The sequence below is a fragment of the Cnephaeus nilssonii genome (genome assembly GCF_951640355.1).
Source record: "Cnephaeus nilssonii genome assembly, chromosome: 4".
NCBI lineage: Eukaryota > Metazoa > Chordata > Mammalia > Chiroptera > Vespertilionidae > Cnephaeus > Cnephaeus nilssonii.
In genome coordinates, this window is record NC_137075.1 from 8,464,166 (window position 1) to 8,536,254 (window position 72,089).

A 72,089-nucleotide genomic window follows, 5' to 3' on the forward strand; every position below is an offset into this window, starting at 1 on the left:
GGCATGGAGGGTGAGTTCGGAGAGCTGTGCCCTAAGGCTCAGGTCATATGGACCTTGTCAATTACAGTAAGGAGTTTAGATTTTTTAAAGTTTGAATGAGAAGCTTTTGATTAGTGGTGTGTGTGTGTGTGTGTGTGTGCGTGCGCGCGCGTTTATTTAACACTAGTAGCCCATTTGCAGGAAGAATCCTGCAAGCGGCCGCTGGGGCCGCGTGTGCTGCCGCTGCCGCCGCCATTGCGGCCGCCACGCCTGCACCCCTGCGCTGCTGCCGCCCGCCCCGCCCCGCCCCGCCCCGTCCCGCCTGGGCTTTCCCTGTGGCAGCCACCTTGCTTTCCGCTTTTCCTCCCTCTTCCTTCTAAGTTGTCTTCAGTCTTCACTCCTCCCTCCCTCAGCATATGCAAATTAACCGCCATCTTTGTTGGGTAATTTGCATACTCACCCTGATTGGCTTGTGGGCGTGGCTTGGTCATAGCAAAGGTGCAGTCAATTTGCATATTACTATTTTATTAGTTAGGCTTCTAATCTGTCAAAGAAGAATCAAAGCTTGCATAATTTTTAAATAGAGGCTAAGCTTTAAGATAAAGGAATGACACTCGTCAATATAATTATAGACCCAAAAGATGATCCCTAGATAGGCCATCTTCTGACTTTCCCCTGAATCATGAGACACTGAAACAGGGGAAAGGCCTTCTCCCCATTCCAGACGAGAGTTTCTTTCTGTGAGGACAGCTCACTGCGGGAACTCTGGCTCTACTGCCTCCTGTCCTGGCTAGGTGGAGAGTCTGGGATGCTCAAAAGTGGCAGCATTAAAGGGCCCTAAACATGCAGTATTTATCATCTGCTCTGTGCCAGGTGATGCTCACTGCCAGAAATATAACAGTGAAACAGGCGTGGTCCCTCCCTTAAGGAATGCACAGTCTGATGAGGGTGCAAACAGTCCCCATGCAGTGTGAACCAGAGCCGTAATAGTCACAGTGCATACTTAGGAAGCATAAAGAAAGGGAGAAAGGGCACCTAACCCGAAGGGAGGTGTCACTTTTCCTATTTAGAAATGTCTTCAGAACAAAGGGACATAATCTAATCTACTTTACAGATGGTCTCAGCAGAGTGGGCTTTGACATAGGATGACAGATCCTTAGGCAATGGAGACCAGTTATCCCGGGATGTACTCTGGTGTCTTTTGCTGCCTTTGTTTTGGAAACAAGTAAAAGATTTGTCAATCTTTTGAACTTCTAGGTTTAATCTAAGCATGATTCTCTTTTGTTAGGCAAATGATTATACTGCTCTATAACCATTTGCAGGTAGAATGGTAAAAAAGGTAACCTATTCCCCTATTATCATGTAAATCCTATTTTTGAATATTTCAGTGTCAATATATCTGTTTGCATTGTTTCTTTTCTATCAGGTCTGTATGTCTCCATCAATAGATTTTATTACTATATTTTTTAAACCTTTAGCTTGGTAAATCTGAAGTTTGCAGATAGCTGCATCTGGAGATTCTAATATGTGTATGTGTTGATGGAAGGAGAGAAGGGAGAATCCTAGGCAGCAGCTTACGCTGCTGACAGGGCAGCCCCAACAGCAGGGCAGATGGAAGAAACTAAGGCAGCAACACATGTGCCCAGAGATGGGTTGGTTTGTGTTTGAAATTGTTCCATTATGAGTTGAGAGATGGCCCAGCCAAGGAAGATTGGGTGATGAAGAGTGAATAACTGGTGTTCTCAACAGAAATAATTCCTGGAAGTGGGGGCAGATGAATAATTAGGTAGAGAAATAGATGACTAAGCATGTATTTCCCATAATAGATAGGCTGCCCTATGCCTTTATAAATGTCTGATGAGCTGGTGTACTTGTTTCAGTTTATGAGAGAGTAAGCTCAGGTAGAAAGAAGATAAAGACCAAGAGCTGGCTTCAAAATTAAAAGGTGTGGACTTTTAAAGTGAATTTTTTTTTCTCTGCAGAGATGCAGAGCCCAGATCTGGTGGCAAGAACTTTGGGCAGCTTTTGTAAAACAAGGCATTTTGCTGGTTTGGAAACTGGTGGGCACCTGCACTGGCTCTAGGAAGACAGACACGTCCATCAGTGTTGTTCAGAGGAAAGGCACAGATAAAGTGTTGGTCTCTGGGACTCTGTTCCAAGATAGGTGATGTAACATGAAAATTTATTAGAAGTCCATGCAATTTTTGAGGTTATTATATCAGCCATACAGCCTAGGTTAACTTATAATGATAAGTGACCCCTAAATCTCAGTAGTTATAATACCAAGATGTATTTTCTGTCCATGCGCATGACTGTTTTCTTTTCTGCTGCGTTGTCCTGTTTCTAGGACCCAGTTTGAGAGAACAACCATCAGCTAAAAAATTGCTGGTCAATGAGGCTGAGGGAAGAAAGAGATAATGGCAAGGTGCACACTGGCTCTCCAAGCTTCCCTCCTGTTTCCCTTACCTGCCAGAGCAAACCACACGTCCACACCTGACTAGGATGGCAAGAAATTGCAATCCCACTATGTGCTTAGAAGAAAATCCAGAAAGGCATGCTAGATAGCAGTAATGATTTTCATAGCTATAAATAATGCATATAGTGAACTATGGACAGACCACAGAGGTTATGGCAAATATCGTTTCTTGTGAATGAGTATGTTTTGTGTGCATGTGTGTGCATGCCAAAGTGAAGAGCTAAGGCTGACTACAGACAACTTTAAAGAAAGTTAAAAACACTATACCCTCTCCACTCCAGTACCCAGTAAACTTCTGTGCTTCCAGGTGCTTAACTACACTAGAACTGTTCAATTTATGTCTAAGAACTCCTGCAGGGCTGAAAACAAGTTGGTGCAGCTTCTGGATATGACCGAAGAGCTTTTCTGAGCCAGAGAGAAGACTGGAAATGAACTCTCTTATTCAGGAGTCGGGAAGGCAGCTATCCACTCACGACACCAACAGGAAGCATGGTGGCTTGGAGAGAAATGGAAAGGCTATTCCAGCAGGGAAGCAATTCTCATCCTTTAGGTGTCTAATCTTGTGTAATGATTTGATACGACACAGAAGGAATTAGGGGAAATGACATATTTTCTGTTTTCTTTACCCAGAGGGTACTCCTTAAAAAGAGAGTGATTATTTTTGATACAACTTCTAAGATCTAACCTTTTTTTTTTTTGCATGACTATTGTTTATTGAGATTGCAAACTGTTCTTGAACAGCTGCTTCGCACTCAGCTAGGAAGAAATTGACAGTTTGCACATCCTCTCTGAGCTTCACATTAATTAAAGCTTCATCCTTTTGTTATTCACATGGGTTTTTTGGATAATGCTATTTACAAATAAGGCTAAATCCAAATGCCACACTTGCACGTGAATGTCCAGATCCAGGCCCATTCTTCATTGCTGTGTGCAGTGAAAGAGGGAGCCGGTAGGCAGACATGGTGAGCTCAGGTTCCTATAAATAACTGTAAGAGCTACATAAACTTCTTTCCCCTTGCTAAATGAAGTTTCTGGAAGCCAAATATCTGAGCCGTTTTAACTATAAATTTGCCTGTGCTCATAGCCATTTCTTCACATTTAAGCTTTCACTCCCAGAATGTCAACATAAGCAGCTTATCTTGGGTAAAATCTGAGATTCATTACTTGGTGTATGAAAAGGTGGAAAAACAAAGAAACAACACTAAAAAAAAAAAAAAGTAAACATTAGGCTGATAGAATCTTTTAAATCTGTTAATGTTATTATGCTCAAAGAGCAAAGCTTCATTATTGTTTTTCATTTTACCCACACAATTCCTTTGTTTAAAATGGAATAGATTTGTGACATCTACTTATATCAAATTTTAATGATTGTTCCTTAAACATGTTTAAATGAGATTAATGTCAATTTCAAATATAAATGACTAAACCCAATATGATTCCCTCACTAATTAGAAAAGAGTTTCAGATTTTCTGGCTATAATCTAAGTTGTTCAGACTGATGAAACATTCAGACAATTTTATGTGTTTATTATTCACAAATTCGTTGAAAATTTGTAATTTTTTCTTGGTAACCTGACTTGAGGTACTAGGTAAAAGGATCTGCTGTATCTGGGTCTCCCTGAAGTTTTCAATTCTCAGACTCGTCCACATGAGCCTCCAAGCAACATAATTCAAGTTCCTTATAGCTCAGGCTTTCCTCCCTGCCACTGGCTTCCAGGGAGGCTGTCACTTGTGGTAGCTACTCCAGTACACTGTCCTGTGACCTCCCTTCTCTGGTGGATCTCAGGACAATTGTCGATTTTACAGTTTTTTACTTGTTGTGATACCATTGTAATTAGCTAATTATTAATAATAGGAAATGAGCAAAGGGAAGGCCAGACATTATAGGCATTTTCCCTGCAAAACATTGGGAGTAGGGGACTGGACAAAGGGAAGATAGACTCATGCCCAGTAAGTTGGGATGACAAGGGAACAGAGGTCATTGGCCAGAATGGGTGTGGCCACTGCAAACAGGCAGACATTTGGGATACTTAATTCCCTGAACAAAGAAGTTCGCTCTGGGATGCATGTGACTGTGGCTCTTTTGCTCCTGCTTCCCTGTATTCCCCCACACACAATTGACTAATGGACTGTAACTAGCCTGCTAATGAACTGGACCCAGCTCCAACATGGAAAGGAAACTATGGACATGGCTTTGCTTCTATCTCTACTGAAACCCCAGCTACCCTTCTTCTATACTGGACTAAGGGACATGGGACTCTGGAAACTCAGGGATGTAATTCCATGAAAATAAAACTTTCTGCCATACCTCACCCTCCTGTGGGAGCCTCTGGAAATGCTTATTCCAGCAGCACCACAAGAGCCCCACTTCTACAAGCAATGGGGGCACATTTTTCTCTGATAACAGTTCTTAGAATGAAGTAATGCCATCCAAGCTTTACATGCTGGACTTGAAACTGGAAGTTTGTCTGAAAATTTGAAATCTCCCATATGTGGTGCCTGTCCTGCATGGTGAACCCATGTAAAAACCCAGATCTAGAAATGATCAGAGCTCTATTTGGCTTTTCACCATCATATCCCTAGTACTTACTGTCAGGAGCAAAACCGTTATTCAGCAAACATTTGTTGACTGACTAGCTGGCAAGTCTGAAAGGCTTTCTAACAGCCAGCAGGAGTTCTGAAGGTTCTTGAGCAGACCAGCAGAGCAGATGACTTAAGGCAAACCATCCAGCAATGCTAGGATGGGGAAGAAACAGAAAATGAAAAAAAAAAAAAAAAAAAAAAAGAGCATCAGACAGGATGAAAAAAAAAAAAGAAAAATAAAGAATAGAATGGACAGAATCTAAGATCATGGAACACAGACAAGCCCATCTCTATTGCCTCAGGTGGGTTTAGGGGTCACACTGTCAGGCATCACCTATTCAGCCTAACCTTGGACCAGAGACCAGGCCCCAAAAACTCTAAATCCCGGACTGACATATCAGCATCCTCCATATACCCTTTTCCATTCTCATCATTGACTTGCATCACTAAGATAGATTTTGACATCAGCATTGCTAACAGTGTGGTTGTGGCATTCATCAGCTAAATGGGGTCACTTTTGAGAGTGTAAAGGATGTTCTTAATAATTACTATGGAACATTAGGACAACTAGGATTTTCCAGGAATATTGAGAGGTAGGATTACCCTAGTATTAGCCCATTCTGCTTGCAGGTAATTTCCTGCTTTTGGCTTGAAATATAGGTATTACAAATAGAGTTAATAAATCAGAAAATTTGGATGGCTAAATTTTTAAGTTTTTACTTCTATTATTTGAGAACTTGTATAGATAGATCGTATCTTTTTTAAACACCCAAGAGTTTGAAACACTCTCCCTCTTAGTCCTCTCTCCCTGTTTCTCACACTTTGTACTACTTATATGTACACCTATCGTTCCTCCCTAAGAGATATTATATTGTTTGAGGGCAAAAACCATGTTTCTTTAAAAATATGTATATCTTAACTCTATTAGAAGTACTAATGAAAATGTGAGTTTGATAAACATAAAAAGCAAAAAGCCAAATCTAAGGGAATAATGATTTGGGAATAAGAAATCTTATCTATATTTACTTTAAGGGGAGAAAAGGCATTTTGAAATGCTTTCGTTTCTGATGAAACTTTGAAAGCCAATTTTTGTTAAATGAGTTTACGTCTAAATTTTAGTTCTGTTGATAGTTAACTCAAGGGTCTTTTACCTAGGTTTAAAGTTGCTGACAATATCCTGCCATCTATCTAAGAGAAGAACTCCCTACTGAAATCAATGGGGATTTCTATGTAAAAATCAATGGCAGGATATGGACTGTAAGAAAAGTGGTCACTCTAGGCTTTCGGCTGAGAGGCCACTGTAAATGTAACTTCCGGGTAACCCTTGAGACTATGTTCAAAAACAACAATGACAAAAATTGCTATTCTTTATAAGGGGAGAAAATGATAGGAAGGAAATGATTCATGTTTGTACAAGATAATCTACATGTTCCCACAGTTTAGCAAAAGCCTTGCTTTGTCTGTTTAAGATTCTAAAAGAAAAATCAATGGAAAAAGACAAATGCTTTTAAAAAAATCTATATTTCCTGATTGGAAAATAAGTGCATATTACCATACATTGTAACACAGATCAGCTCATTTGAGTGAAATCAACTGCTCCCTCCTCATTCAAACAGTAGCCCTGGCTCACATTTACACTCTGTTAGCAAAGGCAAAATTGTCACATCAAGGCTGAGAAGAGAGAGGAATACAAACTGTGAGGAGGCTCACTGTCAATGTTAAAGACCTTGGATTTTCCAGGCAATAAAAATATCTGAAAAGTTGTCCAGCCAGTGTGGCTCAAGGATATTTCTCTATCCCTCTCCCTTCCGCTCTAAAAATCAATAAAAACATATTAAAATATCTGAAAATTAATTCTAAAATAATTTTAGAAAAAAAATATGGACCATATAGAATAAAATATTGCAAACTTTCCTTTTCTGCTTGGTTATTTTGTTAAAAATGCCTCCCTAAATGCATATCGAATATCTCTTGCACAAACTGAGTATAATATTAATACCTGTCCACAATTAGACATTTAGCTTCACTAACAGAGGATTCACCATACACCCTCTTAGAGTACCTTTGTAGATCAGAAAGATCTGAGGGTGATTGGGCCATAGTCACATGGTCTTCTGTTACTCTCAGAGGTAGACAGTCAGCATATAAACTATATGGCCAAACCTGCATATGCTGGGAAGAACAGGTCCTGATAGTACCAGGCTTGAAGAGACTTTGGGCCCAGCCAGTGTGGCTCAGTGGTTGAACATCAATCTATGAACTAGGAGATCACAGTTCAATTCCTGGTCAGAACATATGCCTGGGTTGTGGGCTCAATCCCCAGTGAGGGGCATGCAGGTGGCAACCAATCAGTGATTCTTTCTCATCATTGATGTTTCTATCTGTCTCTCCCTCTGCCGTCCTCTTTGAAATAAAAAATAATATATATTAAAACAAAAAACAAAAAACAGAGACTTTGGGAGTTTGAGCCTCTGTCATCATACACTTGGGTTCAATTGTTCAGGCCAGACAGGTATTCTGAACATTTCTGAACATTTATTATGAACAATGGTCTTAATTCTCTTTTCAAATATCTATACTAATAAAAGCCTAAAACAGTGATGGTGAACCTATGACACGCATGTCAGCACTGACACGCATAGCCATTTCTGATGACACGCGGCTGCTGAGGCGGCCGCATGCCGAGGATGAAACATTTGCTGCTCCTGAGGATGAAACATTTGCGAAATAATGTTTTTTCCTCAAAGTGACACACTACCCGAGTTATGCTCAGTTTTTTGGCGAAGTTTGACACACCAAGCTCAAAAGGTTGCCCATCACTGGCCTAAAAGTAGGTGGTCCTTGCGTGTGATGTCATCACAAGATGTCCACCACAAGATGGCCGCCACAATATGGCTGCACACAGGCCGGCAGGGGAGGGCAGTTGTGGGTGATAGGGCTGGCAGGGGAGGGCAGCTGGGGGCGATCGGGCCGGCAGGGGAGCAGTTAGGCGTCAATCAGGCCAGCAGGGAAGCAGTTAGGGGGCAATCTGGCTGGCAGGCAGAAGCAGTTAGGGGCAATCAGGCAGGCAAGTGAGTGGTTAGGAGCCAGCGGTCCTGGATTGTGAGAGAGATGTCCGACTGCTGGTGTAGGCCCGATCCCTGGCCTAAACTGGCAGTTGGACATCCCCCGAGGGGTCCCAGATTGGAGAGGATGCAGGCTGGGCTGAGGGACAACCCCCCCATGCACAAATTTTGTGCACCGGGCCTCTAGTAATTTAAAATATATAATTACTAGAGGCCCGGTGCATGAAATTTGTGCACTTGGAGGGGAGGTCCCTCAGCCCAGACTGCACCCTCTTGCAGTCCGGGAGCCCTCAGGGGATGTCTGACTGATGGCTTAGGCCCGCTCCCCATAGGGAGTGATGTTGCAGAGGTGGGAGAGACTCCCACCATTGCTGCTGCACTAGCCAGCTATGAGCCTGGCTTCTGGTTGAGCAGCGCTTCCCCTGTGGGAACACACTGACCACCAGGGCACAGCTCCTGCATTGAGCATCTGTCCCCTAGTGGTCAGTGCATGTCATAGTGACCGGTTGTTCTGCTGTTTGGTCGATTTGCATATTAGCCTTTTATTATATAGGATAATGTCTTAGTATGGGCAAGGCCTCTAATTCAATTTTTTTTAGGTAGTTAAAGGGAGGGGCAGAATTTTCACTTGAGCCTGAAGCTAAAGTTGCCCTTAGGTCAAAAATCTGCATACCACTGAAATACATCTTGGTGAGGCTCATTCTGAACTCCCACACTGTTCTATTATGTGCATAAGTATTTGGAACCATCTTATCTCTTTAGTGAAAGGAACCTTTTGTTATGTTACAATGACTAACTCTAGCTCAGAAGTTGTGTTTTGGCTTCAAGCCTGTATCCAGTATTCATGCAGCAACTTCAGCTCTTCTGTTCAATATTTACCTGGCATATCTTTTCTTTTTCTTTTCTCTAAATCTTTCTAGATTTTTATGTATTTGGATAGGAATAGCCCATGGACACAGACAATAATCTTTTGAAGGCCTGGAAGGGGTGGGTGCAGGGTGGAGAAGATCAATAGGGGAAAAAAAAAAAAAACTAAAACAAAGGGACATCTGTGATACTTTCAACAATAAAGATACATTTAAAATAAAGGAAAATATCTTAGTTGAAAGGAGTTTTATGTGAAATAATATAAGTAATTGTTCTACACTGTACTTTATATTCTCAACTCCTCTGAAAAAGAGATATTAATTGACCCTATGTGCACTTAATATTAATTGACCCTATGTTCACTGACTGCAGGACTGACTTCTGCCACACCGACCCAGCACTGACTGCCACAGGGGCTGTGATCAGACCCTGCTTTTCTCTCCCGGCCTCTGTCCTGGCCTGATGGCAGCCCCCTCAGCAGTCAGTGTTGAATTAAACAGCAGGCCCATTAGGTTTTTTGTTTTTGTTTTTGTTTTATTCACAAGACAAATAATCTACATTATAAAAGGCCAGGGGCTGTCATGACCTAAATGACCAGATGGATGACTGGTCACCAGGAAGTGCATGGAGCACCTCTTGGTCTCTCCCCCACCACCCACAAGCTTCTATCACAGCAAGACTGGCAGCCAGTGGGTGGGTGGGGCGAGGCAGGCCTGGTGAGGTTGTTAGCCTCTGGCCTGGAATCGGGCCAGAGGCCTAACGACCTCACCACTACCTTGGCGGCTGTGGATCAGGCCTGGAAAGAGGCCCGGAAAGAGAGGTAGGGCCTGATCCGCAGCCGCCACAGCTGCTGGTGAGGCCTGGAGAGAGAGATAGAGGTGGGGCCTGATCAGCAGCTTCCATGGCTGCTGGGGAGGCCCAGAGAGAGAGAGAGGCAAGGCCTGATCTGCAGATCAGGCCTGGAGATAGGCCCAGAGATGCTGACTGGCATAGAAACTGACCAATCAGAACCAAATCTGGGTGAACTGCGAAGGTAGAACATAAGGTGAGGTTCTGAGGGGCTGAGGAGGGGTTTTAAAGGCAACAGCTGTTTGGTGTAAGGTGTAAAAAAGCAGTTCAATTTTTTTAATGACCAGTTTGGCAGTATAGTGCATATGGCTGGCTATCAGTCCAGATATAGGGATTATGTATTTTTGTCTGCCAAGAGCATCGCCTCCTGCTGAAAAAGGCTTCCCCCCACTTAAGCAATCATATCCTATATAATCTATCTATACTACTAAAAGGGTAATATGCTAATTAGGCCAGGTCAACGGGCCATCTTCTGGATGTCCAACTTCCTTCCGGACAAAGCCATGGTGCTGGGGGCTGAGGCACAGGCAGTTAGGGTGATCAGGCTGGCAGGGGAGGACTGTTGGGGGTGACCACGCCAGCAGGGAAGGGCAGTTGTGGGTGACCAGGCTGGCAGGGGTGCAGTTAGGGGTGATCAGGCAGGCAGGCAGAGAGGTTAGGGGCAATCAGGCAGGCAGGCAGGTGAGTGGTTAGGAGCCAGCAGTACCAGATTGTGAGAGGAATGTCCGACTGCCGGTTTAGGCCCAATCCCTCAGCAGTCAGACATCCCCCAAGGGGCTCTGATTGGAGAGGGTGCAGGCTGGGCTGAGGGACACCCCTCTCCCTGGCCCATGCATGAATTTTGTGCACCGGGCCTCTAGTGAAAATAATAAAATCTGACAATTAGCTTTACTCCATTATATATGCTTGGTCTCAAGGATAAGAAGATGTATGAAGAAATAAGTAAGAATTAAATATTAGATAAGAATGTTAAGACAGGGTGGGAGGGTGTGAAGAATATGAGCAAGGTCTTTGGGGCCAAGCAGATACAATCCTGGCTCTCCCTCCTAAGGTCTGAGCTCTCCACACTAGCTTTCTTCCACTAAAGCAAGCACATTCACCTAATGCCTTCCTCACAGGTTTGTGGTGAAGACCAAAAGAGGTAATCTGTGCTTGGTGTGAGGTGAGAAGTGTTCAATAAAGGCAGCTATGGATACATAAGACTGGATACAGTTGTGTGCAGTACACACTACAAGGAATGCTTATATACATTAGCCTGAGAAAACACATTTTTTTGTAAAGTGCTCCTTAGACTACAAACTGGAATTTAATGCTTATATAATTTGTAGATTAACCCACCACCTTATTTTAAATTTGGTATCCTATCTAATAAAAGAGTGATATGCAAATTAACCACAACTCCACTACACCCACAAGCCACGCCCATCAGCCAATCAGGAGCAAGTATGCAAATTAACCCAACCAAGATGGCTGTAGCAACGGAGCAAGCAGGAGGCTTGGGTTTCCCTGGCAATGGAGGAAGCCAAGCTTTCCGCACACCCTGGTGAGCCCAGGCCTCCACTCCAGGCTACAAAGTTTCAATTATAGAAGATAAATAAATCCCAGATATCAGGGCCTCCACTTGGGTCGCTGGGGGGCGTGGCCAGCCTGCAAACCACCACAGGCCCCTCACCCAGGCCACCCCACACCCCAAGGGAACCACACCACCCTGATCCGGGACACCCTTCAGGGAAAACTGTCTGGCCCCCACACGTGCACCAGGCCTTTATCCTATCTAATAAAAGAATAATATGCAAATTGACCATCATTCCAACACACAAGATGGCTGCCCCCATGTGGACACAAGATGGCCGCCACAAATGGCCAGCAGGGGAGGGCAGTTAGGGATGACCAGGCCTGCAGGGGAGAGCAGTTAGGAGCAAACAGGCTGGCAGGGGAGCAGTTAGGCATCAATCAGGCTGGCAGGGAGTGGTTAGGGGGTGATCAGGCTGGCAGAAAGAAGCGGTTAGGAGCAATCAGGAAGGCAGGCAGGCAAGCAGTTGGGAGCCAGCAGTCCTGGATTGTGAGAGGGTGCATGCTGGACAGTCAGACATCCCTCGAGGGGTCCCAGATTGGAGAGGGTGCAAGCTGTGCTGAGGAACACCCCCCCATGCAAGAATTTTGTGCACCGGGCCTCTAGTTACAATATAATGATCTTAAGTGGCCAGCCCAAATTAGAGGCAGGCCTTTATTTAGGGCCATTATATATTATGTATTTAGAGCACCTGGCACATAGTAGCATAGGAGATAGTAGCTGCTGCTATTGTGGTGGCTACTTATTATTTGGCGATTTTCTTTTATGGCTGTATTACATAAATGACGTGCAAAAAAAATGAAACTTTGGTCCTGGTGTGGCATAAAATGTGGTTTGTTTTGTTTTCTCACTTAAAGACCAACTGAATTTTTGTTCTGGTCAAAATTGACCAGAGTGGTGTGGTAATAACCTCAATTTTAGGAAGCTTGCTTTTGAAATTGTATTGGTGTTAAACATGTAGGATAATGCAAATGGGTTCACAGATTAATTGTATTATAATAAAGAGTGTTCTCATCTGATTAAAATATTTTCATGCATAAACTTTAAGATGCAATTGTGGATTCTATTTTATGCCTAATATATTGTTTATTATTTTAGTTTACTGCTTAAATTAATAGTGTTATATTTACATAAGCTTAAAACTCCTCCTCTTCAGACACTGTTTTTATACGGCGTGTGCTAGAATTTTTTAGAGCAAATTATAACCTAAGGCTATCTTTAAAATGTCATCTTGAACCCTGTGGGGAAGTAGGTGAGGAATACATAAATAAATAAACAGATGCTGTCAAACATCCAAATAAAATATTCAACTTAAAGATGAGTATTTTATCTATATGATGCCAAAATACCCAGGTTTTTGGCTGTCTTTTAATATGAGTGGGAGTTACTAGTAAGAGTGTTTTAAAGTGTGTTCATAAATGTAAATGCTGATTGTTTATTTTTTGGCTAAAGCTGGTTATTTGTGAATGGATAAAAGGTTTGTTGAAAAATATTTATTTCAGAAATAAAAAGCTTTAATTTGTGACATGTGAAATATGTTGTAAGTTGAGGGTATTGGCTGAAAGGGATAGAATTTTTGATTAGCTTCCAAATAGAGATAGAGCAGTGGTTGGCAAACTGCGGCTCGCGAGCTGCGGTTTGCCGCTCTGTTGACTAATGAGTTCGCCGACCACTGGGATAGGGGCTTAATCACAAGGAACAACAACAGCCTGTAATTATTGGAATCGAGAGTCTAGGTCAGTGGTCGGCAAACTCATTAGTCAACAGAGCGGCAAACCGCGGCTCGCGAGCCGCATGTGGCTCGCGAGCTGCAGTTTGCTGACCACTGAGATAGAGTGATGTGTCTTGACTTGCTTGGAAGGCATTGCCTGCCCTATACAATACAATTGTGCTTCAAACAATTAGTTTGAAGACTGAGTATAGCTTTTCCCTCACAAACTCAGATCACAACATATTGCCTAAATTGAATTCCTAAAACACTTGTGGCTATATCAGAGTTCATTAAATAATTTGCATAGCCCAACCAGCTGCTTCATCTGCCCCCGAGTGCTAATACAGTGTCAAATAGCAGGCAGCTTGTGGGTAGTGAGGGGCCCTGACCCTGTCCTGTTCTGAGGGGCCCAGGAACAGATGTGTGTCTTGGTTTCCTGGAAACTGATCACAATTTTCCTCAATTCTGTGACAATAATTTGTAGATAATTCTCCTGCCTTTTAGATTGAATTAAAATGATAACCCTGATTCTCTTTATCTCTGTAATAAGATACTGTGAATGCAACATGCAGTAAAGAAGGTTGGACTAGTTCCAGAGCTACTGACTGGTGTTTCCCTTAGTGAAATGATACAATTAAAATAATTATTATTTTGCATTATAATGAAAATTGGCTATTTAAAAGAAAGCTGGACTACTTTTTTCAACTCTGAGTTTGCAAAGGGTTAGTACAGAAAATGTAAAGACACGGTTGCTGATAGTCTTAGATTTACCAGGCATATGTAGAGCAAGTAACAAAATTGATCACAAGACTTTAATTAATAAGAAAAATATGAAGAATTAATGTTATGCTTTGAAATGACATGATTATGATCAGTTGGAAGAGTCAAGCCAACTCCACTAGATATGCTAAAATTATTTTACAAAAATGATTTAAAAAATCTTCCAAGTATTTTAAATGGTGCAAGTTTTATTAACTTCATTCCCAGATATAATAAAGACAATACAAACAGTGTTAAGAGCAGTTATGTGGCAGGAAATGATATAATACAGATAAGGAAAATGAAATTATGGTCTTGTAAGATTCAATCTCAGGTTCCTTAGAGAATCGGCGCTAGGACTGGCTATGAGGCCTCAGGAAGGATGAAATTGCTCTTGAGGGGCTGTACTGCATGGAAACCAAAATGACACCAGGCTTTGGTAATTCAGTTATAGGGAAGGCTGAGGATGATGACTTTGTTTCCAGTAGAGCACAAAAGAGTTCTGGTTGGTGTCTTAATTGCTATTTTAAAATAATTAAGAGAACTAAAAAAAAAAAATTCAAACAGCTTCCTTCATATTTGTTCAAAAAGCAAAGTCAAATGTAAGAATTTGGCAGTTGACACAAAAGATGCATTGTTTGGGAAACATTGGAATATAGGCTATTAGAGGCTGAAATAATACCAAGGAGGCTCCAAAAGATAAAGGAAAAGCATGAGAAATCAATAGGCAGCAATGAGCAGAGACCAATAGTGCCAAGGTGTGCTGGACACAATGATTCTTTTCTCCTCACAGGACATTTGAGATTCTAATGAGAACAACTCCATCCTGCTCACACTATAGCCCAGTCAGGAATGTGACTTTCAGCAAGAATGGACAATGACAGCAAGTTTTCTACAAATAAGTCTAATGGGCAGTCAATTAGACTCTTGCTAAATTCCCAAGATCCACAGTAAGGTCTGCTTCTGAACAGGAAAGCTCAAGCCTCCTATGCATGCAATGTTCCCTTTAATGTCCCCCTCTTCCCTCCTGCCCCAATTTCCCAACTATTTTAGTAGATTAAAAGAAGAAAAGCAAGTCTTATTGGTCAGTGTGGCTCATGTCTCCCCAATTAAAGACATCTGGATTTATTGGGTTTAGATTGAATTTGACTCAATTGTTTAAATGCCAATCAGACACATTGCCACTGTGTCCCTGGAAACACGGACTCTCCTAAACTGACTCTACCCTCTGCCTATGAATAAAGAGGGCTTGGGGAGGGCGGGTAGGAGAGCCCATCTACTCCTAGAGCTCCTGCCATGTATTTGCTTCTGTGGCACGGATCATTATAGAGGCAAGAAGCTTATAACATTGCAACATTAGCACTGCTTTCCTTTTCCAGGAGTCTCTTGTCAGCCAAATGAATGGATTGTTCATTACAAGAATTTACCAACAAGATCCATTACTTCTTCGATGGAAACAGTTTGTGCCCTAAAATTGCCCTTAGTCCTAAAACCCTCCCCTTACTCTTGTCACAAACTCTGGACTGTCTTATTACAATTCTTAATTCTAATCAAGGTTCTGATTTGAAAAACCCACCTATGAACCAGCCTTCAAATTTTCCATAAGATCCAGTCTTGCCCTTTTTCTCCAAGAGCCTATCAGAGCTCTCTGGAGGCCATGTTCTCCCTCCCCACAGAAAGCAATAAGTTCAGCTTTGTCTCATCAAGAAGTCGTGTTGGTGACCAGGGATATACCCACAAATAAATGACAGTAAGTGTTGGAGCTGGAATTCAACCAACTTCCTCTGACTTTAATGCCTATTCTTACCTTAACAGCTACATATAGTGCTTCTTCTGAGTGGTGCTGGGATTGGGACTTCTAGGAGAGCTTTGAACAAAAACAAAGCTTTGAGAACAAAAAGCAAGCACAAAACCTCTAGAGTCAAAGCAGCACCTGAAAGTTATTCCACCCAGGCAATTTTCTGTTGCATTAGATACAAGTCTGTGTGATTATGTAACAGAAAAATGACTCTGCAAAATAACTGTAATTGTCTCATCTGACAAGGAAATTACATGAAAAAAAATAGTGAATTCCTTTTAAATGAATACCTTGAAAAGTAATAGAAGGAAGAAGTAGATACATATAGGTCCCACTTTTATTTTTTGCTCACAAATATGCTTTCTCAATAATGTTTTACCAGCTCTTCACTTTAAAATACATTGCTGTTCTTTTTGTTTGTATTCTTTTTTTCTGTCTTGTACAATGACAAAGTAAATTAGGTTGAGTATCAGAATATGCATTATACTATTCACCTCAGTGTAGCTGTAGTTATGTTTGTACGAAATTTATATTGTAATCCCAAGTTTCACTACATTGAAACTTTCCAAAACGTTATCCTTTGGGGATAAGAGTTTCCTTGCTTCTTTTTCCATATATATATATATATATATATATATATATATATATATATATATATTGGAACATAAGAAAAAGATTGTCTGCAGCTGCTTCTGAGTTATTGGTAAATTAAATCAAAGAGGCTATTTCCAGTGTAGAATACTTTATAGTCTCTGCAAAAGTCAACAAAAGTCATCCCAAAAGAAAACCTATAGCACTTAAAATTATGTAAAAGAGGTGGAGGACAAAATGGTGGTTGAATAGACGGACGTCTCCCGAGCCTTGTCTCGGAGCAGATAGAATGAGCAGCTGAAACGAATAACACCCACCCCGAATTGGCGAAGGAGACTCAGCTGGTGAGACAATTTGCAGTAGGGAAGGGCAGAGGACCCCTGGAGAAAGGTAAAATCAAGGATCTGGGCTGGAGAGAACTGCCAGACCTCTGAGCCCAGAGGGTCAGAGGGTAAACTGCATGGCACCGAACCGTGTCCCTTGGGACAGGCACAGCGTCTGACTGTGGAAAGGAGGTCCGCAGGGCTGCTGGTGGCAGGGGATTCCAGATCTGGGTCCACAGTCACGAAAGGCTGAACCCAGAGAGGGCAGCCTGGGGGGCTGACCAGAACGCACAGTGCCGGCAAGAGAGGGGCTTGCAGAGGCGCAGTCTTTCCCCTCTCTGTGGCCTTTGCTTTTCTTCACTGAACCTAGTTCACAGGACCTTTCGGATACGGACACTCACCCGTGGCTGAGGTGCAGGAGAAGGTGTGGACTTGTGGAGTCTGAACAGAGGCTGGGGAGAGGAGAGGGTCCAGGAGAAGTGGCAGCGAGTCTGGCGCTGAGTCATGCCTGATGCCCGGAACCTAGGCAGCAATTTTGTCCTGAAGAGATAGCCCCTCCCTTTAGACTCCAGGCAACCAATACAGCCACAGCCAGAATACACCCTGAATGGTACAAAGGATTAAAAAAAAATCTGAATAGTCCCTGAGAGTCCACAAGGACTAGCCTAAAGTGAGGCCTTCAGTCAAAGCAACAGGAACCTGAAAAACAGTACAGCACAGAAGACTGGGATCTTAAGTCAGCCAAAGGAATGGCACTTCACTTTTTCATTTTTATTTTATTTTATCATTATTTTGTTATCTCTTTTTTCTTTATTTTCCTTTTTTCATTTGTTTCTTTATTTTCTATTTTTTTTTTGCATTATTTTTCCATCATTCTAATTTACTTTATTTTATTTTTTATACTATTTTTTAAATCAATTTTTTGTAAATTTATTATTATTATTATTTCTTTCTCGTTCTCTTCATATTCACTCATCCCCTTTCTACTTCCTCTATACTGAACTGAGGTCCTCCCCATATTCATCCAATTATTAACCTTATTTTCTCTATATAATATTCTGCCCCCACCCTCTTGACTGGGTATTTGGTGTTTGTTTCGGTCTACCTGTTTTGGTTTACCTGTTTGTTCTCTGGTGTTTTCTCCCTATATATATTTTTTTTATTTTTCCTTTTTCTTACTTTGTCTTCTTTTACTTATATCTCATACCATTTTTTCTCACTTCAATATCATTTATGCTCTTTTATCTCTCCCCTAATTATCTTTTCTCTGGTGGTCATTTATATTAGGGGTATCGGTGTTGTGAATACATTTGTGTTTTGTTCCCTTTGTGTCGTGTCTTGTCGAGGTGAATTTTATCCTGTCCAGCCAATGTTCTAGAGAGTGAGCCACATAACCAGACACCCAGAGAGGAAACTCCATCCATGAACAGATAAATAATACCCCAGACCAAACTATAGAGACAGGAAGAAGGCGGCAGTGAGGGAGAGAGCATGAGTGAGTGAGGGAGCAAAGGAGGAGTATGTGGTTGTGTGGTGTGTGTGTGTGTGTGTGTGTGTGTGTGTGTGTGTGTGTGTGTGTGTGTGTGAGGTACAGTTAGATACTGCAGGATATTTGGGGGCAGGCTAACCGGGCTTGCCTAACTAGGCAGCCTCTGCTACCATTGCAAACAGTACCAGGAGGCTGGCTCTTCCTCATAGGCCTCGCCTTTTTGAAGGGGAGAGCTGCTATGACTGGGAACCCAGCCTCAGAGCAATATAAGCCAGTCAGAGAAAGATAAATATCACATGATCTCACTCCTTTATGGAATATAATGAACAACATAAACTGATGAACCTAAACAGATCCAGAGACAGAGAAGCATCGATCAGACTGTCAAACCTCAGAGGGAAGGTAGGGGAGGGTGGTGGTAAGGGGGAGAGATCAACCAAAGGACTTGTATGCATGCATATAAGCCTAAGCAATGGACACAGACAACAGGGGGCTGAGGGCATGAGTGGGGAGTGGGGAGACAATGGAGGGATAAGGACACATATGTAATACCTTAATCAATAAAGGAAAAAAATACATAAAAAATAAAGTAAAAATAATAATAAAACATTAAAAAAAGAATTATGTAAAAGGCAAATTTATTACTATTTCTGTTTTCTAGGTAAAAAAACACACAAAATAACAATACCTCATTAAGATAATAAAAACAAATGATTAATTCAGTAAATTCAAACACTCAACCACTGCAAAAAGGCAACATGCTTCTTCATGTATTGACAAATATTAACTAAGCACCTACTTTGTGCCAGTTGCTATTAGGCCTTACATTTATTTTCTCTATTGTCTTCATGGACTAGATACTGTTTTGCAGATGAAAATACTGAAGCAGAAGTGACAAATTAGAAAAACTTCTAGATAAAATTATCATTTTTAGTAAATTAATCTAAACTAATTAATTTTATTCATTCAATGAAGATTTATTAAGCACCTAATATGAGCCATTGGGACTACAAAGGTGAGAAAGGAAAACATGGTTCCAGCCCTAACAGGCCTTAGAAGCATTTCAACTGTTGGGTCTATGTATTTATACATTGCAAATGTGTATTGCATCTAATTCTATGTTGGTTCTATGAAGATACAATCTTATCTGGGCAGGTGAGGGAACAGGAAACCTTACATGATATAGTAAAAGAACAATTAATATTGTGAAAAGAATGGTAATGATAATCAGCACAGCAATTCAGATTCCAGATATGTTGAAATAGCAGCATTCGAAAGACATGAATTGCAGTAAGGCTGTAGCTGACCTAGAAAGCACGACATTAATTTTAGAGCTGGATGCAATTGTAAAGGTGGATAATTTAGTTTTATTTTTAAAGTCTACTTCTAGATGACCATATATGCCCCTTTAGATGTCCTACATGATGGGGTTGGAGTGTGGACAGAAAATAAAGGGACAAAATGCAAGAAGGCTTTGTTCTCTATTCAATAAGAACAATTCTATTGTCTGTTTTATGTATTAATTTCTAATATTATTGGAAGAAAGGAGTCTACTACAAAACACACTATTTCAAAATTATTATCTGTTTTAAATGCCTCCTATGAAATGCTTATATCTTTATTATTATTTCCTTTTGAGTTAAATACAAAAAAGGAATAATTAGATTAGTGAATGGTCAAGACAAGAATTTCAGATGTGATTATAATTAATGCAAATTGTCATCCTACAGATCTTACTCCAGAATTAATTTCAATATTAAAGAAGCCAAGAGGGTCATAGAGTTCAAGAGCCATGGGTTTATGCACTTCATTCACAAGGAATTTCAAATTACAGATGGGACTATAAGATAAAACTTTATTTAGGGAAGACCTTGGAAGAAGAAACTCCTCATACCAAGGAGGGCATCCCACACTTGCAAATCACTGGACCCAAGATAATTATCTGTCTTGTTCAAAAGCACTAAAAAAACAAGCCCGTTCACCTTTCTTCCTTTTCCAGAGAAAATCATTCACCATGTGAGCCAAAGACATTCTGGATCAGAAACTCCTGTGGTTTGATAACATATTTCATAAAACTATGTTATCAAACCCATGTATAAACTATCCAGGACCAAGGGGCAATTTATCAAGATTAGGAAAGTTCAATGCATACCTATCAACAATTGAATCTAAAAATTAAAATAAATGAAACAAACAGGAATCTAATGAACAAAATAAACTGATGAATAAAATAGAACCAGAGGCATGGAAACATGAATCTCAGAGGGAAGGGGGAAGGAGTAGGGGGGAGAGATTAACCAAAGATCTTATATGCATGTATGCATTACCTATGGACACAGACAATAGGGTGGTGAAGGCCTAGGGTGGGGCAGGAATAGGGGGATTGGGGAGAATATAAGGAGAAAACGGGGGATATCTGTAATAATCCTATATAATAAAAGCGTAATATGCAAATAAATCCAACAGTGGAAGACTGGTGCCTATGACGCGCACTGACCACCAGGGGCAGCACCGCTCAGTCAGAAGCCAGGCTCACGGCTGGCGAGCCCAGAGGTGGTGGCAGGAGCCTCTGCTGCAGGTGGGCGGTAAGGAGTGAGGGGTCCTGGACTGCAAGAGGGATGTCCGCCTACCAGCTTAAGCCCAATCCCTGGGGAGAACGGGCCCAAGCTGTCAGGCAGACATCCCCTGAGGGGTCCCAGGGTGAAGAACCCTTCCCCCCCGACCCCAGTGCACGAATCTCATGCACCGGGCCTCTAGTAGCAACAATAAAGATTAAAAAAGTTCTTTAATCGTCTAAGCCCAGATGTTTAGAAGAAACCACACTCTTTAGAGACACCGGCCCTTCCTTCAAGAGGGAGCATACTACTTCCTACAGCACTCTGCAGCTTTGTAAATGACCACTAACCCTTTCTCAACATACACAATATCTAAAACCACATCTGTGCCTATGACTAGTGGGTACCATCATTCTGTTTATGGGTAATGTGCTCTCTATGCCAGCTCTGGACCATCCAAAATCGTTAGAAATACAGGATAAGAACCCTGAAGGGAAAAACCAGATATTCATCACTATCTGTGTCCTTGGTGCCGAGTAGTTCAAAGAAAACAAATATTAATTGAATAAATTAATTAATGTGCAGGAGTATTACAGATCCAGGAAGTGCTATATAGAAGATGAAGGTTGTAGTGGGACAGAGAGACAGAATATACAATCAAGAGAACTACAGCTCATACGATGCACTAAACACAAGGACCTGGAAAATGAGACAAAGCTCATCTCCCATGGGTAGTCTCTCATATACCATACTGTGCAGGCAAAAGCTGTAAATGACTTCCTTGGTCTTAGTCCATGTATTAACAAATTGATCCCATATATGGAATAAACCCCCTGTTTGGGCCACTTGAGAAACATAAACTTCTATCTGAATCTAGTGGTAATTTATAAAGTTGTTTTTATCCAAAGATAACATCTAGGTTCCATATGGCTTAATAGACTATACTTAGATTTGGTAAAGCAATATGAAACAGGCTGAACAACACTTATAAAAATTTGGATTAGGGTCAGTCCTATGAATAGGCTGTCATTTATGTAATGGGATTAGAGGTGTAAAGAGGATCCCTTATAAGAACATATCTCCCCCAACCTCTATTATGTATTCTGAGTGGTCATTACTAATCAGCAAGGTGAAGTGGAATTAGCAGTGGATTCGACATCAAACCCACCTCATTTGAATCCCATATTTTCCACTTATGAGCTGTATGACCTTGGACATATTCCTTACCTGTCTAAACCTTAATTTGGAACATTTGAGAATAATTCCTATTTAGTAGGGTTATTATGAAGTTTAAGCAAGAGCGTTTGAGAAGGCCTTGGCCCACATTGTTATTGTTATTATTAATTAATTATCTTGAGATGTGATGACAATTTGGACCACAAAAACCACTATTAAAGGGTTTGAGAGAGGTCAGTACTTGACCCCCAGTTAGCACCTTAGCCAGGGTTAGTCATTAATAACCAAGAAGAGGATGCATCATTGAACAGAGAGTGGGGACTGGGAGCCAAAAAAGGCTTTATTGTTTGCTAACTATGTATCTCCCTGCCATTTTCTTACGCTCTGCAGGAGCCAGTCTTTTCTCCAGGCAAATTTGCTTTCTTCCAGATAGCAAGGAATTGCACAGGTCCTGTGAGAAGCTGTGACTCTCAAGCTGCCCTTCCTTCTGTTTGGTGTGCTCCTATGAAAATGTATTTGGGCACTAGGTTACTGCACGTCCCCTAGACTGCAGTTCTGGGTCATGAGGATCCTTTAAATGGGAGTCGACCCTCTACCCCAGACTCCCACTTTAATTTCAGTATTTATAAAGCCTAATTCTTATCAATCTCATAATTTTTCTAGGGGAATTAGAGTACACAAGATTGCTTAAACTCTTTGTTAATAAAATAGAATAAATTTAAAGAAAGTTGTCATATGTTTCTATTGTACTACTTGCAGGAATAAACTGTTTTGCTCTTTATTTTCTAACTAGAGGCCTGGTGCACAGAATTCGTGCATGGGAGGGGGGTGCCCTAAACCCAGTCTACACCCTCTCCAATCCAGGATCCCTCTCGCAATCTGGGACCACTGGCTCCTAACCACTCACCTGCCTGCCTGCCTGATCACCCCTAACCACCTCTGCCTGCCTGCCTCATCTCCCCTAACCACCTCTTCCTCAGCCCCGCCACCATGGCTTTGTCTAATTAGCATATAAACCTTTTATTAGTATAGATGAGATATGAACTGTTTAAACCACCTCAGGAGTTCTGCGAGCTCTTTAAGACTGTAAATATGTTCTGAGAGCACATTTTTTCAATAACATCACTCTGTAGAAATCACAGCTGATAGGATTCATGAAAATGTTGGTGAGAATGCTTCCATAGTTTCATGTGATGTAGATGCCAACTCAGGAAACTTCTAATAATTCAAAACAGAATAAAGTCAAGGCCACAAAACAGTGATTTTTACTTACATGTTCTATGTCAGAAAAAAATTCTGTAATAAAATTAAATACCAATTTTCTTAAATGGACTCTGTTCAAAATTTTTTATTCTATTTTGAAAAAAATGTTTGAACTACGGTCTCGTCATTATATTTAAGAAGGTAAAATTTTATCATCTAGTGTCTTAAGAGAAATCATAGCCACATCTTATACAAAAATAATGTAAAATAAGGTAATTTTAAAGTGAAAATGTTTTGAATAGCTATTAGAAAATGAGATTTGAGGAACTGTCTAAATAATATCCCAGATAAGTCATATCTTTCCTGAAGTTTTGAATTTATAAAAATAAATGACATATACAAATTTTTCTAGGAATAATATACAAAATATAGGTAGCCTACCCTTTAATTGAACTTTGGAAATGTTGTAAATGAAAATTATTTTAATACTAGAGGCCTGGTACACAAAATTCATGCACAGGTAGGGTTCCTAGCCCTGGACGGCAGTCAGGGCTGATCTGAGGGGCGACCAGTGGGGTGATCGGGGGGCCTCCTCTGGCACCCGCCTTGGCTGACCTGGGGCCTGTGGGCTGGGGGCAGCTCCTGCATTGAGCATCTGCCCCCTTGTGGTCAGTGAGTGTCATAGCAACTGGTCGTTTCTCTGGTTGTTCTGCCATTTGGTCGATTTGCATATTAGGCTTTTATTATATAGGAAGGCAAATCTCTAGAAAATTTTCAGTTGCTGGTTTGCCTTTGCATTTGTGCTTTTATTGTGCACTATGCACCATGTGAGAATATGACTAAATTTATGAATATCTTCATTTTAATGGTTTTTATCTGTTTATATTTTTGCCTGATAATTTCTTTACTAAAAATGATTGTGATTGAGAGGAAGTAAAAAGACCACATGGTTTTCCAAATTCTGTTTCATTATTGTACTAGTGGCCCGGTGCATGGATTTGTGCACATTGAAAGGAAATTAATTAGGAGAAGAACTCGTGTGGTAATTATGTTACTGCAAAAAATTATATGTCAAAATAGTATATATAATATAGTATTATAAAATTAGAATACAAGCTATTTTAATATGTATTGCATATGTGCAAGTCAACATTTATTTTTAAATTGCCAGTGAGCATCATATGTACTGGCTGGTTGGTTGGACAGTCAGATGGACAGATGGCCGGTCAGTTAGCCTTATATATATATATATAGATTGTATAAATATTTATTATTTTATTAAAGGCATTATAAAATTAATGTTTCATTTTATTGTATAGTTTGTGACATTTGTTTGATTTCAGATATGATCTTTTCCACAGAGCTTTTCTTTGAGCAGGTGTTCTTTTAAGTGGGCTTCATTGTTTTTGTTACTTTTCCATAAAATTAAACTGCTAAAGCAATAGACTCTAAAAATGTTTGACCTTAACAATCTAACTATTTTGATTATACCATTTAATTAGGTCTAAATGCAGTTAACTCACATTTAACCAAAGCAAATCTTTCAAAGACAAACATAAACCCAAACACCAAAAGTCCCCTTGCCAATTGCTACTGGAAATTAAACTCCCCACAAAGCACAGATCAAATGTATACATGTGAATAAAAAACCCCACTTCCCATTATAAGGTGTGGGGGTACTATTTCTTTTAACAGTAATGCCCAACCATCGTCACCTTCCCTCAGAAGTTTACTGTTTTCTTAAATTTATTTTAAAAGGGCTTTTAATAAAAGGATTTTTTGTTTTGGTCTTTGAGTCAAAATTCATATAGTCTGACTATAGTGTATCTTGAACCATGTCACAAAGATGTCTGTGATGTCACAACATACATGGTCAAATAAAAAGTTCAGAATGTTTGATTAATCCTTTTGGATTTTCATAATCCATTTTCTCTACTGCAACGTGTTCCCAGAGTCTGCAAATCCTTTGACTAACCCATTCATGAGATTTGCCTGTAAATATGAAACTTTGGTCTCAGTGTGGTCTGATTATTCTGGAAGGTAATTTATTATTTGCCTCTGGACCTGAAAAATTAACTTGTTTTTTTCCAGTGGGTCACCTGTAATTCCTATTCTAAAGCTAGATGTCCCCTTGTAGTTTGCTTGGTTTGAGAAGCAAGCCGACTTAAGAGTTGAACTCTGTCTCAAACTGGTAGGAAAAAGAGAGGGTCTACCTCAGTACCACTGTCACATTAGAAAAATTCTCCTGATTTTCTACCAGGAACTGGAAGCAGAAGCAGGCAGCTGCTAGTCATTTGGAGCCTGGTGCCAGGCCCTGCAAGGCTGCTCTGAAGGAGCACTCTGCAACTGGCATTTTAGAACCAAGCCCCTTATAAATCACAATGTCACAAAAGTTGCAGAAATGAGTACATATCACATGTGCTGAGAAAGAAATCACAGGCACACAATTTATATGCGTTCAGTCTAGGAATTTGTAGTTCATGTGAAGAAAAGAATATACAAAGAGCTATTGTTAGCTATTAGGAAGGAAGTTTCAGGAATATCTAGGCTATTGCTGCTTATTTTGATTCCCATTGTTTTCAGGCAGGTGTTTGGCCCCTTTTTGCCAGGCAGCCTGGTATTTTTGTCTTTTATTTATTTATTGGGAAACACATTTTAACATCTGCAAGTCATTTGTAACCAAGAGATCAGCATCAGGTTTTCATGTATCTTCTGCCATTCTTTAACTCATGACAAGTACATTGATTTACCATGACAAACTTCCAAGTTTCTCCCTTTGGCAGTGACTTACAAGTTCTACTAACAAAATGCAATCTTGCTGCTCTCAGCTTTAGGAGGAGAAAAAAGTTCTTTTCCATTTTCTTGTCCCCAATAATACTATTAAATTTAGAACCCAAAGAATTATTTAATAGGACTAGACACTACTGATTTGCCTCATTAGAGAAATAAGTTTTTAATGGTCTTCAGTGTAAGGCTTATTGTATTTTCACTACTCTGTAAAAAAAAAAACAAACCATAAAATTTGTGTTTTTTAAAAAAATCTAATAACTTATAAAATTTTTCTGCGGTATGTGTCTAATAACATTTGTGGTTTGGGACTAAGAACATAGTCATCTATTGCATTACAATATTTTGGTCAATAATGGACCGCGTATGTGACAGTGGTCTCATCCTAATATATAAAAAGCCAGGGGCCGTCACAACTGAAACAACTGGACTGATGACCAAAGAGCAGGCTGCATCATGGGGCGACCAGGCCGGCAGGGGGGGCAGTTAGGGGTGGTGGTGGGGCAGTTGGGGGTGACCAGGCCAGCATGCAGGGCAGTGAGGGGCAATCAGGCCAGTGGGAGACAGTTAGGGGCAACCAGGCTGGCAGAGGGGGGCAGTTGGGCGCAACCAGGCTGGCAGGGGGGCAGCAAGTGGCAACCAGGATGGTGGGGGGGGGCAGTTAAGGGAAACCAGGCTGGCGGGGGGGCAGTTAGGGGTGATCAGGCTGGCAGGCAGAAGCAGTTAGGGGTGATAAGGCTGGCAGGCAGGTGAGCAGTTAGGAACCAGTGATCCCAGATTGTAAGAGGGATGTCTGACTGCTGGTTTAGGCCCATCCCTGGGATTGGGCCTGAACCAGCAGTCGGACATCCCCTGAGGGGTGCTGGATTGAAGAGGGTGCTGGCTGGACTGAGGGGACCCCCCCCCATGCACGAATTTTGTGCACCAGGCCTCTAGTAAGGTTATAATAAGCTGAAAAATCCCTATTGCCTTTTGACATGGTAACCTTGCTAATGTATTAGCACAATGCTTTACTTCCATGTTTGTGGTGATGTTGGTATAAGCAGACTTATTACACTGCCAGTCATATAAAACGACAGCACATACAATTATTGACAGCAGGCTATACCATCCAGGTTTGTGTAACTACACTCTATAATGTTTGCACAATGACAAATTGCCTAGCGACACATTTCTCAGAGCACATCCTTGTCATTAAGTGGCACATGACTATAAATTAATGAAGTCAGGTAAAATGAGATGCCTCTTTCAAGCCAGCCCATTGGGAGGAGCAAATATGGACATCAAAGCTCTCACTGTGCAGTAGGAAAATTTTCTGTTCTCATCACCCTTCACACAACCTGTATGCAAATATGTCATGGCTTTCAATGTAGTTACAGAGTTAATGGTCATGGCACATGAGAAAAAAGGAGTGAAAGTAACTATCAGCCCTAACTGATTTGGCTCAGTGGATAGAGTGTTGGCCTGTGGACTGAAGGGTCCCAGTTTCGATTCCAGTCAAGGGCATGTACCTTGGTTGTGGGCACATTCTGAATAGGGGGTGTGCAGGAGGCAGCCGATCGATGTTTCTCTCTCATCGATATTTCTAACTCTCTATCCCCCTCCTTTCTTCTCTATAAAAAAATCAATAAAATATATTTAAAAAAAAGAAAATAACTATCAGAGGAGGGCAACTGATATCTAAGTAACAAGAGCTAAAGCAAAGCACAAAGGTCAAGGAAAGAAATGTGAGGCTGGTGGGGGAGTAGATGGAGAAGGCTCAAATATGAGAGGATGAAGTATTTACAGATATGCCTTTTTATACAGGTCTTGAAAAGGTGAAGCATTTAAGAGTGAGTAAGACAAAAAAGGGGATAAAGAGAACACTTAAGACATGAAAGATGGTAAAAATAAATCAATGGCAAATGTCTAGAATGATGAAAAAAACTCATCAAAATATTAGTGTGAGCAGGGAGGGGACCTGATGCTGGGGTGGGATGGCAAGGCATCCAAACTGAGACATGGGAACCATGTACTTACAGGCCAGAAGCAGCAGGAAGCTGACGGTCTACATGGGTTTCATTTGGCTGAAGATGTAAGTCTAGAAGCACAAGTTCTTGGTTACGTCAATTTACATATGTAAGTAACACCCCTGGTATACCCTGAGACTTTATTTATTTTTATTTTTTGAGAGGAATACCTAGCATTTCTTTTTTTTTTACATTTTAATTTCTTTATTGATTAAGGTATTACATATTTGTCCTCATCCCCCTATTACCTTCCCAACCCCCCCCCCCCCACACACACACACACACTCATGCCCTCACCCACCCATTGTCTGTGTCCACTGGTTAGGCTTATATGCATGCATACATGTCCTTTGGCTGATCTCTCCCTCTTACCCCCACCCTCCCTTCCCTTCCCTCTGAGGTTTGACATTCTGATCGATGCTTCCTTGTCTCTGGATCTGTTTTTGTTAATCAATTTATGTTGTTCATTATTTCCCATAGATGAGTGAGATCATGTGATATTTATCTTTCTCTGACTGACTTATTTCACTTAGCATAATGCTCTCCAGTTCCATCCATGTTGTTACAAATGGTAGGAATTCCTTCTTTTTTACCGCAGCATAGTATTCCATTGTGTAGATGTACAACAGTTTTTTAATCCACTCATCTGCTGATGGGCACTTAGGCTGTTTCCAAATCTTAGCCATGGTGAATTGTGCCACTATGAACATAGGGGTGCATATATCCTTTCTGATTGGTGTTACTAGTTTCTTAGGATATATTCCTAGAAGTGTGATCACTGGGTCAAATGGGAGTTCCATTTTTAGTTTTTTGAGGAAACTCCATACTGTTCTCCACAGTGGCTGCACCAGTCTGCATTCCCACCAGCAGTGCATGAGGGTTCCTTTTTCTCTACATCCTCGCCAACACTTGTCGTTTATTGATTTGTTGATGATAGCCATTCTGATAGGTGTGAGATGGTACCGCATTGTTGTTTTGATTTGCATCTCTTGGATGATTAGTGACTTTGAGCATGTTTTCATATGTTTCTTGGCCTTCCTTCTCTCTTCTTTCGAAAAGTTTCTATTTATGTCCTTTGCCCATTTTTTGATTGGGTTGTTTATCTTCCTTTTGTTAAGTTGTATGAGTTCCCTGTAAACATTGGAGATTAAACCCTTATTGGTGATAACATTGGCAAATATGTTCTCCCATGTAGTGGGCTTTCTTGTTGTTTTATTGATGGTTTCTTTTGCTGTGCAAAAGCTTTTTATTTTGATGTAGTCCCGTTTGTTTATTTTCTCTTTATTTTCCATTGCCCTAGGGGCAGTATCAGTGAAGAAGTTCCTTCGGCATATGTCTGAGATTTTGCTGCCTGTGGATTCCTCTAGTATTTTTATGGTTTCCCATCTTATGTTTAAGTCCTTTATCCATTTTGAGTTTATTTTTGTGTATGGTGTAAGTTGGTGGTCTAGTTTTTAAATTTTTGTTTAATGATTTATTTTATTACTTGCAGGCCTCTAAACTGAATTAGTGTGTACAACTTCATCTCCCTTTTCAATTTGGCTTCAGATAAAGAAAGGGAATTGTGAGGAAAGTTAAAAGGGGGTTCTAAGCCAGTTAAGAGTTCAGATAATGAATATCCTTTAAAGTCTCCCATGAAACAGAACATATTTAGGCCTACAAGTAGCCAGCTTAATCTCTTGAGTGTTTGACCGTGCTGCAACTGAATTTGCCATGCATTGAAAGAGTGTGATCATCACCTCACTTTTCCTGGTCATCTTTCCCCCCCCCCTTTAAATATATTTTTATCGATTTCAGAGAGGAAGGGAGAGGGAGAGAGATAGAAACATCAATGATGAGAGAGAATCATTGATCGGCTGCCTCCTGCACACTCCCTATTGGGGATCGAGCCTGCAACCCAGGCATGTGACCTTGACTGGAATCAAACCTGGGACCCTTCAATCTGCAGGAAGACGCTCTATCCACTGAGCAAAACCCACTAGGGCTCCTGGTCAACTTAACTACAAATAAACACAGAGGTCTTTCTTGGGTGCTTATAACTATAATATTTCCAAATGCTCTAAACTAAACTGGAATTTTGTAAACGTTTTTAATGGGAAATTGTCATTTTTAATTACTCAAAGCATATGATGACAACATGCATAATAACGTGCATGTAAAATCCCTAATCCATGAGTTAAATTACTAAAACCTTATTTCTCTCTTTCTCTTTATCTAGATCAGTGTCTATCTATAATAATAAAAGCATAATATGCAAATAGACCGAACTACCAAACAGCTATCTGGAGAACCTTCTGAATGACCTTTTGGACGACCATACTATGACACACACTGGCGCCAGGCCAGTCAAGACGGGTGCGATGCGATTGGTCAGGGGTTGGAGGTCCTGCCATTGCCCTGTGATAGCAACAAAGAGGGGGGCCCAGGCCACCCTCTGCCTGGAGATCGATTGCAGAGCCCCAGCTGAGTGGGCAGTGATCAATCGTGGAGTCCTGGCCAAGTGGGCAGGGCCTCCCTATGCACAACAATCAATCACGGAGCCCCACAATCTATCGCCCCTCAGAGGGAGGCTCATGCCACCAGCCAGCAACACTGTGGGCGGGGCTGGTGGCGGCGGTGGGGGAACAGCACTACACAGATGGCAAGCTGCCGGCAGCACGGGGAAGGAAAGCCCCAATAGGCCCTGATTACCGGCCAGGCCTAGGGACCCTACCTGAGGGGTCCCAGATTGTGAGAGGGATCAGGCCATGCTGAGGGACACCCCTTCACCCCCAACCCTGTGCAGATTGATGTGCATTGGGCCTCTAGTCTACCTATATAATTAAACCAAACTGCTTTTTGCCCCAGTCAATTGGACCAGACCAATAATGTTATATAGAATTCTGGCCAAAAAATAGTCTGTCACAGCATTGTTGTTAATAATGCCAAATGTTCTTGCCCAAGGGAGGGGATAATACTTCCCAGACATAAATCTTTCTACAGTACTAGAGGCCCGTTGCACGAAATTTGTGCACGGAGAGGGGGGGTGTCCCTCAGCCCAGCCTGTACCCTCTCCAATCTGGGACATCCCGCTCACAATCCAGGACTGCTGGCTCCCAACTGCTTGCCTGCCTGCCTTCCTGATTGCCCCTAACCACTTCTGCCTGCCAGCCTGATCACTCCCTAACCACTCCGCTGCCAGCCTGATTGATGTCTAACTGCTCCCCTGCCAGCCTGTTTGCCCCCAACTTCCCTCCTCTGCCGGCCTGGTCACCCCTAACTGCCCTCCCCTGCAGGGTTGATCGCCTCCAACTTCCCTCCCTTGCAGGCCTGGGTCCCTCTCAACGGCCCTCCCTTGCAGGCCTGGTGCCTCCCAACTGCCCTCCCCTGCTGGCCATCTTGTGGTGGCCATCTTGTGTCCACATGGGGGCAGGATCTTTGACCACATGGGGGCATCCATATTGTGTGTTGGAGTGATGGTCAATCTGCATATTACTCTTTTATTAGATAGGATAGGGGCCTGGTGCAGGGGTGGGGGCCAGCTGGTTTGCCCTGAAGGGTGTCTCGGATCAGGATGGGGGTTCCCTTGGGGCATAGGGCGGCCTGAGCAAGGGGCCTGTGGTGGTTTGCAGGCCAGCCACACCCCCTGGCGACCCAAGAGGAGGCCCTGGTATCTGGAATTTATTTTCCTTCTACAATTGAAACTTTGTAGCCTGGAGCGGAGCCAAGCCTCCTGCTTGCTCCGTGGCTGGCAGCCATTTTTGTTGGGGTTAATTCACCTTCTATAATTGAAACTTTGTAGCCTTAAGTGGAGGCCTGGGCCTGGCCAGGGTATGCTGAAAGCTTTGCTTTCTCCATTGCTGGGGGCAACCCTGGCCTGCTCTCTCCAGCTCCGTGGCTGCCGCCATTTCTGTTAAGATTTGTTTACCTTCTATAATTGAAACTTTGTAGCTTTAGTGGAGGCTTAGGCCTAGCAAGCGCAGGCAGAAAGCTTGGCTTCCTCCATTGACTGGGAAACCTTGCTCTCTGTGGCTGTAGCCATCTTGGTTGGGTTTATTTGCATACTCGCTCTGATTGGCTGGTGGGCGTGACTGGTGGGTGTGGCTTAGGCGTAGCAAAGGTGCAGTCAATTTGCATATTACCTTTTTATTAGGTAGGATAATGAAGCTGAAATTGTTCCTTTTGTGTCATGGTAGTACCAAAGCAAGAAGACATCTGATTTCATCCATCTTGACAGAATAAAGGTGTTACTTCTACTTTTTAAAATATTTTTGAAGTACCAATCTATTTCAGCTTGTCAGAGCTATCTCAATGGTTAGGGAAAATCATATAAAAGTGACATGATTCCTGGTGGTCACACCTACTGTTGAAAAATATATGTACCTTCCAGCTTTTAGAACAGGATGCACAAGAGCTCTTTTGGTATGTCACAAATATTTTGCTGTTCTGTAGTTTTTAAAAGAGATGAAGGGTGAGGATTAGAATAGATATGTAAACTATACTCGTAAATTACAGAAATCCACTTGGAGTATCCTATCTAAACTTGATATAATAAATACAATGTTTTTGTATAGATCAGGTTTTTATAACATTAAAGCTTATACATTAAGAGTCATTCTGGTCATCTCTGACTTTTCAGTTTATGTCCAGGTTCTCTGTTTTGGTATAGAGAAAGACAGCAGATGGTGCTCACTTATAGGGTGTGAAAATTTCACACCAAACCAGTCAATAATCACCTTGTGTCTATTCCATCAAAAAGTCATTAACCAAATTTCATTCTTTTTTAAAAAATATATTTTTATGTATTTCAGAGAGTAAGGGAGAGAGAGAAAGAGAGATAGAATCATAAATGATGAGAGGAAATCATAGATTGGCTGTCTCCTGTAGACCCCCTACTGGGGATCAAGCCTACAACCTGGGCATGTGCCCTTGACGAGAATCAAACCCGGGACCTTTTAGTCCGCAGGCCGACGCTCTATCCACTGAGCCAAACTGGCTAAGGCGCAAATTTCATTCTTACCTGAGCCAGGATATGCTTATGATTCCACCCAAACTGAAACCTGGTTTGTGCTGCCCAGGCTCATCAGAGGTAAAAGCTAAATTCCAATTCCTGCCCACTGGTTGTTGACTGAATAATTAAGCATGCATTTATCCTAGTTAAGACAATGGGGGACAGAAAACAAAAAAGAGCATAGAAGGAAAAATAGAAGAGGAAATAATGATGAAATGTCCTTTTAACTTTAAGTCATCAGCAACACTTAGTTCTGAAAGAAATACAGAGGAAATGATGTGAATATTCCTTTGTAGTAAGTGTAGTGCTGGGGTTTGTCAGGGCTGCCAAAGTCAGGGAAGACCAGATGCCTTGGAGATGAATTTTTACCTTCTTCTGCTCTTACCAATCCCTCTTATCTCAAAACTCAGCAAGACTTTATTCTTGGGTACTCTTACAGAACTTTAGATCACTTTTAGTGTTTCAATTCTCATCGTATGTAAGTATTAAATATGAGAAGTCCTGCCTTACAAACTGTAAGCTCATTGAGTAGGAAACACATTCTGTTTAATGCTGTGATTCCTGCAGTGCAAAGCACAGGACTCTGCACATAAAAAGTAAAAAGAAGAGAAAAGAAAAAAAAAAGAAAAAAAAAGTCCCCATTTCATGAGAACGGGGCAAACAGATTCAAGTTGAGAAAAAAAAGTATCAAAAATCATAAGAACTATAACAATAAATGAGAAGATCTTTTTATCAATATCTTCAATGTTAATATCAAAGAGCAGGCACCAAAATCACAGCCCCTCTGTCTATATCTTTTAGGCCAGTTATGTATTTTCTTTGCAACATTTCACATTTCTTCCCTCTTCACACATGGGTTTTTTTTTTCTTCTTCTTTTCTTTTTAGCTTTTGATATAATTTTGAATGTAATAAAAGGTTGTTAGTTCATGTTCCAAAGAACTTCTGAATACTCTTTACAAGATTATTATTTAACTGCTTACATTTTACCTCATTTGCTTTATCACATACTATCTTCTCTTCTATTTCTCAGGAGGTACCTTTGAGGTTAAAGAGAAGGCACATCATGATGACTCCTAAATATGTCAGCATTTTTTCTCCAAGAACAAGGAAATACTTTTACATGTGTATATCTCTGTACACAATACAATGATCAAAACTAGGAAATACAACATTGGCATAATAACACTATTTGATCCATAATCCACATACAATTTGTACCAATTGACCTGATAATGCCCTTCATAAGTCTACTTTTTCCTCTGTCCTGGATCCAACTCAAGGTAATGAATTCCTTTTAGTTGTCATGTCTCGTTAGTCTCCTTCTTCTGGAGCCATTCTTTAGTCTGTCTTTATTTTTCATGACCTTGCCATTTTTGAAGAGTACTGGCCAGTTACTAGTATTTTGTAAAACATCCCTCAATATATATTTGTCTGATATTCCTTCATGAATAGATTCAATTTATGAATTACCAGTAGTATTACTACAGAAGCGATGTTGCATCCTTCTTAGTGCATCACATGAGGAGCCACATTGTATCAGTTGTCCCATTATTGGGATGTGAACTTGAATTACTTGTTTATGAAAGGTGATGGTTGCCAAGTTTCTCCTCACATCTAGCTTTACAGGGTCTTGATTAGATAATGTAAATTTTAAAGATATAGCTGAAGGAATGACTAATTATGAAAAATACCTTGGAAGATAAGTCACTTCATTCTTATAGATGTTCTACAATTCACACTTGTTTTTAAGCCATTCACAAGAAAACTGTGTACCTGGGCCAAAATAGGTGGTCTATATATAGAATTGCTTTATCTGACAGTGTTTGGTTTTGTGTCATTGGGCTCTGTTGTATAATAGTTTATCTGGTTTTTGTCCTGGGTTCCTGACATAGAGCTTCTAAAATCCTTAAAATTCCCCAGGGAATTGTTCACATTCCCTCTCTTGCTCGGCTTTTGTTGATGACCAGGTAAACCAGAACTGGACTCTTTCTTCAGATTTGTTTCTGGAACATGAGGCAGTAAGGGCAGCCAAGGGCAGCTATGGGTGGAGGTACAGAGTGAGGATTAGCTTTCACCACTCACACTTCATGGAGAGAAGCGTCTCTTGAGCACCTACTTTCTATGGGGAGCTATTTGCTAAGACCATCCATTGAGGTTTAGAGTTAAGGCAATGTGGAGCAATATCTGATTTTGTAATCTGAGTTAAGACTTTTCTCATGGGAATTTTGCGCCTTGCTTGCTGTCCTACACATTTTTGGTGATCTGGCATAGAGAGATTTCTGTAGATATTTTGTGGAGGGAAGATGAGGAGAAAGTATTTACTACCTACTCTGTGCCAGGAGCAGTCATCTCATTTAATTCTTAACCGAAACTTTGAAGTAGATTTCTTCAATTCCTGTGCTCATTCATTCATTAAATAAATACTTAGTGAATGCCTACTATATTCTGGGTACTGTGCAGAGTGCTATAACTCTGTGGACCTTGGCTTCTTGAACCTTATAGTCTTGTGTACCTCACATTCATATGATTTAATAAATTTTTAATTAATTTAGAGATTTAAACTATTTATGTAATAAAACTAGTATATAGGAAGATAATAAAGAAAATATGTATGAGGGAGGGTAAAAGAAAAAGAGCAAAAGATCTACTTTCTCAACATTTTCACATGAAGGAAGGGAAAGTGAAAAGAAAAAAAAACCAAAACAACTTCTCTAATTTATTGTTTTAAATTTTCTTATTTTTAAAAATGAAATATATTTCACATACAGAATTATATCTGATTTTTAAACTGCCCTTAGTGGCCCTTGCAGTCACTTCTGTGACCTGATAACACTCAGCCTGTGAAACTTTCCCTTAATCGTCTTCCAGTGAACGTTATTTCAGGATCAGCCTATCCATTTCACAGGTTTGATCTCTTTCCAGATGTCAGATGGGAAATGTCAGGCCTCCTGTCAACATCCCTAACATTTAATACATTTTTGGGATACCAGAAATACTCTAAAAGAACAGATAGGAATTGACTATGAGTACACATTACTCGCACACATGCCATTGAGAATATAAGCAAAGAGAGTCTTCTCAATCATTTTTTAATAGCTAATTAGGTCAATAAAGACATGATACAAATCAAGAATAATTTCCTTGCTAAATGGCTTAGTGGGCATATATAAAACAGAAAGAAGGAAGATTTATCCTATTTAAAGAAACATTCAACTGATAGTATTTAAAAATTTTTTTATTTTTTTATTGATTTCAGAGAGGAAGGGAGAGAGAGATAGAAAAATCAATGATGAGAAAGAATCATTGATTGGCTACCTCTTGCACACCCCCTACGGGGCGTAGAGCCTGCAACTTGGCATATTCCCTGATCTGAATCGAATGGTGACCTCCTGGTTCATAGGTCGACACTCAACCACTGAGTCACGCTGGCTGGGCCAATTGATAATATTTTAATCCAAAAGCTTGAGAAAGAAATTTCTATAGTCACAGGCAGCAGAGACTGATCAGTATTCTGGGCTTTGGAGCGGTTGAGCTTCTTTGTCAAATGGACATGAAATTTACTCATGGCCCTGATAGGGTGTTTTGCAATGTCCTAAGTGTGACATTCTCCAAAAAGACATCTCAGCAGAAGTCTGTCCTTCAGCCTGCCTCATGTGGTACCAGAGAATTGGCATCACTTTCATGTTAAATGATCCTGCCCGAGTCATATGTTTGACCATATGAACTTGTCCTGTGGTTTGAATGCCTGAGTGCTCCTTAGCTGACTCATAAGAAATTGTGGTGAGGAATCATGCCCAGTCTGGCTAGTATGCAGGATGAATGCTTTGATCTGATTAGCAGGACTTACTGTAATTTGTGGAGTGCCAAAATTAAGCTTGGTAACAACCTACAGGGGCAAAATAATGTATCCTGCTGACCATGGAGCTGCCCAGAGGCACAGATAGGCAGGAGTCAGGTGAAGAAAATGTAGAAAAATATATCATTTAAAACTGATATAATAGCTGTCTAGAAAGAGCTATGAAAAGGCTGGGAGGGGGAAGGAATTATTTTCTCAGGAGACTGAGACCAGAAGAGACTGCTGAAGAGATATTGTATTTGTCATAGCAATAATAATCAATATGTTGGCATTTAGACTCTAGCGTCGGGGATAAAATGAGATTCTGTAAAAGACAAATCAGAGACAATGGGAAGGAGCTTGGCTGTGGCAGAAAGGATGAAAAAAACAAATTGAGACAATTTGCAGAAGAATGTGAGATTGCCAATAATTGTCTCAAACTTAGTGTGTGCCTAAGTGGGGACACTGGGGTGCTTTACAGAAAGAAGGGGGAGCTGAGTCTTCATCATGGTAAATGCCGAGAGATGATTGGATAGAATATATAATTGCCCAGAGGGAGACAATGACTCAGGTTTGTGTGGCCATTAGATCTGTCACATGGGCTCGCCTTTTCTTTCATAACTTAACATGTGACCTTCTTACTCTGTACTGCTATTGCATGTGATCAAGGCTGATCCACAGACGAGGAAGTTTGTAAGACGTTGGCACTTAGTGACATTTCAGCAAAGCCCTATTAGCTAAAAATAAGGGGGCCCATGATTTAACTGAGGCCATCTTGTGCGTGATTTCTGCATTTCTATTATCAACAGTTTGTGATTTGGTACACCTGCAACAAATCAGAGCCATTATTATTTGCATGTCAGCCAGAGAATGCCCATCTCATTGGGGCCATTGGCAAGTGTTGAATCATGACAATACTGACAGTTCTTACATTTCAAGGCAAGTATAGAGAGGCACTCCAAAAGCATTGGGTAAGTGCCCATGCAATGCTCTAATGAAGTAGGAAGGAGGCAGGGACAAGTTCCCCAAATTAGCTAGAAGGCTGAAGAAACAGGGTAATTGAATTGCCTAAGGTCAAGCAAGAATGACAACTTGACTCCTTCTCACCTATCTCAAAAACTGGATTTTCTAAGCCCTGATTTTGTTTTCTGTATGAATAATGTGCATTGAAACCTGTATTTGGAGACCACCTGCTCAATCCAATCTAGGGAGCTTTTAACAGGCATTAAATGGGAATAAACTCTCTCAGGGGCCAGAGAGATCACTTCTGAGAGAGAAAAATAAATCCTTAATAGGAAACATGCCCGGAGGCTGCTGGGAGCCTGGGGAATACAAAGTCTCTGCGTGAAGCTTGAATTAGTTTACACACACACACACACACACACACACATTTTCTAAAACTCTTTTAAGTTCATATAGAGCTATAAGAATTGGTGGTCAAATGTGGAGCTCCAGGATCACATTTCATGAGCTACCCTAAAGATCATCTGAGACTCGATTATAAAAACATGTCATGGGGCAGACACATGAGTATGAAGCAAGGAGAAGAGAATGGGAAAGCCCACCACCAGGCAGACATGTGAATGTGGTGTCTGAGAGAGAAAAGATGGCAAAGTGCCAGTATTTAAAAGAACCAATGATGCCTTTTAGGTCACAGAAGCCTGGGGCAGTGTTAATGGTTTATGGAAGGACCATTATGCCAGTAATGGTCATTGTCAAAATTGGATTCAATTTAGCAGTAACACAGTAACTAAATGTTATGGTCATTTTTGAGCATAAACTTTACATATATTCTAAGATAAGATCATTATCCCAAACCTCTTTAGAAAACAGTACTGCCTGATTATAAAGGAAGCTAGTATTTACGGTATATTACCCTCTTCAACCTCCTCCACCCCCTTTCCCTCTGGTAACCACACCTGTGTCTGTGAGTTTTTTGTTTGTTCATTTGCTTTCTGTTTTATATTCCATATATGAGTGAAATAAGTGCTAGTTTGCCACTCATCAGCTGAGGGAGTTTGGATAGGTTATTTAACTCCTCCCCATTTCCTAATCTGGAAAACAGGGACAACAATATCTAACTTACAGTGTTGTTCAGATGAAATGACATAACATAAATTGCTGGCACATTGTATGCATTTCTAAGCTAGTTCCATTTTCTATTGCAGTCAATTGCTCCCTGACAGAAATGTGGCCTTTGCAGGACCATCTACTCCAGATCAGCACAAAGACATTTCTTCAGTTGACAGCATCTTATAAATGATGGCTAATTGGCCAAGTTAATCCACAACAAAGCTCATTTACCATCCATGTTCTTTCCAGAAATACAGAGGACATGACTTGATCCACGACATGTGCTTCCCAGTTCTCAGGGTAAACGTGAATATTCAGGCCGTCAACTTCAGAAAAATTATGTCTAGTACAAGTATGGTAATTGTGAGACAATTGTTACTTTGCTGGAAGTTGAGATAAGATAACCAAATATACAATTTTCATGTTTCAATATTTTCTGTACTACATTATTATCTTTAAATAGAAAATAATATGCAAACAAAATGGTTAGGCACTCTTTTTAAAAAAAATATATATTTTATTGACTTTTTACAGAGAGGAAGGGACAGGGATAGAGAGTTAGAAACATCGATGAGAGAGAAACATTGATCAGCTGCATCCCGCACACTCCCCACTTGGGATGTGCCCGCAACCAAGGTACATGCCCTTGACCGGTATCGAACCTGGGACCCTTCAGTCCGCAGGCCGACGCTCTATCCACTGAGCCAAACCGGTTAGGGCAGGCACTCTTTTTTTTTATTCTCACTCTTTTCCTGTGAGGTCTTTTTAAACCCCTCATTCTTCCAGCTTTCTACAAAGTGCTGCTTTCAAATACTAAGGGCCAGATGCATAGTATTCCATGGCATAAATGTATCACAGCTTTTTGATCCACTCATCTATTGACGGACACTTGGGCTATTTCCAGATCTTAGCTATTATAAATTGTGCTGCTATGAACATAGGGGTGAATTATTCTTTCTGTTTGGTGTTTAGGTTTCTTAGGATATATTCCTAAAAGTGGGATCAGTGAATGCATAAAAAAGCTGTGGTACATTTACACCATGAAATACTATGTAGCTGTAAAAAAGAAGGATCTCTTATCCTTTGAGACAGCATGGAGGGACCTAGAGAGTATTATGCTAAGTGAAATAAGCCAGTCAGAGAAAGATAAGTATTGCATGATCTCACTCATATATGGAATCTAATGAACAAAATAATCTGATGAAAAAAATAGACCCAGAAACATAGAAGCATGGAACAGACTGATGAATCTCAGAGAGAATTCATCAGAGGGGGTAGAAGAGGTAGGGGAGTGAGAGATTAACGGAGAATTTATATGCATGTATGCATAGTCCGTGGGCACAGACAACAGAGTGGTGAAGGACTGGAGGGGTGGGTGCGGGGTGGAGGGGATCAGTGGGAAAAAAAGGGGACATCTCTAATACTTTCAGAAGTAAAGATGAATTTAAAAAACACATAAATATTAAGGGCCAAAGTTTCAATTGGCTGCCTTTCCCTGTCCTTCTGTTGTTTACAGGTTCTGATTCTAAATGCAAAAACTCCAATTTATTAGTGTAATTACCCAGTTTATATGCACAAAGGTGGGCTGCCATTCAAAAATTAAAGTAGTCCCAAATACCGCAGGTGAGGCAATTCAAATGTGACTCTCACACATTCAGACCTGGTGGAGACTTTGCTGGCTACATAATTTTAGTTATTCCAGATCTCTGAATTGTATGTCAGTGTTCTGATGGGGTCCTGTTCTGAGTGGCCATGGAGGAATACAGATTCGATCTGACGGGCAGAGAGCTTTGGTGAGTTTTTTAGGAAGATTATATGATGGAATTGGAATTTTTACAAAATGAATCTCCCAGGGTTATGCAGTGAATCCTGAGGTCTGGAGACACACGGGGAGGCCATTGCCATCGAAGCAATGAGCGTGTGGGCTGAGATGATGGCCTGGAGATCTGGAAGGGAAACACATCTACAGGGTGGCAGGTGGATAAAGGTTGGTAATGGCTCAATACTCATGCTGACCGAGATGACTGTAAGAGTTTCACATTGCCTAAGAAAATAATACAGGTGGCTTTTGACGGCAGGAAGAGATGATTTAGGAACTCCTGCTCGGGAATAAACAGTCAGCTTTGGAAGTCCATGGTCTTTGGTGACAAGAACCACATCTCATCTATTCCTGTGTTTCTTGTGACATTTTACACAGTTTTCACCTGAGTGTAGAATTTTGCTATTGAAGCTTTAAAAACCTCGCAATGTGAACTATGTACGGTGGCCAGTCAATAGAAGATATGCAAAAACAGTATATTCCAAGGATTGTTTTTCTGTTGCAGACTTCCATTTCTCTGGCTTACTTGATCAGCTTGTCTGTGTGTTCAGGTTGCTGGCTTTCCCTCACTCTGCTGCTAAGCTAACAGCAAGAGAAAGCAGAAGATGGTGCCTAAACCTGGATTGGTATGGCTGTTTAGAAGCAGGAGGGAAACCATTGCACCTGGGAGTGAAATGGATTCAACGTTGTGAAGTCACACTCATAAAGCCCCATTAAAGCAGAACCATCATTTCCCCCAACACAATTCTGCATCTGGACTGTGCTCCCTGATGCCCAGTGATGGCAGGGGACATGAGGTAGCTCATCAAAAGACAACCAAGTGAAAACCATAAGACATGAAGTTATGCAGCACTCACTCATATCTGCCCTGAGTTTACATCTATTAAAAGCTGCTTGATACTAGAGTAAGTTCTATCTTTGGACCCAGTAAGCTTTTTAAAGCTGTTACAGCTACTTGCCATTTATGCAGGCAAGCATCCAAAGATTGAGGCTTGAAATAACCACAACTCCTGGATTTGCTTTGTAAGTGACCTGAAAAAAACGAAATTTCCTCTTTTATTTTCTCTCCTTCCTGTCATCACTCTATTTTTCCTTTTGGTTCACTATCATGTGGGCCTAGTGGCAGTTATTGAACAATCTGATTAAATTTGACATCAAATGATGAATGATTTCCCTGCCAAATTTAAGGAGACAATTGTACTAAATCCCTCTAATAACAGTAGCACATTTAAAAGTTTAATTAATCAGTAACATGCTTGGCTTTTTTATTCCTTTTGGTTTGCCTTTTTTCAACAACTTAGGAGAATTTTAGCTACAGTGTTTTCTGCTTCATTCCTGATTCCCTATGTATGTGGGCATGTGGGCCCCTTTAGAAGGGAGGCTTGGCCCCAAGAGTGGGTAATGTGCAAGGTCAGAATATGTCCTTTCTGTTCTGGCAAGACAGACATGTGAGCATGACTGGCAGTGCTGAGAGCAAGCTCCCAACTGGCCTGTTTATCTTCATCGGTCACGTCTGAGGAATTTTCTCTATCCCACTTTGCTGAGAGGGACAGTAAATTCCAAACCCGAGGCCAACTTTGAAGGTTATGGGAAAAATAAATACTTTAGTGCCTACAAATAGTCCTTTCTTGCTACAAGAAAAATATGACTATTTATAAAATAAAAATTGTTGTGCAAATATTTCTTTAAAGAGAGGCAATAAAAATGACAAAGTGCTTTATATGATGGTCTCCAACCCATGGTAAATGTCCTGAGTCCCTGCAAATGCTATCCTAACCCTAGTAAAGTGCTTGTCAGACACAAGCTCACAAGGCACTGGGTCTGGGAAGAAGGTTTGTGAGGCCAGAGGTCCCAGCTTCTATCCAGACAAGGGAGAGAGGTGTCCCCTCTGTGCATTTGCCTCACTCTTTTGAGTTAAGAATGAAATGAAATGAAATGATTAGAGGATCCAGGTGTCAGGAGAACATTTGGATGATGTATTTGAAAACTTTGTTTTTTTCTTCAGGAATTACAAGATTATTTTAAGCCATTTTTGTTGTGTTGTCCTAGAATTTACATATTAATTAACTAATGTGGTACATGAGAGAAGCAGTTTTAAAATATGCATTAATTTATTAAGTTGAATAGCAACTAATAGTTGCAAATATTATTGACAGTCCAGGGGTACATTTGCAAAACTCTGCAGATGAATTTTCCCAAATTTATATAACATTAAAGCAACTCCTCGTGCTTTGAAATGTTCCTCTTACTGGCTTTGCAGGGGGTTTTGAATACAAATAAGTGGACATAAGTAAATCATTTGAAATTGAGACTGCTCCCCTTAGAATCTGAACTTGGAAGATCAGATTATTTTCTGACTTTCTAGGTAGAGTGATATTTGAAACTGATAAACATTTCAAAGGTAATATTAAAGGGTTAATAAACTGGAATTTTAAGTTTCATTGATATAGAATTATCTTTAAATAGAGTCACAAAAGGTAAAGGCTACTTTGAGATGACTGGAGTTTGAACTTTTGGAATAATACAATTAAGAAGGAGTCCAGTGACTGTCTTCATGGGATGCTGAGAGATAAAAACAAACCTTCATCTGGAAAATGAAACATTTTAAATGTGTTACTTTCTAACTGTTATATATGTTCATGGTAGAAATAGAAAATAGGGAAGAATATAAAGAAGAACATTTTAATAGAATTATTACTAACTTTTAAGTATTTTGGGGTCTGGCAGAAAAGTACATATAAAGTAACTACATTGGCATCATGTAAATACACAGTTATGAGCCTGCCTCTTCCCACTAACATTTTTTATTTTGAGCATTTGCTATAAGATTAACCATATATCAAAAATATGATTTTTGAAGACAAAACAGATTATCTTGTGGATATCCCGAAATTACTATTAACAATACTCCATTGTATGCCACTGAGGGTTTTCAGTCTTTCTTTCATGTAAATAACCCTTAGTAAACAATCTATAATAATAAAAGGATAATAAGCTAATTAGACCAGACATCTTCCAGACGTCATTCTGGACGTCCTTCCTGACGAAGCTGGGGATGGAGGGAAGCCAGCCCATCTGGGTGCCTGTGGGCGGCCCGGGGGAAGCCAGCCCAGGTCCCGGGTGCCTGCTGGTGGCCAGAGGAGGGAATCCTGGGTCCCAGGTGCTGGAAAGAAGCCGGTGCCCATAGCCGGGGGAAGGAAGGCCTACTCTTGCACAAATTTTCATGCATCAGGCCTCTAGTTTTACTATATTTATTTATGCTTATGTTTGTGTATGTGTTTGTGTGCACATAAATATAGGTGGATAAATAGATCATTTTCTTGGAATAGCATAATGGAAGAATTTCTAAGTCAAAGATTATGAGCATTTTTGCAATCCAAGTTTGAATCCTTGGTCAGTTTTTCAAAGTCATCCAAGCCAGGAGTTGCTGATTTGTAGCCAGTCTCCTTTGGCATGCGTGGACTGTGATAATGGGGGGCAATTCCATTTTATGATGAGTATTGTTGTCTCAATTGGCAGATACAAGCCTCTGTGAGTTTGGCAGCAATGATTTCCATCCGAAGCTTATTTTACCTCCACCTGCTCAGAGTTCATTACGGACCTTGGATAAAGGCCCATCCATCCACAGTGACCTCCTAGTGGGCAGTGGAAACAATGGTGACTGGATATGTCAGCCTCATGTAGACAGCTATGTCTCTCATTCAGTTCGCCAGCTGCCCCTGGGGAGCCAAGTGAACTGCTCACCCCTCAAATGTCCTTCTTATCTGCATGGGGGAGAAGGATAATAAATGTCCTCTAGATGAATCAATTAATCTTTAGAAAAATAAGAACTAATGTGGGAAGAGTGTCCATAAAATGTGCTGTATTCTATTTTTGGCAAAACATGAACATCTATAGATGAATCACTCTGTCTATAGCACATCCAGACCTCACCACCTGTGAATTTAATTGAGTCAGTAAGTACCAACTTAGGTAATATGCTCATTTATAAAGTTGGTGCCTGTGATTTATCCTTACAACAAAAGTAGTTTGATTTCTTTTCTTTTGATTTCAAAATTTTAAAAAACGGGTATCTTACTTTAGGCTAGTTTAAAATTTACAGGAGGGCAGTGACCAAGGGTCATTGTTCACTTTGTACACACATCTCTTTTCCTCTGGGTCACAAGTAAATGTAACCTCTCTGTTTTCAATTATCAAATTATTTTCAGGGTTGGAGGGAGCCCTTACTCCAGCAGCTGTTGGTTCCCCAGACTGCTCTCAAACAGCAGCTGTGATATGGTAGCCAATGTGCAATCCAGGTAAATTGGGCTAAACAGACTAATAAAAGGATGTGCACGAGGGTGCAGCAGTCAACAATATCAGGCTTTACTAGCTATGATTGCATTCAGAATTTGCATAGAACTCATTCATAGGGTCCCAATAGCACTGATTCGCTTCAAACAAGGTGAACTCCACCATGCTTCTCTCTGTGGCTTCTGCTAGAAGATAATGAGTTCTGGCTGTGCACTCCGAGAAGGGACAGACAGTTTCTCCTTTATCTCTCTATCCCTGGAGTCCAGCAGTTGGCTGGGCCCACATTGTGATTGGGAATTTATGGGAAAGAGCCTTAAAATAACAAATATATCTCATGGCACTCAGATTTGTACTAGGGGAGAAAACCTGGGAAGAGATGCCTTCGCTGACTCATTTTGAAGAAGGACCATAAAACCACAGCCAATTTTGTTCTCTTTAGTACATATATTAAAGTTAGAACATATTTTTTTAAATGCTCATTACAGGTAATTTTTTTCTTATAAAACATCACAAAAAATCCTTTTACTCTTTGCCACTGATCCTGGACTTTGAGAAATCTTCACTCCTGTTCTCCAGCCTTTCAGGAAGTGAATGACCAATCTTTCAGGACACATGAGGCTGTCTACTTTGTTCTTGTAGATCCATAGAATAATATTAAGTATTGACAAGCATGAGAGGAAATAATTTCTCTGAAACACTTCAAATATCAGTTGGTACTCTCAGCATTGTCTACAATAGAAAAAATTAAAACCAGCTAAATATCTATGAAATACTTTGCATATATATTTATGTGGAAAGATAAGCATATATGTATTTTGAGTGATACTTGATAAGTATAGAATAATATATATAACAAGATATTATCTATCATATGTAAATAGAATGCTATCCACTAGATATAGGTGCTGATAGTGTGCATGTGTGCAAAAGAAAAAGGTCTGGAAAAGTACAGAGAAAATTGACTAATGTGTTGTACACTTTTTATTTATTATTTTTTGTTTATAATTGACAACTTATTAAATGGCAGGGAAAATACATATTTGTCCATTTTTTTTAAAACATTAGTAGTGTTAAATAATATGGGTGAAATTCAGATTCACTCAGAATGGTCTTCTCTATAGGTTTCTAGTTTATGTCCCAGGAAGAGAACTTTGTTTGTGAGTCTCTATCTCTTTTTTAAAATCTTTATTGTTGAAAGTATTACATATGTCCCCCTTTTCCCCTCATTGACTCCTTCTAGCCTGCCCCTGACCCCACCCCAAGCCTTCATCACTCTATTGTCTGTGTCCAAGGGTTATGCATATATGCATACAACTTTTTTGGTTGATCTCTTCCCACCCACTCACCCTTCCCCACCTACCCTCTGAGATTTGGTAGTCTGTTCCATGCTTCTATGTCTCTGGATCTATTTAGCTCATCAGTTTATTTTGTTCATTAGCTTCCACATATGGGTGAGATCATGTGATACTTGTCTTTCTCTGACTGGCTTATTTTGCAAAGCATAATATTCTCTAGGTCCATCCATGCTGCTGCAAATGGTAAGAGTCATTTTTTTTTTTTTTTTACAACTGCATAGAATTTCATTGTGTAAATGTACCACAGCTGTTTTATCCACTCCTCTCCTGATGGGCACTTGGACTGATTCCAAATCTTAGGTATATAAATTGCGCTGCTATGAACATAGGGGTGCATATATTCTTTCTGATTTCTTAGGATATATTCCTAGAAGTGGGATCACTGGGAAAAATGGGAGTTCCATTTTTAATTTTGAGGAAACTCCATACTGTTTTCCACAGTGGTTGCACCAATCTGTATTCCCATGAGCAATGTACTAGGCTTCTCTTTTCTCCACATCCTTGCCAACACTTGTTGCTGGCTGATTTGTTGATGATAGCCATTCTGACAGGTGTAAGGTGTTACCTCATTGTTGTTTTAATTTGCATCTTTTAGATGATCAGTGATTTGAGCACTTTTTCATATGTCTCTCAGCCTTCTGTGTGTCCACTTTGGAGAACTATCTATTTAGGTCCTTTGCCCATTTTTAACTGGATTGTTTGTCTTCCTTTTGTTAAGTTGTATGAGTTCCCTATAAATTTTGGAAATTAACCCCTTATTGGATTATTATTGGCAAATAGGTTCTCCCATGCAGTGGGGTCTCCTTTCTTTTTGTTGATGGTTTCTTTTGCTGTGCAGAAGCTTTTTATTTTGATGTAGTTCCATTTGTTTATTTTCTCCTTAATTTCCATTGTCCTAGGACAGTGGTCGGCAAACTCATTAGTCAACAGAGTGGCAAACCGCGGCTCGCGAGCAGCATGTGGCTCGTGAGCCGCAGTGTGCCGACCACTGTTAGGAGATGTAACCGTAAACATTGCTACGAGAGATGTCTGAGATTCTGATGACTACATTTTTTTCTAAGATTTTTGTGGTTTCACGACTTTCATGCAAGTCTTTTATCCATTTTGAATTTATTCTTGTGTATGGTGTAAGTTGGTGATTTAGTTTCATTATTTGCATGTACCTGTCCAATTTTCCCAACACCATTTATTGAAGAGACCATCTTGACTCTATTGTATGCTCCTGTCTCCTTTGTATAACATTAATTGAGAATAATAGCTTGGGTTGATTTCTGGGTTCTCTGTTCTGTTCCATTAATCTATATTCCTGTTCTTGTGCCAGTACCAGGCTGTTTTCATTAGAGTGCCTTTGTAGTTTAACTTGATATCTGGTATTGTGATTCCTCCAACTTCGTTTTTTCTTAAGATTGCTGAGGCTATTTGATGTCTTTTTTGGTTTCATATAAACTTTTGGATTGTTTGTTCTAAGTCTGTGAAATATGCCATTGATATTTTAATAGGGATTGCATTGAATCTATAGATTGCTTTGAGTAGTATGGGCATTTTATTGATGTTGAGTCTACCAATCCATGAATATAGTATATTCTTCCACTTGTTTATATCTTCCTCTATCTCTTTTTTTCAATGCCTGTAGTTACCTCCTTGGTTAAGTTTATTCCTAAAGTATCTTAATTTTTTTGTAGCAATGGTAAGTGGAATTGTTTAGTTTCTTTTTCTTATAGTTTATTATTGGTGTATTAAAATGCCATTGATTTATGGGTGTTAATTTTATAACCTCCTACCTTGCCAAATTCATTTATTAAGTCTAATAATTTCCTGGTGGAGTCTTTAAGGTTTTCTATGTACATATCATGTGATCTGCAAATAATGAAAGTTTTACTTCCTCCTTGCCAATTGGAGGCCTTTTATATTTTATTCTCCTTTGATCACTTTGGCTAGGACTTCCAGTACTACACTGAACAAGAGTAGTAAAAGTGGGCATCCCTGTTTTGTTCTGTTCTTAAGGGAAATGGTTTTAGTTTTTGTTCATTGAATATGATGTTGACAGTAGGTTTGTCATATATATCTTTTCTTATATTGAGGTATGATCCCTCTATTCCTAATTTGCTGAGAGTTTTTATCAAAAATGTGTGTGTTGGATTTTGTCAAATGCTTTTTCTGCATCAATTGATATCATCATGTGATTTTTGTCTTGCAGTCTGTTTATATGATGTATCATATTTATTGACTTGCGAATATTGTACTAGTCTCTCATCACCAGAATAAATCTCACTTGGTCATGGTGTATGATCTTTGTAATGTATTGCTGGATCTGATTTGCTAATATTTTGTTGAAGATTTTGCCATCTATGTTCATCAGGGATATTGGCCAGTAATTCTCATTCTTTATCTGGTTTTGGAATTAGGGTAATGCTGGCCTCATAGAAAGAACTTGGGAGTATTCCTTCCTCTTGAATTTTTTTGGAATAGTTTGAGAAGGTTAAGTGTTAGTTCTTTGAATGTTAAGTAAAACTCCCCTGTGATGCAGTTTTGTTTTCTTTTTTTTTTTTAAATTACCGCTTCAATTTCATCATTATTTATTGGTCTATTTAAGTTTTCTGATTCTTCCTGAGTGAGGTTTGTAAGATTGTGTTTTCCTAGTAATATGTTCATTTCACCCAGGTTGTCCAGTTTGTTGGAATATAGTCATTTATAGTATTTTTTTTTATGATCCTTTGTATTTTTGTGGAGTCAATTGTTACTTCACCTCTTTTGTTTCTGATTTTCTTTTTTTAAATTTGGATTGTCTCTCTTTGTTTCTTGCTGAGTCTGGCTAGAGGTTCATCAACCTTGTTTATCTTTTCAATGAACCAGGTCTTGGTTTTATTGATCTTTTGTATTCTTTTTTCTTCGTCTCTATTCCATTTATTTCTGCCCTAATCTTTATTATTTCCTTCCTTCCATTTACTGTGGGCTTTTCTTGTTATTCTCTTTCTAAATCTATTACCTGTAGGGTTAAATAACTTATTAATTTTTTTTTTTTTGAGGCAGGCCTGTAGTGCTATGAACTTCCCTCTCAGGACTGCTTTCACGTGTCCCATAGATTTGAGGTTGTTGTGTGTTCAATGTCATTTGTTTCCAGGATGTTTTTTATTTCTACTTTGATATCTTTGGTAATCCATTCATTGTTTAATAATATGTTAGTCTCAATGTGTTTGAATCTTTTTGTGTGTTTTTATTTTAGATGATTTCTAATTCCATGCCATTGTGATCTTAGAAGATGCTTGATATCATTTCAATCTTCTTGAACTTTCAGAGACTTATATTGTGTCCTAACATGTGGTCTATTTTTGTAAATGTCCATATCCACTTGAGAGGAATTTATATTCTGTAGCTTTGGGGTGAAATGTTCTGAAAATATCCATTAAGTCCATCTGATCTAGTGTGTCATTTAAGATCACCGTCTCCTTGTTCATTTTTGTCTAGAAGATTTACCCAGTGATGTCAGTGGGGGTATTAAGGTCTCCTACTATGATTGTATTGCTGTTGGTTTCTCCCAGAAGTCTTTTTATGTATTTGGGTGCTCCTGCATTGGATGCATATATGCTTACCAGAGTTATATCCTCTTGTTGCATTGATCCCTTTAGTATTATGAAGTGGCCTTCCTTATCTCTTGTTATGGCCTTCACTTTGAGGTCTATTTTGTCAGATATAAATATTGCTACCCCAGCCTGTTTTTCATTTCCATTTGCCTGAAAAATGTTTTCCATCCCTTCACTTTCAGTCTGTGTGAGTCCTTTGTTCTGAGGTGGGTTTCCTGTAGACAGCCTATATATGGGTCATGTTATCTTACCCATTCAGCCACCCTATGTCTTTTGATCACAGAATTTAAGCCATTTACAGTTAAGGTTATTATTGTTAGGTACTTATTTGTTGCCATTCTTATTCTTTATGCCTGTGTTCTTATATTTTTCTATTCCTTCTTACAATAGTCCCATTAGCATTTCTTTCAGTGCTGGTTTGGTTTTAAACTCTATTAGCCTTTTTTGTGTGGTCAACTCTTTATATCACCCTCAATTTTGAATGATACCCTTGTTAGATAAAGTAGTCTTGGGTTCAGTTCTTTGGTTTTCATTACCTTGTATACTTCATGTCATCCCCTTCTGGTCTGAAGTGTTTCTATTGAGAAGTCAGCTTACAGTCTTATGGGAGCATCCTTGTAAGTAACTTCTGTCTCTGTCTTGTAGCCTGTAAGATTCCACCTTTGTTTTTAATGTTTGCCATTTTAATTAATATGTGCCTAGGTGTGGGTTTTTTGGGTTTCATCTTGATTAGCACTCTCTGTGTTTCCTGAACTGGAGTAACATTTTTCCTTCACCACGTTAGGGAAATTTTCTGCCATTACTTTTTCAAACAGGTTCACTATTCCTTTCTCAGATTGTTCTCCTTTTGTTACTTCTATAATGCAAACGTTGTTATGTTGTCCCAAAGCTCCATTAGACTCTCTTCCTTCTTTTTAATTATTTTTTCCCATTTGTTACTCTGAATGTTTTTTTTTTTTAATACTTTGTCTTCTAATTTGCTGATTCTGTCCTCAACTTTTTCAGGTCTAATATTGAATATTTCCAGAGTGTTCTTTATTTCAGGTATGTCATTCCCCATTTCCAGTTGTTTCTTATTTATCATTCCAAGCTCTCTTCATGTTGGTGTAGCTCTCTTTAAGACCATTACAATCTCATTAAGGTGCTTGTAGTTCTCACTGAATTATTTGAGTACCCTTATTATCATTGCTCTGAATTCTTTATCTGACAAATTACTTGCTTCCATTTCATTTAGTTCCTTTTTTTGGTGATTTCTCCTTTTCTTTCCTTTACAGATTGTTTCTTTGTCTCCCCATTTTTGCTGTCCCTTTGTATTGGTTTCTATGTATTAGATCAAACTGCTATGCCACCCAGATTTTGTGGGGTGGTCTTATATAGTGGGTGTTTTGTGGAACCCAGTGGTGCAATCTCTTAGAATTCCTGAGCTGAGTGCTGTAGGAAATCCCCTTACTTGAGTTTTTTTGGTTCTCCTGTTGTAGTTAGGTCTTGAATGTACTGTCCCATTCATAGATGGAATCTCCTCTCAGGCTGGCATACTATGTGGTTTATCCCCAACCATCTCATGCAAGCTTTTGTGGAAATGCTGACCGAACAGAACAAGATACAACACATCAAAACATGAAACTGAAGAAACAAAACAAAAAGTACACAAGACCCCTACTGAAACAACAAAAGCAACCACCAGAGAAGAGTGAATTAGGAAAGAGAAAAGAGAGTAAGAATGATAGAGAAAAGAAAGAAAGAAAAAATACAAAGAGAAAACAAAACAAACAAAAAAGTGCAGAAAAAATAACAAAAAGGAGGGGAAGAATATGTAGCTGCACAGCTGAAAAAAAGAAAATTAAAATAAATAATTAGACAAATAAGGGAAGGAAATGGTTTAAAATAAAGGGGGGAGAAAAGAAATGACAAGAAAAAATTGAAAAGGAAAATAGAAGAGAAAACAGATAGACCTAAAATAAGAAAAAGAAAAAAAGATGAGAAAGCATGTGAAAACAAAAAGAGAAAGAAAAGAGAAGAATAAAAATTGATTAGTGAAAAAATAATTGAGTAGGAAAAGGAAAGAAGAACATTAGATATATGAATAAAACAACATAGACCAGAATAATAACAAATCAATAAAGCAGATAAATAAAGAAGATAAATGTAAAAGGGGGATAAAAAGAAAGAAAAGAGAAAAAAGAAAAAAAAGAGAGAATAAAGGGAAGAAAAAAGAGAACATATTTTAAGAAGGGAGAAAAAAAGTGAAGTGGCATTTATTTCAGTTTAGGGTCCCATAGGAACTCGCTTTGGATCCCACACTTCAGTTATATCTGCCATTCTGGGCTTTCTGTTAGGTACTTAGTTGCTAACCACTGTCAGGCACTGTCCTTTGGCTTTCAGCAACCTGCTTGAAGCTCCAAGTGATCCACTGATCCACAGTTTGTGTGTGTCTCCACAGGCCTTGGCTGCAAGCAGGAGGGGCCAATCTGCCCTCTAATGTAGGATCGTTAGCTGAATGAGACCAGGGCTGGGTCAGCAAACTTTTCCTGGTTCCCCAGGCTCAGCCTCTGTCCACCTTTGCCTGCTAGCTAGCCAGCTGTCAATCTTTTTTTTTTAACCACTAAGAAATAATTTTTTAAAACAATCTTTATTGTTGAATGTCAGCTGTCAATGTCAATCTTAATCACTCAAAAGTCTGTTTCTGAAAGGGCTTTAGGCAAGGAAGGTGCTGTTTAGCTTTCAGGGAACGTGGTGGATGTGTTTCCCTGTCCCAGAGCTACTCCTCCAGGAAGGGCCCAAAATATTACTTTGCCTTTGGCTGGATAGAGATCTTTGGATGGAGACCAGTGGGGTTGGCTGGATACCTGATTTTATCAGTTCTCCAGTGTGAGGAAATTACTGGTCTGGTTCCCAGGATAGTGGGGTGGACAGCCCCTCCTCCAATGTAGTCACTGAGGACTCCTTGAGACTGTTCAAACGTATAAGCTTGGCCTCTGCTTTTGTTTCCTCTGAAAAGCTCAAAATGCAGGTTGTGGCATACAGGGCTCTTGAGGGTGGGGTGGGGTGTATCACTTAGCACAGGGTTTTTCCCTTTACCTGCCCTGTGGCTACTGGGAGAGGCTAGCTCCTCTCAGGAAAAATGGCCGTTTCAGTTTGGGAGCCTACAACCAAATGCACCTGGATGCTGTTTGTTCAAATCTTCCTGCAATGCCTCCCACCGCAGCCTCTCCTTAGGCACCTCGAGTCCCTGTCTCCCTCCCTGCACCAAAGCCTTGGTGAGTAGCTGCAAATAAAAACTCCCATGCTCTGGGTTAAAAAAAAAACCACAAATCAACAAACAACAAGAACAAATAAAACTGAAACGAAACTGGCTTTTCCTCCGATCAGCTCCAGTCTGCTGACTCCAGTCCTGCCACCTTGCATGGCTGGATATTACATGGACCATTGCTCTTAGCTATGGTGCTCGGGGCTGTGGAGCCCAGCCTCGGTTCTGGGCCTCTATCTTCTGTGGGGACAGACTCTCCCATAGCCTAGCACTCCCTCCTCTCTCGGCCTGCCGCCCCTGGGAGTTAGGTCACCTCCTCTTGTGACCTCACCCTTGATGCTGGTCCCTAGCTGTTTTCCGCCCTTCTTTGATATAAGTCTCCTCCTCAGCTGGACCTCAATTGGTAACTCTAGGTGAATGTTCTCCATTTTGGGTGTATTTCCAGTCTGGCCCTAGGATGAGGTGCACGGCAGGTATGCCTATATGGCTGCCATTTTTTCCCTCCTTCTATTGTACACTTTTTTAAACAGAAATTAGGTGCAGTGGGGGAAAGTGTGGTCTATTTGCAATGTTTAAAATTTGGACAACTAGTATTTATTACTTATATATTTTATTTATTTATTACTTTAAATTTACTTTTTATATTATGTTATTATAGTTTTTACTTATTATTTGCCCATTTATTTTTTATTACTTATATATCTTTTAATAGGTAAAAGAAAAGCTCTCCACAGTAAGGTACACAGCAACCCTCAATATATGTCATAGATATTGTTAAATAGTTGCTTGCTTTCCTGTGCCATTTCAGTGGCTGTTGAATCCTTGATCACAGGTGAACTTCCCATTGTCAAGCTGAAATATTTCCCATTTCAGCTTGAGCTTATGCTTATTTTTTTCATCTTTTCCTTCCTGTTGGGCATTTGAAAAGTCAAAGAACATGGTCAACATTTCCTGCCTAATGCTAGCCCTCTGGCCAGCCTGCTTTACATTCTCCCCCGGAAAAAGTTCTCAGCTTCTGGACCTCACTGCCATTGGATCACGATTGTACTCACTGGTGATCAGGTGCACTGACTCTTGCTCAGTCTTAATATGAACCCTCCTGGAGAGGGTCTGTCTAAGTCTTATTAACAGAAACCAGGAGTGGTTATCTGGGACCACTGAGAGAAACAAATTAAGATTTATTTTTCTTTTTGAAAGTGATTGACTCTGGGAGAGAGTGTCCATCCTGAATGTGAGCTGTCCAACTATTCTGTGGACAATTAGCTGTCTGCAGCTCATTGCCTATCAATGCATATGTGCACATTTAGAGATTTAACAACCCCACACAAACATACTTATTTATCCACAGTAAGAAAAAATGTTCACAATAGATTATGTTAACTGTCGATCCAAGTTCTTTTTAACATTTTTCTCACAAGTCAGCAGCCTCTAAAATTCAATTACCTGAATCAAATTTAACACTTTTTTCCTTGAAAGTGATGAACTTTATGATGAGAGACAAATGGAAGATTCAATCTCTGGTTGGTGGCAAGAGGGCAGGGTGGGGGAGCATGATTAATCTATTAGAAACCTTCATAGAGAAGAGGTAGGGTGTCTCAGTTTTTAATTTCACTATTTGGCCTGGTTGGGTTCCTCACATCAAATACTGGTAATGATGCTAGTCTCACTCCTGCCCCCACCAATTGAACCCTAGCCTGATGTTAAAATGATAGTCAGCACCAAGTTCTAGAAGTGTTCCCTTCTGGGGAATTTGCTAACATTTGAGAAAATGTCTTTCTTAGGGATTACCATCCACACAAATTGATGAAAAACACATGCTAAATAGAATGCACTACCAGAGAGAGCAGGAGTTCTTGTGAGTAAAACATTCACTCCTCTGGCCCATCTGCCTCAGACCTGCTCGATGTGCTTCCAGCCCATTGGCTATTCTGCCAGCTGCATCTCCTTCTGTCTTTAGTGGAAGCTCCATGCTCAGAGTGCCCTGGCAGGTACTGTCTCCTCTTTCCTGCTGTGGGATTGGCCATGGTAACTGCTCCCTTGGGTCAGGGTGGGGGATTCAAGATAGAATCCACTCCCTCACTCCCCCTGCCTTCCTCCGTCTCAGGGTTGCCTTGAGTAGACACAAACCCACCTCTTCCCATGGCAGGGTCATCTGAACAATGAAAGATCCTTTCTGTGCTAGATTTATTATTAACAAGTCAAACTAGTTGGAGGTATTTCTGTTATTCTGTTGCTGTTCTTTTAGATACTACATTATACACATCTAGCCAATAGTAGTTTCAACTTGTCTCAGTGGTCCTTTGAAACTATACATCTGAGAGGGGAGTTGAGGACACCCAGACTTTATGCTTTGGAAGTAGGATAAGCACTCTGTTGGGTCCAAACTATCGACACTGGCTTTGTGTGGAAGTCCTATGGACAGACCTGGCCAACAGACTGAAGCTGGGAAAGGATAGCCACTCCTCCCAGGCCCATGCTGGGACGCTGCTTCCACCACACTTTTTCAGCTAGGATTGCCAAAGGCCTCCCAGGTTTCCTAGCTTCTCTTCTCTTACTATCTCTCCCATGTCTGCCCCCAGTTCCCTTGTGTTGCCCAATGAATAATAACAGCATTGTACTTACTATTGATATACAGAGATACTTTATACAATCTGCCTTGCCACCAATTGTGGGATGAATTGTGTCCTCCAAAAAGATTAAAGTCCTGTTGCTAAATACCTGTGAAAGAGCCTTATTTGGAAATATTGTCTCGGCAGATGTAATTAGTTGACATGAGGTCATATTAGAAAGTAAGGGAGTCCCTAATCCAACATGACTGGCGGCCTTGTAAGAAGAGGAGACACATAGACACACACTCAGAGGGAGAAAGCCATGTGACTAGAGACAGAGAATGGTTGCTGCCCTTACTAGCCAAGGAATGCCAGAGATTGCCAGGAGCATGGAGCAGATTCTTCCTGAAAGCATCCCCAAAAAACAACCCTGTTGACACCTTCATCTTAGATTTCTGACTTACAGAACTGTGAGACAATAAATTTTTGTTATTTTATGCCACCCAGTTTGTAGTAATGTTATTATGGGAAACGAATGCCCCACCTCCACCTCCCTCTCCATTCTGAACCCAGCATGGTAGATGCTCCACTGTCCTCTGCACACATCAGCCTGTCCTCAGTCACCTGAGTCTCACTAGGAGTTTCTGTATCTCCAGGGTCTAGCCCTGGAGGCCAGAGAGAATGGAAGATCAGAGAAAAAGGCAGTCAGATTTTCTCAGACAGTAATGCCCCCAGACTAATGGGGCATATCCTTGCCAGTTGGAAAATTTTAGCTGGTCAGATAAAAGATTTATAACATAAATTGAGGATAATAATGAAATAGACACGCGCAGATTATTTAGCATGGCTTCTGTTAATCTTTTCCCATAGAATTTAAATGTTTACAGTCAATTTGAACACAGAGGAAATTGGGGTATGTGAATGCATTAAGGTTGAGAGCCCTAGAATAAAGTGTCCTCAGAGGAATCTTGCCATGGTCAGGTTATCTAAGAGTAGAATCACTGACCTCCAGGGCATAGGAGGTCACATTAGGTAACTGCTCACATTTCACATTGTGGACAGTGACCAAGTCTATGTCAAACATGGCTTCAACCTTGAAGTTCAGATTTTTCTGACTGTACAGAAACTATAGTAAATTGGAATATGTTTCCATTTCTTTCAGTTTTTTTCTTTTGCTTTCTCTAATTATCCACAGGCAATAACTTTCCCTGACTTCAGTTCAAAGAGATAAGACAAAGTTTCTTCTTCTTTTTTTTTTTTTTTATCCTTACCCGAGGACATTTTTTCATTGATTTTTAGAGAGGGAAAGACAGAGAGAAATGTTGATGTAGGAGGAACACATGGATTGGTTGCTTCCTGCATGTGCCCTGACCAGGGTCCAGGCCAGGGAGAGCCTGCAAGTGAGGTATGTGCCATTGAGTGGAATTGAACCCAGGACGCTTCAGTCTGCAGGCCTGCCTACACTCCATCCACTGAGCAAAACTGGCTAGGGCACGGCAAAGTTTCTTAAGGAGACATCTATAGATACAATATGCAGAAAGGAAGAACTAATATACAGTTGAATTAATGAATAAGAGAATGAGTGAATGGAAGTCTTTAAAACCCTGCATTAATATACTAAAGCTTCTCAACTTGATATCTTTCCCAGAGCAAGAGTAGGGAGAGAAGGTGCCTTGGTGGCTGGTGCTCCTGTAGGAGCAGGCATGCTAGGGAATCTGAGGAGGACCTACACTCCCTCACTCAGTAAGAACAGCTGGGACTTCTTTCACCGGTTAGGAAGACATTTTTTTGTTTTGTTTTGTTTTCAGAAATTATGAAGGGTTTTGTCTTTATTAAGTTATGGATTTTTTTACATTTGCATATTTCTAGTGTGTTTTATTTCACTCCAGGTTATATCCATGGGATTTGTGGAACTAATTGGAAACAAAATTTCTGATAATCCATGCAGTCAGCCTTTTCCCACATGCTTGCTTGTTCAGAGGGATTCAAATTTTCTCCAGCTTGTGGGCAACTTCAAAATCAGAATGAAACATTGGGTCTAATTCCAACTGGCAGCCCTAAACTAAACCAGGTACACTGCCTGTGCATCCCCCTGTTTTATGACTATCTCATTATGTATTTCTGAGCTATGTGGAAACGATTTCCTACATGTGAACACACACACACGGAGTCATGTACATTGGTGCTTATTTTCTCCAGGGTCAATAATATATATAATTAAAGGCCACGTATATTTTATTATTTGATTCACTTCGTTGAAGTACGATTCTATATGCACCATTGGCTCCACCCAGAAGGCACCTGAGCACAGAGGAATGAACCCCGTTTCAGCACCAGGCAGTGGGTAAGGCTGCAAACTGAGCAGCTAGAGTATTTAGTGTTGCATTTGTTGTTGATTTAGAAAACACACAAATGTGTATTGACATAAAGCAATCTAAAAATTTAATTCAGTCATACTGACTTTTTCTCACTGAAGCATCAGAGAGTAGCTAAGAAAGGAAAGCTTCAACCAATAATGGACATGTGCCAGCACATGTTTGTAATGCACATTGGATGGCTTCTCATCTCAAGTGTCTATCACAGTTTTAGCATAAAGAGCACACATGGTTGCTGCTTTGAATGTTTTAAGGGGAGTGGGTAAACACAAAGGCTTGTGTTTTAATAATTTATTTATCTTGCAACCTCTTTGCTCTACCAGGATGCGCACACAGAGAGATCTCTGTGAAATCCATCCCCACAACTTCTGTGCTTCACCAGACACCTGGTAGAGGTAGCTGAACTATGTTTTCTAAGCCAGTGTAGCCCATATCTCAGCATAAATTGGAAATGACAGAAAATGTATGAAGCCACTGTTTGGTGCAGGCCTCCCAAATGAAGCTGTTACTTTCTGATAGATGAGTTAACCCTGGTATTCCCAATCTTTTGAAAACTGCCATACTTTATTATTCCCAATTCACCCTGTTTTATTTAAAAGTTTATTTTTTAGATTTAGGAGCTAAGATATCTAAATAATTAAAATTATTGTTATCTCGAGATAGTTTATAAAAATGTGTGAATTTTCTGTGTTACAATCATGGAAATCCTCCTGGGACAACACCAAGGTGGCATAATGCTGATGTGTGTGCAGAAAGAGCTGCTATTCTGTAACACTGGGGATTGTTTAACACAGGCGCTTTGTACATACAACCAAAAGTATGGTCCCCAAGTAACAGGCGACTGGAGTTTAATGACTGAGATAAACAGAGGAATTATAGGTTCTGAGGGGACAGGTCACTGTGGATGGAAGCCACCTCAGTTTGTGCTCTCTTTTTGTGGAAGTATTTTAATTATATCTTTAATGGCCTAGAATTTACAAGAAACTGAGAAAGCAATGCATTAACATTCTTTCTGGATTGTATTGGTTTAGTAAAGTGATACAAGAAAATGTTAAAAAGGCTATAAATACTTCGGAGGTGTTGTTTATCTCCCTCTGAAACTGGCAGATTTTGAATATCAGGAGGAACCCAGGTATGCGACAGTGGATGTTATATTTTGGGGGTGGGCACAGCACTCGTTTTCAGTTTCCAGAGTCTGAAAGATGGATTTCTGATACTGGTGTTGTACTAATGTTGATTGCAGTCATCTTGGGTAGCTTCAGTAAGTATAAGCCACAAAATAAAACAAGAAGTTTTGTTCTATTGGCCTTTTCATAATAGGAAAGTATAAAAGCATTTTCTTTTACCCAGATTTGAACTTTTCATATAAGTTTAGAAGTTATTTTATAAGTTTAGAAGAATATCATATTCATTGAAAGGTTATAAACATGCTTTCTGCCGAAACCGGTTTGGCTCAGTGGATAGAGCGTCGGCCTGCGGACTCAAGGGTCCCAGGTTCTATTCCGGTCAAGGGCATGTACCTTGGTTGTGGGCACATCCCCAGTAGGGGGTGTGCAAGAGGCAGCTGATCAATGTTTCTCTCTCATCGATGTTTCTAACTCTCTATCCCTCTCTCTTCCTCTCTGTAAAAAATCAATAAAATATATTAAACATGCTTTCTATTTCTTGAGCCATATGGAATGCAAGATTAAATGAACTGGGAAAACATATAACAGTACCTACAAAATTATTTTTATTGTATTTGATGCATTAAAAATAAAGGGTAGTTTAAAATTGAGGCTAGTGATGACTTCCTTCTGGATTCTACTGTTAGTGTGTGTTTATAAAAATCCAACCATCAGTCATTTTAATGGGGGGGGGGGGGAATGGGACAAACCAATTGGTTGGCATTATATAGCTTGGTTAAATGAATTAACATTTTGCTGGCCAGTAGGTTGCCACGATATCTTATAACTATAGTCCAAAATCCTCCTGAGAAAAGTCTCAGCCCCAGTCAGATATGTATCAAGGCACATGGAAGAACATTTTGAAGGCACCATAATATCTGTCTTTCTAATTTCATTCATCCAGGGCCCCAAGGGCTCGAACAGGGATCCTAGGAAGAGAAAGCTACAATAATAAGTTGAGTGTCAAAGAAGAGAGCTGTTTCTCTAAGGGCCCTATGACACGCACTGGGAGGCTTGGCCTGTGGCCTATGTGATGGCATGGTAACAGTGTGTATGGAGGGCACTTTCTTCTTTTAAACTTATGTTGAGACATGAGACAGCTCCAGCAAAAAGGCCTCTGCTACAACACTGCAGAGGCACGGCAAGGGGCCTTAGGTTACATGGATTTCCATTGGCTATTGCAATCTGTTGCTATCTCAGCAGCATGGTGGAAATGAAGTATGCCTTTAGGCACTAGTGGAAGGATCAGTCACATGGGCATCACTGTAGCACTGACAACTCTTGTGTCTGTAGCAACTGCTGGCATCTCAGCAAGAAGCCAGGTTAAAAGACAATGGCAGGTGCCACATAGTACCCCGGACGGCTCCAACATCCAGAATATAACCTTGGAGTCCTCTGGCAGGGAACATGAGCTTTGAGATGACAGGGTATTCTGTAGTTGTGGGTGGTTTGAGGAGAGTAGAAACAGAGAAATAGGGTCACAATTAGAGTTACCCTGTTGTTTTTCCTACGCTGGTGTGGTGTCACCAAACATGTGTTGGTTTTCAAAGAAATACACTAAGCTGCTCTAAAAGGCAATGGATTTCTTGTATCCCAACTTCTTGGAAGGAATTAACTTTTGAAAATTTGAGGAGAAACTACTTCAGTGCAGAGTTGCTGTTAAAACTGTGTTATATTGTCAACCAAGGTGTCAATTAAACTGGGCTTGAAGAAGCATGTTTGTAGCTCCCCATCATGCATGGTCTCCTGGAATTTCAGGCAACAGTCCTTTAAGTACAGTGAATGGAGTATTTCTGTCATAATGTGAGAATGGAAATCATATGCTCTGCCTTCCTGAGGGGGAGAAAAATAGTCTCTAATGTTTTCCAGAAATGACACTGTTTTTCATTATCCGGTGCATTTCGCGTCTGTCATTCAGCTCAGTGTACAAGATTCACCTCACAGTGGTTGTCTGCAAAGGCTGCAGTGGGGCACAAACATTTCCTCTGCCATGAGCTGGGAAAATACATGTCCATTTCTCTTGAGAAATTAAAGAGCAAGACTAAATTCTCCCTTTCTTTTCACCTTACTCTCTGCCACCTCATATACGTATAAGTATCAGTTCAGTCTTGAAAACATATCCCCAGAAATAGAATATTGACATTGATGTAATGGACACAGCTAAAGCATCATAAGCATTTTCTTTGGCATAATTTACTGTTTAGAACTCAACTTGGTCTTTGAAGGGATTTTTCAAAATATAATCTCACAGTACAACTCAAGACAGAAGGAGGCCATCTGGTCTATCCAGACCCATCCACCTGCCTAATGTTTATATCATGGAATTTTTTTTCTTTCTTGTCTAGCTCTTCTTTGAATAGACTCTCAGTTTCTTGTTTCATTGCTGTCTTTGTTTCATTATTATCTGCCTAAAGAAGTTGCTGCTTTTTTTCTTCCTAAAGGCTGACTATGACTAACTTGAATCTTATAATAGCAGGTGGACAGTTAATTGGGCAATCAAAACAACCCAACATTAATTTTCAGGAGTGTTCAGATTTCATGAGTAATTGCCATGTAAAGGTAATGTGGCCACGGGCTTAGTGAAGCTGAACAGCAGACAATGTCTAAATATGGCCATGGCATTTGTGACATATGTTATTTGCCTAGAGGTATAGCAAAAGAAAGGGGCTATTCCTAGATGTAAACTTGGAATCAGAAGACATAGGACATTTTTCAAAGGAAAAGAAAAGCAGTGGAGTCAGATATTCTCTCTGAGTTGAATTGACTTTTCTCATCATGGAGGCTGGCATGTTGTTTGCTTGAGTGTAGGCCCAATTGCCTGAGGCTAACTTTCTTTCCCATAAAACAAGGGAAATCCTTTGTAGCAATCTTGAGGAAAAAATCTGCATTTTATATTCTCAATAGCCTATGCGAGACCTGTGAGAAGTATCTTGCACATAACAAGTCCTCAATGAAGAGAAGGCTGTTTGACAGAAATATGGAAGGTCCATCCTGAAGGGTATGAGCAGGCTGAAACTTTTGAGCAACCTATTGTTCTAACCCAGCACCAGCTCCAACAATGAAAGGTAAAAAAATAAGTTTACTTTCGAATTCTTATGTACATCTCTGCCTTCCTTGGTGTCTACCCTTTTATCCCAATTTTAATCCTGTATATTTAAGTGGTTTCACCCCAATATGAAACTGAATAATTAAGTCATGTTCCTGGGTAAAACAAGGAATCAGGTAGAGTTTTACTGGATCCTTTGCCAAAGTCTACCTCCTGTGTAAAAGAATCCTCAAAATTAGCCTGAGGACCTGGGATAATGGACCAAAGGTGGGGATCCTTTAGGTGCAATTGGATTAGAAGCCCAACAGATTTGGACTCATATTGTCAGATGGCCCAGAAGCATATTTTATATCCACAGACATCTCCCTGAGGGTGAAGAGATAGAGTGCTGTACCCTACAATCAACTGTTGTGTCTGGCTGGTGATACAGCCTCAAATTCTGCACTGTGGTCCAGAATTACTGGTCCAGAGGCTCCTGAACCTGTCATAGGCAACAGAGGACACAGAAGCCTCAAGAAAATGTCCTATTTAGTGAGGCAGAGACGTGGTCACTAAGACACATATAATGTGTGTTGACTGAAGAAAAGTTGACCTTAAGAATATTTAAAGCATATAGAAAAGCATTTAAAGACTCATAATTTTAATGCTGGCTCCCTAATTCCCTAAGAAAAATTTCAGAAAAGATTTTTTTACAATTTGTGAATTGTGAAATAAACACTTCTTCAGGGGTGGGGTGCATAAGAGTACATATTAATATTTTCGGGGGGTGTGTCCAGCTGGTGTTGCTCAGTGGTTGAGCATCGACCTGTGAACCAGGAGGTCACGGTTGATTCCCAGTCAAGGCACATGGGGTTGTGAATGGATCCCCATTGGGGAGCGTGCAGAAGGCAGCCAATCAATGATTCTCTCTCATCATTGATGTTTCTATCTCTCTCTCCCTCTCCCTTCCTCTCCTTGAAATCAATAAAAATATATTTAAAAAATATTCCAGGGATGTAGGTAATATTGACACCAATGATTTTTTAAGTATTTGTGCTTCATACTCAACTCTGACTCATCTCAAACTGGTGTGCTGAAAATCCTTAATGGCTGCCATATTCCTTTTGAAAGGAAATGTTTCTTCCCATTACTTTTCAAACTCAGCTCTCATGGGTTTAGTCAAGTGCTGTATTTCAATGTGAAGTTTTTCTGTCTGAGTTGGGAACAGAGGAGGCCAGGAGAATAACTGCAGCCACATTTGAGAGGGAATGTGCCTGATAACTTAACTGGGGCTTTTGTGTCCTCACCATTTACCAACAAATTACTAAATGCCTTTGCTGAACTGTGTCTTTTTCTGCTCCCATTGTTCTAAGTAATGGAAACAAGCCAGCATAGCATTGTCATCTATGTCAATAACCGTCACAAAATCACTCTTCCCCGCTGCAGCGGATTGAAAAACATAAAGGAGTGTAGTGATGCATTCTCCCTTATTACCCTCCCAAATTCATTTTAATAACGTTTTCCCCTCATATATGCAAAATTCAGATGAATATTTACAACATCCAAGAATAGATACCACAGGAAGAAAAAAAATCCTGATGAGACGAGCCCACCCCAACCCTGCAAGTGTAATCATTCTCAAAATGCTCCCCAAACAAATTGTTCTGGCTGCTGTTGCCTGGCAACCATTCCACTGTAGTATTCACCGGGCACATGTGAAGTGGGGCTGTCTTCTCTGCTTAGAGTGTGCACAATTACAAAAATAGCAGAGATGAAAAGCAAGATGTGAGGAGGTTGAAAGTCAGGGTCAGAAGTGCAGGTTGCTCTGACCTTAAAACCAATTTCAAACACTATTTGAGACTTTTTAAAATGTTCTATCGCTTGATGTTAGTCTTGCAATCAACCACCTAATCAGACTTCAGGGGCCATGGGACTTTGGGATTTGGATAATGTCAGGTCAATTTGCACCCAATAGGGTACTGTCACCTGTGAGGCAGGCCATTATCTAGGCTTTTGAGAAGCTCAAAACTGTAAAGCCTTGAGTGGAGAGAGAGGATGAAGTTGCTGGAGCTCCTGTACCATTCAGTGGCCCCAGCAGAGCTGCCCCATAGCTCCAGCTGAATAGGCTCATGCGACGGCCACTCGCTTAGAGAAAGGATGATCTGTGTGGTGGGTGTTTCTCCTAAGAAGTTATTTCTAAAGTACAAGAATCATTCTTTATTCATCTTTTTAAGAGATATATATGTAAAGAAGGAAAAGGAAGGAATCACATAATAATGTATTTTAATACTAGAGGCCCAGTGCATGATTGAATCATGCACGTGTAGGGTCCCCTACACACTTTTGCTTTTCGCGGTGGAGCTGGGTGCCTGTCCGCTGGTGCACCAGGTTTTTCAGAAGCCTCCACCGAGCCGGAGGCTTCTGAAAGGCCTGGTGCCAGAGCAGACAGGCACCCAGCTCCCCCACTTTTGATGGTCCGTGGCCGCTGAGGGGGGCTACCCTGCTGTTGAGAGGCGCAGGGGGCGGGACTCCCACCCCCTGCGCCTCTCAACGGCCGCTGAGGGGGGCTGCCGTGGACACCTGGCTACCCTGCCATTGAGAGGTGCAGCTGGGTGTCCGCGGCAGGCCCCCTCAGCGGCCGCAGATCTGGCCGTTGAGAGGCGCAGGGGGCGGGAGTCCCGCCCCCTGCGCCTCTCAACAGCAGGGTAGCCCCCCTCAATGGCAGCAGATCCGTGCCTCTCAATGGCCGGATAGGCCACCCTGAGTCCCGCCCCCCAGCCTCCCGCCCCCAATCGTGGGTGTAGCGGAGTGATGGTAATTTACATGTTACTCTATTATTAGATAGGATGGCCCTAATCATTGGTCTTAATAGAGCTCTGGAAGTATTGTGAGCAGGCTATACCTAAGGGCTGGGCCTAAGGTGTGAGGTGGTTCCAAATATAATGGACCTTTCATTATATACTTATTAGTAGATATTTTTAGATGGTATGGTAGACATAAGCAATAGATGACATTTTATCATTGAGATTTTATTTATTTATTGGTTATTAATTTCTGATATAATTAAGCAGCTTATTCAATAAAACTCATAATTATTTTGGGGAATAATGATTTCATATTGTTTCACCTGTGACTAATCAGGGCAAAATATCAACAATACACCTGAAAACTATCACTCAAAATTTCCCCAAATACCTCTTTGATTATGCTGCCTCACCTGCTCAAAACTCTTTAGTGAGTCCCATTCTTCAGAATAATATTTAAACCTCCTATCTAGACAGACCTACAATATTGATAGTAGCTGTCCTCAGCAATCCCTCCTTCAGTTTCCTGAATGAGCTGTACCCTGACTACAACTGTGTCATCTCTTCTCCAACCCAGCATCAACACTCTCATACAGACATGCTGTCTTCAGAGTCTCCTGCCTTGTGGAAGGCTGCCCATCTGTACATTCTCCCATTCTGCTGCCAGTGCCATCTCTGTAAGGTGAGGTGTGATCCAGCCCCTTTCTTTTCCAAAAGATTTCTGTTTTATCATAGCCTACAAGGTAAAGTTTGATGTCCTTATCATGACATACAGAGACCTTTGTGATTGGAACTGTCTTATTTCTCCCAATCCATCTGTTGCTCCAGGAAGATGGAATTACTTTGCAGTGTGGTTCCTTTGCCTAAAATAATATTATTTACTCTTCCCCTCTTCTGTGCTCAAGCAGTGCCCTAGCTGTGCCTCTGTTGTACTGGCATTTCTACATTATTTTTTAATTTTTCTGTGAATGTGTGTTTCCTACCATAAGACTGGGAGCAACTTGAGGCTTAGGACTGTCCTCATTTTTGTATGCTTAGCTCAATACTGGCAGGAAGCTGGCAATTCTGTAAATATTCATTGAGTGAATAATTGAATCCATATGGACTATTTGCTCTCTAGTTAATGAGCTTTTAGCTTTTCTTAAATGTACTCTCCATTTCTCCCTGACTTTGCACATAATATTAAAATTTGAAGACCTAGTTTATTTTCTTCCATAAGCCTTTACCATTATCCCAACCTAAAGAATCAAGTCTATTTTCACAAATAATTTATTATGTGTTATTTATTTTATAATTAATGCCCCCCCATATTCTTAGTTTTCACTCATCAAGTAAGTGATTAGAAGCACTTATGTTGTATAGCTTCACAATGATTTGCTGAACATAGGTCTTCAGAAAGAAGGTTTTCAGTATTGATTATTAATAACTAGAGGCCCAGTGCATGAAATTCGTGCACTAAGGGGGTGTCCCTCAGCACAGCCTGCACCCTCTCCAATCTGGGACATCCCTCTCACAATCTGGGAATGCTGGTTCCCAACTTCTCACCTGCCTACCAGCCTGATCACCCCCTAACCACTCCCCTGCCAGCCTGATTGACGTCTAACTGCTCCTCTGCCAGCCCGATTGCCCCCAACTGTCCTCCCCTGCTGACCTGTTTGCTCTCAACTGCCCTACCCTGCAGGCTTGGTCCTCCCTAACTGCCCTCCCCTGCCAGCCTGGTCACCCCTAACTGCCCTCCCCTGCTGGCCCAGTTGCCCCTAACTGCCCTCCCCTGCTGGCCTGGTTGCCTCCAACTACCCTCCCCTGCAGGCCTGGTCTCCCCTAACTGCCTTCCCCTGCAGGCCTGGTCGTTCCCAACTGCCCTCCCCTGCTGGCCTGGTTGCCCCCAACTGCCATCCCCTGCAGGCTCAGTCACCCACAACTACCCTCCCCTGCCAGCCATCTTGTGGTGGCCATCTTTGACCACATGGGGGTGGCCTTCTTGTGAGAGGGCATGAGGGTCAATTTGCATATTACCTCTTCATTCTATAGGATGATCCTGTTTTATTAATTCCAGATTTGTCTATTTAGTGCTATTTTTCTCCCACCAGAAAGAGGAAAGATATTTTGAGTCTACCACTCCTTATTTTAGTGATAAGAAATGAAGTTGTTATGTTTTTCTTTCCCAATAAAAGCCTGCTTCCCTTATTTATTTATTTATTTATTTATTTATTTATTTACTATTTAAAAAAATAGCCCTAGCCCGGCTGACATGGCTCAGTGGTTGAGCATTGACCTATGAACCAAGTGGTCACGGTCCGATACCCAGTCAGTGCATATGCCAGAGTTGTAGGCTCAATCCCCAGTGTGGGGCATGCAAAAGGCAGCCAATCAATGATTCTTTCTCATCATTTGTGTTTCTATCTCTCTTTCTTTTCCTTCCTCTCTGAAATCCATTATATTTATACTAGAGGCCCAGTGCATGAAATTCATGCATGAGGGTGGGGCCCCTCAGCCCTGCCTGCACCCTTGCCAATCTGGAACTCCTCGGGGGATGTCCAACTGCCAGCAATTGGACATCCCTCTCACAATCTGGGATTGCTGGCTCCCAACCACTCACCTGCCTGCCTGTCTGATTGCCCCTAACCACTTCTACCTGCCAGCCTGATAGCCCTCTAACTGCTTCCCTGCCAGCCTGATCACCCACAACTGCCTTCCCCTGCCAGCCTGATCACCCACAACTGCCCTTCCCTGCCATGACCCACCTCCTCCGCTGGGACCCATCTCTTCCACGCAAGGTGGCGGAGACACTGGGATCCCCAGGCCTCACTATGCACCCTGTCTCTGCTGTGCACGTATCCATTTTGTGGTGGCCATCTTGTGGTGACTACCTTGTGGTGGCCATCTTTGTGGCAGCCAACTTGTGGAGGCCATCTTGTGACGACATCATGAGCAAGGGCACGAGGACCACTTAGGCTTTTATTAGTATAGATATGGCCCTAGCTTGTTTGGCTCAGTGGATACAGTGTTGGCCTGCAGACTGAAGAGTCCCAGGTTCTATTTCGGTCAAGGGCACATGACTGGGTTGCAGGCTCGATCCCCAATAGGAGGTGTGCAGGAGGCAGCCGATCAATGATTCTCTCTCATCATTGATGTTTCTATCTCTCTCTCCCTCTCCCTTTCTCTCTGAAATCAATAAAAAGTAATAATAAAGCAAAATGTTATATTTATAATATAGAAAACATTGCCATGATAAGCATCTACATGAAAGAAATCTAATCTTATCTCTTCTTCTACAATATGTCCATTTTAATTAACCTTCCAAGAGGGACTCAGATACATTTTGATTCTCAAAGCAATAATATTAAAAGACAGTTTCCAATTGCCTTGGAATCCTATATTATAAAGACCTAATATGCAAGGGGTCGTCATGTCCTCACGCCATCATGCCATAACAGCTCAGACACTCAACACTGGGGAGAGTGGAATGGGGACCAGCCAGGCACAAATGAGCTCATGAGAGAGGAATGGGGACCAGGCAGGCTGCGGCCCGGGAGAGGGACAAGCCGCCCTCCTCGTGGTCTTGGACACCAGCAACTAGGGCTGTGCCTGTGACCCAGGAGAGTGACAAGCCACCCGCCTTGCTGTCCTGGGCACCTGCAGCGGTGGTCCAGGCGAAGCCACATGCCCACGGTCCCTCGTAGCTGCGGCTTGCCCAGGCAAAGCTGGTCCAGGTCCTGGGTGCCTACAGTCGGCCAGAGGGAGGGAAGCCCAGGTCCTGGGTGTCTGCAACCGGCTAAAGGAGGGAATCCTGGGTACTGGGTGTGGGGTGAGACAGAGGCAGTTAGGGGTGATCAGACCAGCAGGGGAGCAGTTAGGGGCAATCAGGCAGGCAGGCAGAGATAGTTAGGGGCTATCAGTCATGCAGAGTTGGTTAGGGGCGATCAGGCAGGCAGGCAGAGGGGTTACGGGCAATCAGGTAGGCAGGCAGGCAGGCGAGCTGTTAGGAGCCAGTGGTCCCAGATTGCGAGAGGCACTTGGACATCCCCCAAGGAGTCCCAGATTGGAGAGGGTGCAGGCTGGGCCGAGGGACCCCGCCCTCCCCCCCCCATGCACAAATTTCGTGCACCAGGCCTCTAGTCCTACATAATAAAAGGGTAATATGTAAATTACCATCACTCTGCTACACCCATGATTGGGCCAGCGGGAGGCACAGGGGGCAGGACTCGGGGTGGCCGGGGTCTGCGCCATGGCTGTACTGCAGCACAGAAGGGGCCTCTGGGGCAGTGAGCCCACGTTCTGCTGTGGACCATCAAAAGCGGGGAGCGAAAGCGGGGAAACTGGCTGTCTGTCCGCTCTGGCACCAGCAGACAGACAGCCAGTGGACCCCCTGCCATCAAAAGTGGGGAGCAGGCTGCTAGCAGTGTCCATGGAGCATGCCAGGCTTTGCGGGGCAGTGGATATGGCCTGGATGGCAGGTTAGGCCTAGGGGACCCTACACGTGCATGATTTAATCATGCACTGGGCCTCTAGTCTATAATAATAAAAGCCTAAGCGACCATTGCAACAGAACAAATGACCGAACAGGCTGCATGAGGCAACCAGGCCTGCGGGGAGAGGGGGGGGGGGGGGCGGGGGGGGGGGGCGGCAGTTGGGACAACCAGGCTGGCAGGGTGGGGGGTAGTGAGAGTTGACCAGGCCGGCAGAGGGGGGCAATGAGTGGTGACCAGGCTTGTTGGGGGGGGCAGTTGGGGGTGACCAGGCTGGCAGGGGGAGCAGTAAGGGGTGACCAGGCCAGTGGGGGGTGCAATTGGCAGCGACCAGGCTGGTGGGGGGGGCATTTGGAGGCGACCAGGCTGGCAGGGGGGGCAGTTGGGGGTGACCAGGCCAGCAGGGGGGGAAGTTAGGGGTGATCAGGCAGGCAGGCAGGTGAGCAGTTAGGAGCCAGTGGTCCCGGAATGTGAGAGGGATCCCGGATTGGAGAGGGTGCAGGCTGGGCTTAGGGACCCCCCCTCCACCCCCGTGCACGAATTTCGTGCACTGGGCATCTAGTACTTTTATAAAGCTGATGGGGAGGAAGATGTGTTATTAACATGAACTGGTTGTTTAACAGCTATTATTCATGATTCTGCTTCAGTTACCTAATATTTTTTCAGAAGCTAAGGGAAATATTATTGTTTCATTTCTGTGGTCAATGGAAAAGCCCAGTGTGAAACTTGAGACTAGGAATAAATGAATCTTTTTAAAATAGAAGGTTTGCATTGGAATAAAATCCCACAGTACACTGGGAATTTCATTGAACTTATCTAACCTCTGTCTCAGGGGGCTGTCAGAGCTTCCTGCCAGGTTACAGATATCAAGGGTTGGACTTTCTTGGGTTATTTCAATGCTGCACTCTGAAAAGGTAAAGAGTTGTGCAAATCAAAGTTTTGTAATCAGATTCCTTTGACAGAGCCTGGACTGGAGTTTAGGTTTATTTAGCACTTAAATTTATAGAACAAAATTTTAGTCCTTGGCAAAAATTATACTTATATAAACTCACTGAAAGGAAAGTAGTTGCTCATCATTTTAAAAATACTCATTAACTATTTCTTTAAGCACTTTTAATGTGGTGAGCATATTGTGTATCAGCCACAATATTTTATTGCAAAGGGCCAACTGGTCAAATACATTCAGCTGTCAATCATAAAGTTACCTTCTGTCCTCAAACTCTTTACTCTAAAACATTTTACTAGAAGAGTTCAAAGGACATATTGAAAAACTTTATTGAAAAATAAATGCAAAAGAACCACACACTGTATTTCTTGTCATTTCTTGGGCTTGTGATATACACCAACTTGATGCCTGAAAATTGGGCCTTGGTACTAAATTTGTCTTACGTGACATATAGCTTCCACAAGGTGTAATGAGTAAAATTGATAAAGTCCTCATGCTCTTATCAGCTGACAGCACTGAGAGCTGAGCTGAAGCTGTAGTAGTAGAGGGTGATATGAAAAAATTAGGTTTCTGACAGACTGCAAAGTCACAGTTTCTGTTCCCATATATGCCATACCCCTCATCCTGACACTAAGATGCTGACCCACCATCTCTTGGGGCAAACAGAATGCTTTGTCTGAATCTTTCAAAAAAAAAAAAAAAAACAACCCTCAAAATCTGGTTATTTCACCTAGTTACTGGTGTGTGGCTCATGGCAACCTCTCTTACCTAAGGAGGTGTTGGATTTGACCATTACCTGAGGACCTGAAGATTCAGGGCCATGGCATGGAAGGCCTGTGAGAGCACCAAGCAATCCCATGTTATGGGTGGGTTTCAGCTGCCCAGTAACAGCTGGCCAGAGCCATAAATCCCTCAAAGTCTACCCAATTTAAGGTTCTATTCAAGATTTTCCTCCTTAAATGTCTTCAAAACTTGGCAATGTTCTGAGGCACCAAGACACAGCACCAAGTTACTGGATTCTCAACCTATAGAAGCAGAATATCTATAATAATAAAAGCACAATATGCTAATTAGACTGGATATACTTCCGGATGACCTTCAGGACCAAGCCATGGCAAGGGCCCAGGCAAGCCGCCACAGCTGCAAGGGCCAAGCCCCTTGTATGAATTTCATGCATCGGGCCTCTAGTTGTTTTATAAAGTCCCAGAGGGAGAGAGAGAGGAAAAAGAGAAGATAACCTTATATATTTAACCTAAATATCTGACCAGCCCCCTCCATTACTGTTACTTTTTCTTGACTGTTGGCATGGGCAACAGGTTTGTCCTGGCCAGGGAGCTCTGCTCCTCATTCCAGTTGGCTCTATGCTATGTTTTATAGTCAGTTGGTCTGATCCTTCACTTTGGGTTACTTTTCTTACTCTATTATACTTCAAAAATATTTCCTCCTATGCCTAATTTTGAATATTAATTTTCTTTCTAGTTTAAACTCACTTAGGTCTGGCTACACCAATTCTTAAAACCATCCACCTGCACTTTCAAATTATTTCAGTTTCTTTTGCAATTAATGGAAACCATCTCTGGGTAGCTCAAGCAAAAGAAGGAATTCATTGATAGGAAATGGGATGTGTCATAGACTTCTAGGAAGAGTTGAGTAAATAAAACTTCAAAGGAAGGCATAGCTCTAGTGACGTCAGTGACAAAACAACATAAACTTCCTTTTTAAAAAAATATATTTTATTGATTTTTTACAGAGAGGAAGGGAGAGGGAG